Here is a 72,089-nt window from a genome sequence, read left to right on the forward strand (position 1 = left end):
CCATAATGATAATATGCCCCATATGCCTTCTGGTGCCTTTACCTGTGTGCATCAATAACTACACTAAAAACAGGCCACAAAATCATTAATATTTGAAAGCCTTAAGAAACCTGCATCAAAATTGCTTCCACATAGCAGTGAGTAACATTATTCTTCAACTGATGTTGTTTCTAAGTGGTGACATTATCTTAATGACTGTACAATAATAAACTGGCAGGAGTGCAGCCGTTCTGTGCTCTCTGGTAACTGGAGGCCTGCATAAAAGATAAGCTTTTCTCTCACTAACAGATAATACCTATTTTCCCTTATCGTCAGTGCTTTTGTAGACTGTAGTCTTGTTCAGTCCCTGAGGTCATTCCTCATGCAATTCAGCATGTGACTGGTACGCATGTACATGCAGCTATGGATTTAGTACAGGGCCCATGTGAAGTAACCCAAATACAGTATTGCAACATTTGTGATAGTAGCAGACAAACTACATCTCAACAAGTGACCTTCCTGGATTAGACTCACTGACTTCCGTGGTTTTATCTAAGGATTTGACTTGTTACTTATATGCACAAAAAAAAAAAAAATCAAAAGCTGACTTTCCTAATCTATTTATGTCAGTTGCTTCTTCTCTGTAGTTCCCAGGAGCAGGGTTATGAATCTTATGGGAAGATTTTCTGATTTTTCTTCTTTTCCTACATATAACTGATTTTAACTGTGTTTTAACCTAGTAAGACCAAATAACCTCTCAAAGGCAGGTTTTGAGCACTTAAAAACCTCCCTGAAATTAAAGGACATTGGGTGTGCTCATCCACACTTCTAAACAACAGGCTACTTTTTGGGGGAAATGCAAATTTGTTCTTAAATGCCCTAATTCTAGACAGTTTTGCAGAAAAAGTCTTAAGATGTCCTAGAAGAGAAAAACTTCTTGTAAACTCTCTTCTTCCTTTTGTTTGACAAGCTTAAGTAATGTGAAAATACAGTTAGATAGCAGTGGAAGAACTGCAGAACAACAAATCCTCCTGCAAGCACAGCCCATAAGGGCCTACCTACAAACCTATTCCTACAAGATTAAATTATAAATGACTGACTTCCACTAATTCACACATATCATCACACAGTAACTTGTCCCTATGGATCAGAGATGGCATAGGCACTCTCAGTTATTGCTTCCACTGACATAAATCCTCAACAACCCAGCTGAAGTCAATGAGCTAGTCCAGATTTACACCAATGTAATTAAGGCAGCATTTGATTTTTAATATCTGATTGTTGTAGCAAGTTTTCACATTACCAAGACTTTGTTGTCAATAAAAAAATGTACATCAGAAAATACAGTGGTAAATTCTCATGACTGAGATTCAGTGAATGGAACAGGAGGAGCCTGGGATCGTAGAGTATGGTCTGTCCAGACCAGTGTACTATTCCGTCTCATCTCTCATATATAACTACTTCCCCAAGTAAGAATAATTTACATGGGAGCTCTAGAGAGAACCATGGATACCCTGACCATAAGCCAAATGAATGCTGGTTTTGCAGTCTTAATATGGATTGCACCCTGTGCTTCAAGTCTGAATATTCTCAAATCAGGTACTATAACAAAACCTTTGGAGTAGATATAATAAGCATGTCCAGATGCATATGTTTCTAGTTTCAATCCAACCTTCCGGTATTCCCTTTTATGCACTAGTAAGAAGGAGTTGGACAAAATGTAGTACAAGAAAGGTGAGCATTTCCTGTAATAGCTCAGTCAGCTATTCACTCCTAAAGCACACACAGGCTGAAGGATGCCTGCAGCTAACTTGAACTTTTGTTAAAGAAGTGCTGGTGTGGCTGACTGGGCTTCCACCTAATTAGCACAACTGTCTCAGTCACACTAAAGCTGCTCCTAATGAGAGCAGCAAGCAGCAGGTTTTCCCCTTACAGAGTAGGCTCATTAGCAGAATAAGCAGGAATCTGTTGTGTGAAGTATGTTCTCAGTCTAAGGCTGAAAAAATCATTTCCATGTGAGCAGTAAAGCTTTGTCACAGCCTTGTTAACAGGAGTTCAATCTTTATGCAAAATAATTAAAATATGGACATAGACTAGGATTATCTAAGAAAGGTAAAACCAATCCCTAGCTCCCTGAGAGAAGTCAATCAACCCCCACAGATTATTAATGTCATTTGAAAATCCCAACCATCCAACTCACCTAGCCTTTTTTTATTTTTTTTTGCAACAAGGCCCAAGTCGTACAGTAAAACCTAAGCAATTTTTCAGACCAAGCTTTTGATTCAAAGCCATTCGGGTACAATGTATAGTGTTATAAACTAGCAACTCGTGTCCGACCCAGGAGCTATAAACTGCAAGGAGCTTTTAGGCAAGGGAAATGTTTAGATCATCTAGTACCACATCACCTACCATGGCTGTACTGCTGTGACTGCTGTGTAATGTGCTTACTGATGGCAAAGGATGGACTGTAAGAATGAAGCTTTATGGGGATCAGGCACCCTTGTTCAGACTATATAGTTGTCCCGGGGGAGGCAGGCCCCTAGCCAATGGGTTTTATACTCTGGAGCTGTAAATTCAAGGTAAAAAACACAAGTTGATCTACATCTTGCAACTAGTCCTTAAGTGGGTTTTTCACAGCTGTAGGGACAGTTTACAAAGTGGTAATCAACCTGCATGTGCAGAAGTGACTTTTGCAGACACCAAAGTACTGAACTGGATTGTACCCTTCATGCACCTGACCAACAGAGCTGTGCAGCACTAGGTAATATCCACATTCACCAGCTAAAGACTCCTTTTATACCACACCTGAGAAGCACTCAAGTGTGGATGCACCTACACTAGCAAAGCTGTCCTCTGTACTAGTACCATAAAAACACCACTGCCCATGAGCAAAACAAGCTAAGTTAGAAATAGTGCAGTTTGGCCAGGTATAACTCAGTCTACACAAGAGGACTTGCAACCCCTGATAATCACACCTGTGCCAGAAGTAGCCTTTAGTGTAGACAAAGCCTAGAAGCCTCTGCCAATATCAGGAACAGTCAACAGTCCATCCTGGGTCTAGTATGTCCACAGCCTGAGAGGCAGCGCCGTTCTGCTGCAAAGGCATCCCACCTTTCTCAGCCAGAAGGATAGGGAATAAGTCTTCTGTCCTGTGTGTAGGGCAAGGTAAAGCAAGGAGAAAATGAAGAGCTCAGGGAGGCCTGGAACACTTTAAGACCCATAGGATTTTTCTTCTTTCCATTTAACCTACTCTGAGGCACAGTCTCTGTGGTCTGTGTGCAGCCACCAGTTAGACTGCATCATAAAAAGGATGCAGCCCTTGCCTTTCCCTCCCTTTAATGGAAAACTTCAAAAATAAGCCAAGTGCACCTGTTTAAGACTGTTGGTCACATTTAGCCCTTATCCTGTGCACAAACTCAGGCTTCAAAAGCTACACAGGAACGATGGAATGGAGTGACTGAGCTAAACCTTACTTCATTTTTAGACATCTGTGGCACTTACAAAGCCCACTAGGTGACATTTTTTACATGTATACAGCGTTTGGATTTTATTTCCACGAGAAAAGCTCCATTCACCAAGCTTAAAAACACCCCCTATAGTTATGCAGGCTCCATGACTGAATATTACACATAAAATGCTACATAAGTCTCCAAACCTGTCATTGAAGGAGGGCTGTCCTCTATCTTTTAGCCTAGTGATTAAGGGCACCTATACACCACTGCTCCAATGCATGCTAATTAGCACATGTTGGAGCAGACTCAATTAATCAAGTCTTCTGTGAGTCTGCTGAAGCATGCTAGTTAGCATGCTCCCTCAGCCTCCATGTGACGTGTATTCAGTGTCCCCACATTCAAAATGGCAGCATGGGGCACTTTAACTAAAGCTTGAACTAAAGCTCTCAGAGCCACTCTAATTAAATCAACCCCCAGCTCCACCCCAGAGCATGTGTATAGATACCTGAGCACCACTCTAATTAAAGTACCCCTTCCCCGCCCTGTCCACCCTAGAGCACATGTATAGGCACCCTAAGGCACTTGCTTAAAGATATAGGAGAAATTGGTTCTGGGTTTCTCTCCCAAAGGGAGTTTAAACCAGCACCTCCCAATTCTCAAACAAGAGCTCTGGCCATCAGATCATGGGCTACACATTTCCCAGAGTATCATCTAGTAGGCCTGTGCAAAGCGGCAAGTATTCGCTTTGGATTCAGCCAATTCAAATCACTGTCCAGATTTGATTTGGCCGAATTGGGTCCGAAGATTCAGCACCACTTCCGAGATTTGGCTGGACACAGCTGCTTCCACCTGGTAAGTCTGTTGGCGTTGGGGGACAGAGGGATTGGGGCTGGGGCCGAGACAAGCTTCCCAGCTGGGGTGTGGAACATGGGATGCATGCACTGCCGCTGTTTGCCCAGCTGGGGTTGAGGAGGTGGGATGCAGGCATGGCAGTGCTGGGAGTGGGGGCTATGCCATGCTGTCACTTGCCCAGCCAGAGCAGGGGTAGGGGGCGCGATGCAGGCATGGCTCGCTCTGGGTGGAAGGGGGCAAGTAGCAGCAGGGCATAGCCCCCACTCCCAGCACTGCCACGCCTGCATCCCAACCCCCGCCCCAGCTGGGCAAGCGGTGGGCTATGCCCTGCTGCTGCTTGCCCCCTTCTACTGGGAACAAGTTGTGCCTGCATCCCTCCACCTATCCCGGCTGGCAGCTACAAGTGGCAGCAGGGCATAGCCCATGCTGCAAGCGCTGTCACACCTGTATCCCATGCTCCCCCCCCGGCTGAGCAGCTTGTCCCAGCCCCAGCCTCCCTCCCCCACAACCCTTCCTTCCCCCCTCCTCCAACCCCAAGAGACTTACCAGCTGGAGGCAGCTGTGTCCAGCATGGTGAGGGCTGCTGCTGCCTGTTTAGTCTATGCTGAATCACCGAAGTGGCGCCGAATCTTTTCCGAATTGGTTCAGAGGCTTCCAATTTGATTCGGACCTTTTAATTGGTCTCCCAATTCGATTCAGATTCAGAGATTTGGTCACTGAATCCGGCCGAATATCCTTCAAATCAAATCAGCTACCAAAGTTTCACACAGCCCTATCGTCTAGCACTTTCCTTGAAGATGGACCACTAAGCAGCCAAGAGGAGAAGCTCTGTGAGACCAAGAAAAAATAAGCAAGCCAAAGGGAGTATGGCTCAGAGAAATGAATATTGGGTTTCAAGCTCAGCCCCCGAAGTGCATGCATAAGATATCCCACAAGATATCCCCACTATTCGGGGATGGAAGCTAGAACCCGAGTGTCCCACTTGCTGGATGGGGCACTAACAGATATGAGGGTGGTGCTCTGTTTTATTCTAGGCAGTGACATACATACCCTGGCACTCCTATTCCACTGCAGATGGAAATAAATTAAAAAGTCACTTTGGTGCCAAAAATTGCAGCTAAACAACTACAGGTCATAAAAGGGCCATACCCTATTTCCTTGCGGTCTACCACAAAAGCTTTCTAGGGACACACCACCCAGAACCACCAGGTACTTGCTCCCTACAGGTATATATAGGTTTCTGGCACAAATTGTCTCCAGAAGTGAAGGGCCTGGGATCTGGAAGCCATAGGCCAGCAAGAATATCAGCCTGGAATCATGCAGGACAAAAACACACTGAGAGTTTGTCCTTTTCCAAATGTAAGGCCTAAATTTAGCCTTTTGTTCTATAACTGTTTAGTGGGTCTACCAAAAGATATTGCCTCTACCTAAAGACTTTGCCTAAATTTAGTCTAGTATTAGTGCCCAAATCCTGATGCATTGCAGAAAGGCTTCTAGATGCCTTACTAAAAAGAAAAAAAGCTAACTGGACAAAAAAAGTAGTCTAGAAGCAGCAACATGCCCCCAGTACATCACAGTACAGATGGAAAAGCAATTTGCTCTTCCCCACACCAGCACTTCCTGCTGATATTGAGACAGGCTGATGATTAATGAATAACAAGGGGGTTGTAGCTTTTGTATTGAACACAATGGACCATGTTTTCAACTAGTGAAAATTGGCACATCTCAGATTTCAAAGATAATAAAATTTATGCCTGCAAACACTCTAGCACTCACTGTTTGTGTGGTGTGTGATTATTATTAAAAAAAAAAAAAACCTTAATGCAACACACTTCCATCCTGGAGTACTTGCATGAGAAATCTAAAATATGTAATCAAGGATAAAGAGCTGTTTTTCTCTATATTTTAATATAAGCAGTTGATGATCCTGTGTTCCTAAAGGGGAGAAACTGGATAATTCTCTCTACTGAATCCAATACCTGGTGCTGATTACAATTACAGTGCCTTTGATGCTGTGGAAGTGTAAAAATACAGGTCAAATCCCATCCCAAGATTGCAGCTGACATTTCAATCACTCATTCTCACAGAAGCAGATGGAAGAACTCTTGATGATGAAATATTCTTTATGATGAAAATTACATGAATGGGAGCCATAAAGAATACCCACTAGGGAAACCAACTGGACCATCTGAGGACAGGTAGCCAAATCCACAAAGAGTTGTGAGCGGGGCTAAAGATATTTCATCTACTCCAGCAAAAAAAGATCCTGCAGCTGCATAGGTAGTAGGAATAGTGAAAGCTTCAGTATAGACATGTCTCAGAGAGACTCAGGCAGTTTTTTCACAGGCACATCAGCTGTATGTTAGAGCAGTGGTTTTCAACCTTTTTTCATTTACGTACCCCTAAAACATTTTGTGGAGGTGTGGGCCCCTTTAGAAATTTTGAATGAAGGTGCAGACCCCTTTGAATTGTAAGTGTGGGCATTCACATACTTTTCACTGAACATAGTCGTCTTTCATGGACCCCTTAGATGTAGTCTACAGATCCCAAGGGATCCACAGACCACGGGCTGAATACCACAGTGTTAGAGGATGCAGAACTATAAATACCCAAGTCTTTTCTACATTATAGTTTCTGCACTTGTCTTCAAGCCCTGTCTCCAGCAGCAAGCCCCGAATACCCTCACCAGTGAACTTTCAGGTCTATACCTGTATCTGCAGCGCCTTTCTACCTGGCAGCCTTCTATCAGTTCACAGCACAGGCAGCAAGAAATGCAGGGACTTTTAAAGGCTGCAGGGAGTTAGGTGTTCAGATCCCACTGATTTTTCAAAAAAAATTAAGCCTCCAATTCACATGGGCACCTTTAGACATCACCACTGTTGTGTTCAGGTGCAGTGTTTAGGGAAGACGTGTTGCTGTTGTTTTAAAGTATATTAAAAATTCCCTCTCTCCAGTCCACAGGAAAAGAGCTGTGGATTCTCTATATACCCTAAGTCTCGATTTTGTCAGCACTTTGCTCCCAGTTCCTAGAGGCACTGCAATCAAGCCCCTACACTATTTGCATGGGCTGGGAAAGTTTGGCACTCACATGGATTTTTTTTTGCTTATTTGGGATTCTTCTCGGCAGCTCCGCAGCCCAGATCCTGAAGAGTTATTTAGTTTCCTCACTCCTGCGGGTCTCAACTGAAATAAGGTAAATCAGTGGGTGTTAGGTTTCATAGTTTTACAGCTAGTAGGGTCAGAAGGGACCTGAGCAGATCATTAAGTCCGACCCCCTGCCTTGGCAGGAAAAAGTACTGGAGTCAAATGACCCCAGCAAGGTGTACATCTAGCCTCCTCTTAAAGCCCCCCAGGGTAGGAGCCAGCACCACTTCCCTTGGAAGTTGGCTCCAGATCCTAGCCGCCCTGACAGTAGTCACGCCTCCTGATGTCTAGTCTGAATCTACCCTCTGCCAGCTTGTGACCATTATTTCTAGTCACTCCTGGTAGCGCTCAGGGGAACAGGGACTCCCCCAATGCCTGCTGGTCCCCTCTGACTAGTTTATAACAGGCCACAAGATCCCCCCTCAGCCTTCTCTTGTGGAGGCTGAACAGGTTCAGGTCCCACAGCCTCTCCTCATAGGGCCTGCCCTGCTGCCCCCTGATCATACAAGTAGCCCTCCTCTGGACCCTCTCCATGTTGTCTACATCCCTCCTGAAGTGCGGTGCCCAGAACTGGACGCAGTCCTCCAGCTGTGGCCTGACCAGCGCCGCATAGAGGGGGAGGATCACCTCCTTGGACCTGCTCGAGATGCATCTGTGGATACATGACAAGGTGCGGGTGGCCTTCCTGGCCAAGTCCCCACACTGCCGACCCATATTTATTTTGGCAACAATAATGAACCAAGATCCTTTTTTGCCTCTGCACTGAGGAGAAGGGAGTTCCCCAGCCTGTAGGTATGGTGCTGTTCTTCCTCCCCAGGTGCGGCACCTTGCACTTGTCAGTGCTGAAACCCATCCTGTCCTCATCCACCCACCTCTGTAACTGGTCTAGGTCCAATTGCAGCCTATTCTTCCCTTCTAGAGTGCCCACATCCCCACACATCTTAGTGTCATCAGCAAATTTGAACAGGGTGCTTTTTACCCCCTCATCCAAGGTACTTAGGTAGCTTTCAAGAATGTGGACCCAGATCCTTAGACGTATTTAACTCCTGTGCCATGCTAAGCTCTTTAGAGTATACCTAACGTGAGTGACTTAGAGCTCTGCTGGAGTCTTTAGGCATGCTGAATTGATACATCAACTGGAAAGCTGATGCTACAGGACAGAGGGTCTGGGTCTGGGTCTGGGTCTGGGTCTGGCCCAGCAGCTTGTTTGCACAATGGCTGATCAGGAAATGCTGTGGTACAGACCTGTAGGATTCTTATGCTTCTGGATGTAAGCTGCGACTGCATTAACAGCTCTGCCCTTAACCTCAAAGGTGGGCAGAGAAAAGCTAATTTGCTGACTACAATATTTGGCAGTGATGTGGCTGTATGGAAAAGCCGTCCCTGGCTCCAAGGGGACACAGGGTTTGTTGTTGCATGTGCCCGGAGAACACTCCAAGCTGTTCTCAGAGCTCTCAGATCTGCGATCACCCATGCTTGGCCAGTAGATGTCAGTGCATCTCCTGTGGTCACAATTAAGTGTACAACTAGAGCCCAGCGATCCAGGTTGTAGCCAGATTAGTCTAGAGGAAAAAGCAATCAGGGCTTAAGGAAAGAGGTGATCTCTTTTATTAGACCAACAAGAATTTTTGCAAGAAAACTTGTTGGTCTAATAAGAGAGATCACCTCTTCCCATAAGCCCTGATTGCTTCAGCTGGAGCCCAAGTCCTTACTCATCAAAGGAACTCCCCTCATCTTCAGCAGAGAAGGTTCAGGCCTTTGCCAAATGGTACCAAACACAGGGGAAAAAAGAAAAAAAAAAATCGGTGAACTCACCATTTAATAGTAGGGACCTGGGTCCAGGTCTGCAGCTTGGACAAAAGAAAATGATGCAATGCCATTGAAAGCAATAAAATTGCAGCCAGCTGGTATTAGGACTTCAGAAGAAGAACGGTAATTTTCTAAATAAATGAATCAGAATTGTTCCATTGTTACTTTGTGATTTTTCTGTCTATAAATCATCTCATGTCACTCACTGAGTTGTTGCATATATATATATATATATATATATATATATATATATATAAATAAAATGAAAAGTTGGCCCTGGACAGCATACATCTGGCACATATGGCTCTGATCCCTCTTTGAAGCCAGTAGATCAATGGTTCTCAATCTCGTTAGACTGAAAGCAGCTCTTGGAAAATGCCAGATCTTTTCTTTCACTCATTTTTGACTACAGAAAAATCATAGAACAATTCATCTGTGACAAAGATCTCAGAAAGCCGACAACAGGTCAGGATGGGTTTTGATGCTACGGATTCCTATGTGAAATCTCTAGGTTTATTTAGTGACACAAGTAGGTGTTTGCATAACTAATAATGGTTATATTGTTCAGCATGCTTAAAGCATCTCAGGTCATCCTAGTTGAGAATCACCATGCTAGATGCTACTAAAGTTGTTTTCTACTGGATAGAGGGCATGTTCCAGTGGTAGGGTTGCCAGCACTCCAGGATTGCCCTGAAGTCTCCAGGAATTAGACACAGAAAGGGTGGAAAATAGATCTTGGGAATTACAGGCCAACCAGCTTGACCTCAATCCCTGGTAAGATTCTTGAGAAAATTATCAAGGTGACCCTTCTGGATAAGCTGGCTGAGGGCAACATCCTAAGCGATAGCCAGCATGGGTTTGTCGTGCGTAGGTATTGCCTGACCAATCTCATCTCATTCTATGACCAGGTGATATATCACCTGAACAAGGGAGAAGAGATTGATGTCATATATCTGGACTTTAAAAAAGCCTTTGATCTGGTGCCCCATGACCTCCTCATGGAAAAATTGGCCAACTGCAGCCTTGGCTACACCACAGTCCAATGGCTGGGAAATTGGCTCCAAGGTTGAACTCAGAGAATAGTGGTCGATGGCAGCGAATCATTATGGAGCTCCGTGACCAGTGGAGTCCCTCAAGGCTCTGTCCTTGGACCGGTTCTCTTTAACATCTTTATCAACAATGTGGGCATTGGTGTCAGAAGCGCACTGGCTAAGTTTGCCGATGACACTAAACTTTGGGGCATAGTGTCCACACTTGAGGACAGGCTAGTGATCTAGGCTGACTTGGATAAACTTAGTAAGTGGGTGGACACAAACGTGATGATGTTCAATAGTGATAAATGTAAGGTACTCCACCTGGGGGGCGGGGGGTGGTGGGGCACCTGCAGCATACTTATAGGCTCAGTAGTGCCATGCTTGCTAGCACCACTGCTGAAAGAGACTTGGGGGTCATGATTGACCACAAGATGAACATGAGCCACCAATGTGATGTTGCAGCTGGTAAAGCAAACAAAACCCTGGCTTGCATCCATAGATGCTTCTCAGGTAAGTCTCAGGATGTCATCCTCCCGCTGTATTCAGCCTTGGTGAGGCTGCAGCTGGAGTACCGCATCCAATTCTGGGCTCCACAACTCAAGAAGGATGTCGACAAGCTTGAGAGAGTCCAGAGGTGAGCCACATGCATGATCAGAGGGCAGGAAAACAGGCCTCATGAAGAGAGGCTGAGAGCCATGGGACTCTTTAGCCTGGAAAAGTACAGGCTATGGGGGGACCTGGTGATTCCTCATAGGTACATAAGGAGTATATATCAGAATCTGGGAGAATGTCTGTTTAACAGAGCACCCAAAGGAAAAACAAGGACCAGTGGTCATAAACTCCTATAAGACTGTTTTAGGCTGGACATAAGAAAAAGTGTCTTTACTGTCCAAGCCCCCAAGACCTGGAATGGACATCCTCCTGAGGTGGTGCAGGCACCTACTCTGGACTCATTCAAGAAACACTTGGATGCTTATCTTGCTGGGATACTTTGACCCCAGCTGACTTCCTGCCTCTGGGGCAGGGGGCTGGACCTGATGATCTTTGAGGTCCCTTCCAGGCTTAAAAAGAAAACATAAATGCCAAGAGTCACCTGGAAGATCAATGATAGGGCATTCATAAAAACTAAATATTAAATGTTGAATCTGATTTATACAGTAATCCAATGGGTTTTTAAAACGTAATAGTAATGTGCATTTGCCTTTCTGACAAATTCTACATGCTGTAATCCATCATGTGATGGACCCTCCAGGAATAGATACAAACTGGAGCTGACAACCCTATCCAGTGGGCGTATATTTATTTGCTGTTTACATGGGAAGAAACAGTAAAATGCAGAGCAAGTTCTCTTCAGAATTAGTGTGGATAAGGAGGTCCAGCTATTGAAACACTCACACCCTCTGTCCTGCTGCAGGGAGTTTGCAATCCAACAGCAGAAGGAAGGAAGCAAGGTGCAGGGCAAATCAGAACAAAATGAAAAGAAGTTGCCCCTAAGGATGTCAGCAAACAATACGCTATCATGCAGAGCGCAGACAGTTCTCTCAAATTCTGCAGCCGCTGCACACAAAATAACATTTACTCAATTCAAGCAAGGGTTGCAAAAGTCTTCCCTCAGGCCCCAAGCCAGGAAAGCACCTGCTTTAATCACATGCTTGTGAACTATGGCAATCAGTAATACTCAACCACATGCTCCCATGCTGGGCCTAACAGAGATGCAATCAGTAGATGCTATGACATGATGTCTATTTTCTCTGGGAAATTTGATCCTGCTCTTTTCTCACAGGCCATCCCCCAGACTGTACAAAATGAGCCACTTTCCTCTTTCTACAACCACCCTTATGGCCCAAACTTGAGTGGAGCTATTGTTCAGCTGGGTCTGGCTCCACACTAGACTCACCATTACAAATTGACTATTCAATAGAAGCTATGGAACTTGGCATAATTGTCTGCTTGCATGGGGACAAATATGGAAGGACTAGGACTCCAGGAAGACTGCTCTGGGGAGCAAGGTGAAGAAGATCTGGTCTTTCCCCTTTGGGTGGCAGCAGCTTATGTTGTTCTGTGCAGATCCTGGCAGAGATAACGTGGAAACCAAGTGCAAATGGTAACTTTCATTCAGGACTCAGCACCAGGATCAATGCTCTGCCTTGTTTTCAGCAATAGGTCCCAGCAGCTACTATTGTATGGAGTTGCTGAAAAATTGATTTCTATAGAATGGGGAAGGGTTGTATGCATTGCCCTTGGCCATTCTTGAGCTCATCATCTTCCCATTCAGTATCTGCAATGCATTCTCCATAGAACAGATGAACCCCAGTATTTCAGTCAGGCCTACAATCACCCCAAAAGCACTGGCACAGTGTAGTTCCCTTAGCTGACGTATAATTTGCAATTCCAGGGTCTGATCTTTCTCTCATTAGAGTCAATGACAGTGGACCTTGAGCTTCATGCTGGATTGCCCTAAAGTAATTCTGTACTTTGGAGTCCCTCCAGTGAATTTGACTTGGTCCTTTACCTAGTATACTAACTTGGGAAGTCAGTAGCTGGGTCTCTGGTGTCCACATTGCAAAAAACACTGTTATAAACCAACACGACCCAGATATATCTCAGCAAAGAGGCTGAGTTATACTCTCACCTCCACAGACATATTGGCCCTTCTACCTTAGACACTAGAATCAAAACCGGTACCCTCTCTCACCATGGACCTGACAGTCATAAGCTAGAACTGGATGCATGAGTTTCTTTTCCTGGACCTTAGTGGTACTCACCCTACCCCAGTCTCCCTCTGGGGTCCGTGGTGCACAACAGCCTCCAGCAGGGTCCAGAGTCCAGGTGGTTCACCCTTCCAGCCAAACCACACCAGAGCTGAGCCTTTCCAGAGAATCCAAGTTTCAAATGAGAACCACCACAGGACCAGCCTCTACTCCTGGCACTTCTGCCAGGGATCTCCAGCCCCATACCAAGGTGCCCAGTCAGAGGCTTCCAAGCACCTATTAGCGCCTCACAACTGCTGATTTAGTTCAAGTCTCTAGTCAGTCCCAGTCTACAGAGAAGCATCACAAGTTCCAGTCAGCTCTCAGCCAAAGGTGGGAGGAAAAGGCTGATGCCCTGGATAGAGAAAGGAAAGGGGTAAGGCGTGCTGAGAGCTCCAGGGAGTTTTTGGATGTCTTCAGGCTGCTATTGCTGTGGAGCTGGCTCCTGGAGGCTGCTCGTCTGGTGCTCCTTCTAAATGATGGCCAACCAGATTACACTACTGCACTAAGGCAGGGTGCTGCTGAGCCAGTCCCCAAGGAAACAAAGACAAAAGAATTGTCTACCCTTTCTGCACTACACTCCTACCAGCTCATTCATACAGGGCTCCCCTTCAGACACTCTACAGTCCTTCTCCCAGTCAGACTCCTTCCCAGGTGAAAGTAACAACTAATCCAGCCCATCCAGTTCCCAGCCAACCAGGTTCATCTGGGGGTAATTAAGCTGTCAGAAGTAAGTCTGAAAATCCCCTGAAAGGCCTGGCTAGTTTGGACAAGCCTCCCTTCCACCTGAGCTGGGATGGGGGCGGGAATCCCTCCCAACTACAATCACACTGAGATAGTCTCTGTAGGTCAGCTGCCAGTATGTACTGCACAGAGTTATTGAACATGCCCAGTACAGAAAGGTAAAGTCTCTGCTGATATCTGGTCCTGTACTGGGGCATGCATTTCAGACTAGAAGGACTGGACAGAGATCAAGATTACAAGGCCTTAAGGTGGTAACTAAGGAGCTCCACAAAGGTACTTATTTAGGCTCCTAACTCCCATTGATTTCATCAATCTGGGCTGAAAGGTCTAGCTGCTAACTGGCCGTTTGAGGTCTTGTCACAGTCAGATCGAGTATGAGCAGCTCTTCCTTGGGGAGAGCAGTGCTGCTCTTGCCCACCCCTTTCTTATCCTTCCTCGCCCTCCTCTTTGTATGTCTCAGCCTTTGTGAGTCTTCTCTGTATTTTCTTCCCCATAGCAACGCCTAATTGCTAAACCAGTGAATTTCTTCCTCCCCCCCACCCTCCGCTCACACAAATCACATCCATATTCCATCCACTAAACACGATTTGTGATAAATAATGTTGGCCTTGAAGTGTCCATGCTGAGCTTTTAAGCTGATTTTTCCACTCAGGTTAATAGGGAACAGACCCCTGCGAGCCATTGTCTGGCTACAGGCTCAAGCAAACATCCCTGTATCACACCTTTGGAGAGGTCTCTCTGCAGCCAGCAGGGTGAGAAACTTCCTTTTAATGAACAAAAAGGAGGCTAAAGCTTCTGTAGCGTCTGAGTGTGCTATGGGGGCCAGACAGATACAGCAGGTGAGCTAGATTTAACCTCATGTATTCAAGACTCCTGATTTAGCACAACATGGTCGTGAGTACATAGGCATACCTGACATCCTGGTTGCAGCAGTGCCCATAAACACTGGGGCACGTAACAATCTAGAGTTAAAATTGCTCAGTCCAAGGGGTGCTACCACAGACCCTTCCCCTGCCCCAAACCATTTTGCCAGTAGCGCACTAATTATTTATCAGCTTTTACACCTAGCTTTTGGGAGGATCGTTTTATAGCACCTTTGCTTAAGGGAAGCTGTCTGTGATCTGAAACTCCCCTTCCCTAAATTCTTTTCAGGACTGATTTTACTCCAAGTGTCCATCTCCTCCCTGCCACAGATCCCCTGCAGAAAAGCACCGGGATGGAATAAATAAGCCTAGCCATTTCTTTCCATTAACACTTGTCCCAGTAACAGCTTATGCTGCCCAGCCACGCACCTCTCTTGGGGCCTTTGAGGCATTTGGTGTAGCTGCTTTTGAAAGCCTCTCTCTCTTCCTTGTTAATGTGCTGGAAAGGAGTAACTAAGAAGCAAACAAAAAAAAAGCCCTTTGAAACTTCTGTAACCATTCTCTCAATGCAAATGATGGGCAATTAAGCTGTGGAAGGCAGAGGGAGAAGAATGCTTCTGGATGCTCACTGAAGAACTTAAAGGGGGGGGGGGGCTGCCTTCGCAATTCATGCTGGGCTTCTGTCAGTAGGGACGCCTCCTTCAAGTCAAGTGACCTGACCTGGAAGCTGCAAACTGATCATAGGCTTTGTGCCTCCCAAAAAAAGCCACTGAAAAATGCTGGGACCCAGTTTATGAGTGAGCCTGTGAACCTCCTGGGTGGGTGTGTATTTGTGATCCTTCTGCCCGACTAGCAGAGAGTAGTATGGGCCTGCTCCAGGACAGCTACAGAGGGCTGTCCCTTTATGTTGAACTGTGCTGGGTCCCTATCTCTAGGGTCTTCCTGTTTATATATTAAATATGCCATCCTGGTCTGAGCATGAACCAAATTCACCCAAGTTCCTCTCTGGAGCAGTTTTACCCAACCTGTGTCATCAATGTGGTGATTTAAACAAGTACTGCTTCCCAAGGGTTTCACCAACAACTGCAACAGCTGAACTTAAGACAGCCAAACCCTAGACCTGCTGAAGTCAACAGACAACTCCCATTGAATTCACTAGGACCAGTATATGGATGACAAGATTTTCTGAAATAAGAGGCTCATGGGAGCAGCCGAGCACTCAGCTCTTTGGAAAATATGAATGCTTGTATACATGCCCTAAAGTGAATTTAAGGATTTCGCTTTAGGTTTCTGTTGTTTAGGGCCAAACTGTCATTCGCACAAAGGCCTCTTTCCAATGCCCTGGCCACTGGGCATAAGTTACTTTCAATCCACAGTGTAGAGGCATCAAGCACTGAAACCTTGTGGCCCTTCACTCAGCACACGGTATTCTGACCTGGGGCCTAAGAAAGTCCACACGCACGGAGCTGTTGTCTGAATATGGGGGACCCTAGTTAGTCCATAAATTTGTGGCACAACAAATTTGCTTGTGAGTGGGCTGCCCCTGAAGAGCAATTAATGCAGCTGTTTGCTCTGTACGAGTCAGAAAGCACAAAATATAAATGTATTTGGGAGGGAAATCATTTTGCTATTTGGACGTGGGAGGGTTTGGCTTGGGTGGAATAGCCTATTTGATTCCCTTTGCATGTTACAGGTGTTGTTCATCTCTTCTGAACCAAAGCAAGGAGAGGTGGGGGAGAGATTTAATAAAATGCAGTTGACCAATACAAGCAGAGGGGAACAGCTGGGGAAGCAATTGAAAATACCGTCATCCTGTAGTGCGTACGGCGTGGCACTTGTATGTTAACAAAAGGCTTGTAATGTCCGTTACATGGATAAATAGAGCATGAAGAAGCCATTTAGATGTTTTAGCTGCATCAGGCTGGGATCACGCAGCCGTTCAGTGACACTTCTCAATAGACCCAGGACAAAACAAAATGCATACTAGGACTGATGTGGGAAAGAAGCGTGGCACTTTATTCCCAGGTCACATTTTTTTTTTTTTTTTTTTTACAAAAAAGACACATCATGTGACAAACACTCAGGCCTGTCAGCCCCGGTGCATATACTGCGATGTGTGCCCCCAACAGATTCTGCAGAACAGAGCATCCATTGCAATAATGAGAAGAGCACGAGGGGAAGGTGGCTGCTGGTAGGGAACAGATGAGCTGAGCCTGTGATTAACTGGGACTGAGAGGAGATAGCACAGCCTTGAGAACAATGGCAGAGCTGCTCAGGTCTTCCACCATCATGGTTTTTGCATCTCAAAGTCCAGGCATTAAGTTGTGAACTTCAAATACTCAGCTGGACTTTCCCCAAAACTTGGGCAGAGAATCCAAGTCCTGATTCCTGGAGACAGATCCTAGACCTCAGCAAGAGGAGACTTTCCTCACATTTCAGGGCTGGTCAGAAACAGTAGGTATGCTTTGGGTCATCTCTATCTTTAGCTCTTTCAATGCTCATGAAGAAATCCTTGGTTTGCTGAAGACAACGGCAACACTCCTATGGACTGCAGTGGTGCCGTGATACCACTGCCAGTGATTAGAAAGGACCTGACTGGCATCCATTTCTCTCCAATCAGGGTTATAGGACTGGTTGAGTAACTTGACCAACTTCCACACATACACCTAGGTGCATCCTCTCACCCATCTGTCAAAGGACTAATAGATGCCTCTGCTACGTATGAAACATCTTCCTTAACCGTTTCATTCCCCTAACTGTATTCCCTTTACAGAGAATGCTGCTGGTTAGAGAAATACAATTTAAAGCAACCAATGATTTTTATTAGATGTTTGACAGAGTTTTCATGAATGTAGCAATTATGATCCACTTTAAAGTTTCCAGTGGATGTTCAGCCCTTGTGTTTATCACCCTGAACCCTCCACTTTTAGGCTACCTTCTGTCTTCATGTAGTGAGGTTTGGGGTTTCTTTGCCATGTTCTGTACTGCTGGGGGAAGAGAGTTGCAGCGAGTTCCTGAAGAACAGGCCCTTGTTGGAAATAACTGCTCCATCCTCCCTGAAGCAGCCTCATGGTTTGGGGGTGGGGGCTGGGCACTAAGGCAGGCACTTTCACTGGCTGTAGAAAGGGCGGCCATTCTTTATGCTCCTAAGAAGTGCTTCCAGGAGACGAGCTGACAGCTGAGTGTATTCATATCTCAGAGATGCCTCAGTCCTAGTGCTGCATCTCAAAGAACCCAACAGCTTCATGGGGTGACATGTCAACAGCTCTCCAAACTCCATCCAGACTGGAACTGAGCACCTTACTCTTAAAAGATTTTGATTTTTAGAACAATCTGTGCCCCTAGTAGAGGTTCTGTCCCCTACCATTTCAAATGCCCACTTTAGACCCAGTGACCCTGCTTTCTATGCCAATTTGGATCCCTCATACTTGTACTGTTGTAAAAACCTTACAAAAGAGGAACCTCAGATTTCAGACCCTGCAGAGACAGAGAAGCCTAGGCTAAAGTAATAAATTCAGTCTATGGTCTAGATGCAAAGCCCCCTGGGATCAAAAGAACTGCCATCCATTGACTTCAAGGGGCTTTGGATGGGGCCCTATATTACTGAACACTGTGCGTGTAGTGGCATAGCCCTGTGTCTTTTTCTGAGCCAACAGCTGCCACTGATGTCAGCGGGAGTTATGCATTGATACAGGGCTGGGCCTTGAGACTTGGTTCCACTCCTGTCATCACACTTGGACCTAGACATGCTAGGAGCTGCATCCCCAGCTGTCTGGCAGATTTGAAGGGGGTTAACTCAGCAGTTCTCCTCCTTTCCTGTTCCTTTCATACTGCCTTTCCTTTTAACAGTTAAATGCAAACCCTGTTATTTACTTTCTAATACCCTGCACTTTGCTGTGACGCAGGCAGTGCCTGGCTCTTGCTGAAGATACACAGTGCATATCAATGCTGTTTGCACTGCCAAGCAGGAAATACAATCTTCAGCAAATTCCACTCAGCTGGTATGGAGACTCCAGAGTGGGGAGCGAGTTGAGGGACATCAGCAAAGCTGGCCATGGTCTCCCAGGTAGCATAATTAAGCAATTTTCACCCAGCTGCTTTTCCGCTACACGACTCTCTGCCTTGTAGCTTGCAGCACAGAAACCCAGCTGGGACTGAGATTCTTCCCAGGCATATTTTAACTCTTGAGCAAGAAGTCCCTAGTGTCTAAACTGATCAGCAGATGACAGAAGCATGACAACAGTACAAGAGAAGCAACAAATGATTTCCAAGAAACATAAACTAGTAAATTCACTGTTATGGTGCATGTTTGCTACATTAAGTGTATTTTATACAGTCTTCACATTCCTTATAGTCCCTAGTGAGGGCACAAAACCACTTCCAGTGATGTATCTGTCCCTGGACACCACAGACCTTCTTTTCCACAGATTCCACTTCATTCTTCTCACAAATGGGCTTATATTTCACATGATGTGGAAAGTCACTAGTGCAAAGGCTGGGATGTGAGACTGGTCCACACCATGCCCCTACTAGTCTCTCTCTAAAGGGTGTTCCAGCTTCAAAGACTCCACAGAATACCCAGAGTGAAAGGAATACTAATCAGGACAGGTTAATAAACAGTTTCCAAATGTACAGTCAAAAAACCCTGTGAAAGGAATAAGGAACAGCGCACGATGGCAGTGTGTGCATCGGTCCCACCTCCTGCTCTGTCAGTGACACGAGAGCGGCGCCGAAGGGCTCCAACCGGGATGGAGGCACCGCTGTGCTGAGCACTGTATAAATACTTGTCGTACAGACAGGCCTTCCTTGCTCCAGAGAACTCAGTCTGTGGGCAAGAGCTTCCATTAGATGAAAGTAATAGAGCTCCATTCATGTCTGTGGAAATACACTCATTGATACCAGCTATGGGTCTGGCCCCAGTGAGAAGCCGCTGGTAAACAAGACCTGACTGTCTGTTGGAAGAAAACCAGACCCAGTCAGGGACTGTATTTATCAAGGGTCACTTTCTTTTACAAGATTTTTTTTACAACAGGAAAGTTTGTTTGAAGTTGCTAACAATTAATCACTCCTTTCTCCTTCCCCAGTGTAGACTCCCTGCTGTCACAGGCCATGCTGCCCCTTCCAACTGCTTCCATGACTGCTTTATAACCACCTTAGGCAGTATCTGTCCCACAGAGAAATAAACTGCTTAGCTCTTAGTTTTTGTGAAGTCCTGTACACCTGTGGCTTAAAGACTCCTCCCAGTGGCCCTGCAAGGTGAGTCAGGGTCATCCTCTGCTATGCAGACAAAGGAACAGGCACAGCTCAGTTAGAAGACTGCCCCCAGCCTCCCAGCTCCCAGGAGCAGTGACCAAAGACCACAGGTATCATTCTCTGTTCACCCCCTGAGCCCTGCAATCCCATGGGCTTCCCCATATTGCCTTGAGGGTTCAACCTGTGCAAATCCTTCCTTCAGTAAAAGACGCCCTCCTGCTCCAGATGGAGAAGTCACTGAACTCTAGCCATGGCACCATCAACCCTGACTAATGCATCAACAGAACCCACCCAGGCAGCCATTGGGCTGCAGTTCCACCATGTTAGATGTACAGATAATTTACAGTTTGAGTCTGACTGCTGGGGCTCAGGAGACCCTGGGGCATCAGCCAGAGAGCTGTTCGTCTTTCCTAGGGATCCAGGCTGTCTCCAGCACTGCACTGTCCCCGTCACTCTCATGTGGACAATATGGATGCCAGATAACATTGGTACATAAACTGACTGAACCTTTTTTGGGGAATGGTCCTCAGAAGAGTTTATAGATCACAATTAGATGCTGGGTCTTGCCCAAGACCGATGACAGGATTTCATTGGTAGAGTTCATCAAAGAATCCTAGAAGTAGAGTTAGTCCCTAGTCCAACCCCCTACTCAAGGAGCTCAGGTCTGAAACTGATCCTAAGCCAATAGACAGCAGAGCTGCCAGCCTCACTAAAAACACCAGATGCATCTCTGATAGAAACCTCCTTCTGTCTCATCTTGAGGCCCACAGCTTAATGTGCTACAACTTCAGTGCAAAGGACATCATGTCCTGTCCCCAGCACAAATCTTGTAGGGCCTTTCCTGGGAAGAAATGGTCAGTATTACCTGCCAAGCAAAGGATGGGATGTGAGACTGGTCCATATCATGCCCCTACTCATCACTGACAGGGGACCTCCACCACACTCATCCTAGTGCTTGTTATTATGTCTGCATGGGGAAGGGAGGGGAGGGTTGGGGGGGACTGGGACAGACACATTATTTGAGTATTGAGTAAGTGAGAGAGAGAGAGAGAGAGAGAGAGAGAGAGAGACTCAGGGCAAGAAACCCAGACAGCTGCCTGATAAATAAAAATTAATAATACAGCACTCCTGTACCAAACAGAGCAGCTCTGCCAGTTCAGGCATGTATCTAACACACAAGTCCTTCTGATGGAGTGTCTCTGAGGGTCTAGATTAGTTTGTAAGGTAATGTCTTATCATTTTAAGGCAAATCTCCCTGTTGCAGTGGTATGTCCCACAAACAGGCAAATTTAACTCCATCCTCAGCCCGCTGGGGTCCTCCAAACCTCCCAAAATCCCCTGGCAGAGGCAGTAGGGGTGCTGGGGAACACTGGGAGAGCTGGATATTTGCTGGTGCTTTAAGGAGGACACATGACCAGAGACATAATGGAATGTATAGTCTCCTTACAAGGCTACTGGACAAGTGTTTTAAGGCTTTGTGCTGTAAGGCGACTTTTTTGGCTTGTATTCTGCCATACGGCCCCTCTCTGTTAAACGGTGCCTTTTCCCACAGCCTCCAGAGACAGCTGAGCCAGAGGCTGGAAGAATGAGACAAGGGCTGGATGTTGGGAAAGAGGTGGGCGAACACCACTCCTCTTCATGGACTTCAGAAGATGTCCTCACTGAAATTTAGGCATTCACCACCCCTCCAAGGTCACAACCTGAAATCTCTCTCCCGTATTTACAACAAAAGTTAGTACTTCCTCCTTTAAAAAAAAAACAACTAAATACTTAAAAGTCTGAATTGTTTGTTAAAAACCTCATCTAGAAAAAAAAAATACCCCAGGAAACCTGTCCCTTTGCATTTTTTTAAACCACATTTTCAATGTGAGAATCCAGAGAATGAGAATGCAGTTAAATAAATACCATTGCATTGCTTTGCTCTTTCACCCTTGCTCTCTTTCTGCCCTTGCAAATATTGGATGTACAGGTAATTTACAGTTTGAGTCTGACTCTGCCAGGTCTCAGAAGAGCCTGGGACATCATCCAGACAGCTGATTGTCCTTCTTGGGCTCCAGGCTCTCTGCTACATCTTCCAGCTCATCTAGGAGTTCAGAGAAAGATGGCCTCTTGAATGCTTCCACCTGAAAGGGGGAGTGGGAAGAAGGGAAAGGATGAATCAAATATCCTGATGGGATGGGACACAATGAAGATGAAACAGTGGCTCTCCCAGAGCTAGATGAGCTCATACAGGGCACAGAGCTTTAGCAGGACTGAGAGTGAAGCTACTTGTGGGGGGCAAGCTAGGTTTAGTGTGATGCACTGCCCTTCACCACTACCCCAGCCTCCACCCCCATCCCCAGACAGCTGCTCCATTGCTTGCAAGACATTAGCAATCTCACATCAGTGTCACATGAATGCAAGACCAAACCTCCCTGTACCCTGCCTCCCGCTCATCCATTTCACCTTGTGCAGTGTTCTAACCTGTCCTTGGAGGGACAGCTGCTGCCGGACTGAGGAGTGGGGATGGGAAAAAAGTCCTCTCTCTGAAGCAAGCATGTATTGAACACAGCAATTTGCAAAGCATACAACAGGGAACGACCAGAAAAATCTTCACCTAAGCTAAGATACAGGCCAGTAAAACACAGCATATACAACTTAGTCTAACTTAAAATGTAAAACAGGAAGACAAGAGAAAGCCTTGCAGAAGTCTTACTAATCCTGAGGGCAGAGTGTCTCCTTACAACCAGGCATTCAAAAAGGCTTTGTTTAGGTTTTACAGGTTCTGCTTTATAATGTAAATGTAGCTATCTGCATTCTTTGGTCTACAACTTCCAGCCAGAAGCTGTCTGCAACTTCCCTTAACTCCATCTCCAGCACATATATGTGAGGATTTGTCAGGTCTTTGCCAACACTTCCAACCTCTCAGTCTGGTCCTGAAGGTCTTAGCTCTGGTCTCGGATCTGCACGCAGGGGACTAGCTTGCCTCTCTCCCCCACTCCAGGACCGCTGTGGAATTAATCCCCTCCCTGGCTGCAGGCAAGCTGGACTAAGGGAGGAATTAACCCCATCTCTGTCTAGCTACAGGAAAGCCATGGAGGTGCGGCTGTGGCTGCCAAACACCAGCTGTGAGCCGCAGGGTTTGCCGGTGGGGTGGGGAGGGCAGTGTCTGATGATACTAGAGAGCAGAGGGGCAGGGGTCTCTGATTTAACTTAAACCAGGAAGTGGTCTGGGACAGACATTGCATAAATCAGTTTGACCAAATCAGTTAAGTCTGATACTACATTCCACCAGGTTTACCGCAAACCAGTTTCAGCCATTTTCAAACTAGTTTATGTGCACTGAATGCCTGCTTTATTACAGGTTTAAACCAGTTTCTGATCACTTAACCCGGTTTATGTGTAATGTCTGTCCCTAGCCTTAGTCAGTTGTTCTGGGCCAGTTCAGCACCGCACCCCTTTCTCCCTCCCTAACAGATCACCAAACCTCCCTAAGTGGCCCCTTTGTGGGCCAAGTGGCAGGAATGGGGATGTGGGCAGGCAGAAAGCAGAAGCAGGATTGGCAGGTGAGAGCCAGGGCCAGGACTGGGATTGAGATCACAGGGCAGTGACAGCATGGGGCCAGAACCGTGGCAGAGCTGCGATCTGATGCCCACAGGTCCCTGCCTGCAAAACCAGCACAGGGACATGCAGGGAGCAGATTATGGCTCTGCCCCGGGCCCTGGCCTTGCGCTGTCACTACCTTGTGATCCTAATCCTGATCCCTGGTCCCCCCTGCCTGCCAGCCAGAAGGACCTGCTGCCCCTGGGAGTGCCAGGGAAGGGAATCTGTCCACCACTCTGCCCCTGGACACGCAGCAGGGCTAGGCCAGTGGGAGTGGCCGCATATGCCATGGCCCAGGCTGCCCCAAGGGACCCAACGTGGTCCACTTCTGGGTCTGCTGCCGAGTGGGCTGGGGGCCCCCCGCATCCCTGTGGGACGCTGCATCTGCCCCAGTATCGCAGCACTCACAAGCCGCCTGCTACCTAGAAGTATGTAGAAAAATCAGTTAAAGCTATATCCACGTCCAAATCGCTGAATCTGTCCGAATCTCTCCAAATCAATTGGGAGGATTCCAAATTGATTCAGAGAGATTAAAGGGTCCTCTGATTCAATTCAGATTCAGATATTCAACCACCAAATCAGGCCGAATCTCCACTGAATCAAATCAGGGACTGAAGCTTCACACAGCTCTACCAGGTAAACCAGGTCCCTGTAAGTATTTTATATTATCAAGTTAGAGATGTCCAGGGAGATATCTCCCTTTATGTCAAGGGCAAAATTTCTAACATTTCCTCCATTTTTGTAGCACAGATCTGCTCTCCACATGATCTGATTCATTATCAACTCCTGGTGTCAGAGCTGCCTTAGAGAGTCAGGAGCTGAAGGCACATGAATGTTAGCTGGCTGCCCTTTCTGATTCATCTCTTTGATTCAGGAATATGTTATTCACACATCATTAAGACTGTTGCTGAAGCTCATTTTAACATGCTACTTCTGAGTTCCTAGCTAATTAGGTGCAGTATAATCATAGAACTTCTCTGCTCTCTGCCTGGATGAGTAACTGCCTTTGTTCCTTCCTTGCTGTGATTAACTTGAGTAAGTCTTTGCTTTATTTCCAGCTTGCCTTATAAAGCTCCAAGCAACACCTTTGCTTTGTGCTGCTTTGAAAAAAAAAAAAAAGAGCATAAATATGTTGTGACGTGACAAAGGAGTCCTGGAGGATGGAAGAAAAACTTAGAGACTGCATGCTCGAGGCCGTGTCATTTGTTTCTCTCCATTTGTAACTCTGCTGTTCTTGTACCCGCACTATGTCATCTGTGTAATCCAACGGCCATTTTATGTTTCTGCTGTGGGTCCAAGTCACTGCATTTCTTGGAAAACGTACATTCCTACATTAACTATCCCTGCAAGACTTTTAGGGAAATACCTAATGCAGAGGGTAAAACAAACAATGACTCCCACTGGTCTAAACCAGTGGTCTCCAACCTTTAAGTAGAAAATCACCTTTGGCATCTAAAAGCAACCCAAAATCTACTGTGTGCTGCCATCCCACCCACCAAGTAAGTCTGCGGGGTGGGAAGGAGCAGGGGTAGATCGAGGCAGAGGAAGAAAAAATTATTTAGGGGCGCACCTCCCCAGCAAGTAAGTCCCACCCAGCTGGGGCCCCACTCAACTTACCCCTGCTCCTGCCTCTGCGACACTGTCCTTCATCACAGGGGCCTCAATCTAGCCCGCGCCCCTTTCCTCCCCCATGGACAAACCTGCTGGGCTGGGGTGTACATGTGCATGCATGCAAGCACTCAGCCCCCCACCCCAGCCTTGGATCGACTGCAAGAGGCTCCGAGACCTACCGCTGCATCGCGATCCACTGGTTGGCGACCACTGGTCTAAACTATGGAGCTGTTTTGTCCACTTCCCTCAAGTTTTCTTATTATTATGCAGTTGTAACACACAAGCTACACCATCCCTTGCTGGTGGCTAACCTACTCAGGAGATAAAAGCCTACCACTGGTTCATGAGACTGGAGTCACTCCTCTAACTAAAATGGTAAAGGCAGTAGGTTCAGTCCCCACTGGGCTTGCTGTGCAATTTGGGTTCTTGTGCCACTGACAGAAAGGAAACCAAGGGAGAGACGTACCCGGCAGCAGCTAGCAGCTAGGTCCACAACCCGCTTGGGGCATTCGCTGATCATTTCTTGGAAGGCAGCAACATCTAAGCCATAATCCTGAGGGAGAAGAGTGAAAGGGATTCTGGGTCAGTAACAGCCCTGGCAGTGGGAAGGTGGTCATGACGGGGTGCGCTGTCAGCTGGAGCTTTCCACTTGTAGCAGAAAGTGTGAAAGGAATTTGCAAATCCTCAGAATAATTCAGCTCAGGCTGAGTTTCAATTTTCACCACAAAGCAATCCTTCTAGAGGCAGCTCCCAGTTACCAAAACCAAAATGCTACGAACATGGACGCTGGATGTGAGAAGCCGGAGGTATGATGCACATCAACTCCTTGACTAATGGTTTGCCCTCCTCAGGGGATCTCAAAGCACTTAAGTATTCATTGATTAAGACTCCCATCCATTCCAGAATAGCCATCATAATGACTCTGCAGAGATGCCCAGAAAAACTGAAGCAGAAGACACTTTAGAAATGCTAAAGGGAGACAGATAAATCAGTAACAGAACTAGAAGATGTAGAGTCCCCATTTCTAGTCCTGCTTCCACCCCTGGACAATGCATTGCCTCAGGGAAGTATGGTCCAGTGTTTGTGGTATCAGCTGAGGACCTGGGTGACTCAGGGTAGATTCCTTGCTCTGCCCCAAACTTCTTGTCCGCCCTGGGCAAATCCCTGAGTTAGATCCAGTGTTTGAGTAACTACTCCTCCTTCCCTTGAGACACCACATTCTGGAGTCTCTGGTATAATGTTTCTCTCACTTGGTAAAAACAGATAGAGATTAGTCTCAGCCTGGTCTAAGACAATGTTGAGTTCTTTGCTTCGCAGAGAAATTCCAATATTTTGGTATTTGACTTTGTCACGAATTGGGATGAAACGTCAAAATTAAAAAAAACAAACCCACCAGAAAACCCCCAAAAACCAAATAGTGAAACAGTAAGCCCTGAACTTGGGGAAGGTTTCGGCTGAAAGGGACCTCGGAAAATCATCACGTCCAGCCCCCTGCACCAGGCAGGAAAGACAACTGGGGGTCAGGTGACCCCAGCAAGGTGACCATCCAGTCTCCTCTTGAAGATCTGCAGGGTAGGCAATTGCACCACCTCTGCAGGGAGCTTATTCCACAGTCTGGACATCCTAACTGTGAAGAACGTTTCCTAATGTTGAACCTGAAGTGGTATTGCAGGAGTTTGTGGCCATGGTTTTCCCTAAGGCTGCCCTGGTGAACAGTTGCTCGCCGAGCCCTTGATGTACTCCCCTAGTGTAGCGGTGAGCTCCTGCCAGGTCCCTTCTCAGCCTCCTTTTCCTCAGGCTGAAGCAAAGAAGTTGATGTTTGCTGACTGAAACATGACATTTTAATAAAAAATGTCAACGTACAATGAAACCACTTAAATTTTTCATTTCAAATTGACATTTGAGCTTAAAAATCAAAATGGTAATTCAAAAGGAAGTGCTCTGAATTGAGTTCCTGAAAATGAAAATTCTGGGGTTCAAAACATCACATCAGAGAAATGGATTTAAGTTTAATTAAAGCCAATGTTTTTCCCTGCAAAAAAGTTGGATTTCTGCTAAACTATTTTCCAATGAAAAGCAGTTTTGTTAGAAACTGTTCCACCTGTTTTGAGTATAAGCCTGATCCTTTTAGTGCATGCGTCTGTGTGGGCTCATACACCTGATCAAGTACAAGTATGTGCAGCCACATAATGGTACTATGTCTTCAGGATTCAAGTCCGTGCTCTCCAGAGTTGAAAAAGCCAGTGGCCTCCACCTATTATCTCCAAAGCCTACATGAAACACCGGTCAAGCCTGGCTCCAGTAATAATTACCTGAGTCCTGGGAAGCACTTCAGGATCAGCTGGAATTCTGCCCAGTATTTCACACAGGACTATGCCAAACGAGAACACGTCCACCTGTGGAAGGGATCAGAGAGAGAGAGAGAGAGGCAGGATTGTCAAGCCTCCTCTTGAAGACCTCCAAGTTAGGTGATAGCACCACCTCTCCTGGAAGCCCATTCCAGACTCTGGCCTCCCTTATTGTAAAAAAATTCTTCCTAATGTCTAACCTAAATCTACTCCCCACTAGTTTGCACCCATTATTCCTAGTTACTCCCTGGGGCGCTCTGGTAAACAGTGCAACCCCAATTCCCTGTTGTCCTCCCCTGATAAATTTATAGGTGGCTACAAGGTCACCCCTCAGCCATCTTTTGTATAGCCTGAAGAGATCCAGATCTCTCAATCTCTACTTGTAGGGTCTTTCATGGAGACCACTAATCATGTGGGTGGCCCTCCTCTGAACCCTTTCCAGATCCTCTGTGCCCCTCTTGAAGTGCGGCACCCAAAACTGGACACAGTACTCCAAATGCTGCATAGAGGGGAGCATCACCTCCCTCGATCTGTTGGTCATGCATCTGCCAATACACGACAAGGTGCAACCGGCTTTGTTGATGGCCTTGTTACACTGCCGGCTCATGTTCATCTTGGAGTCAACTATGACTCCAAGATCTCTCTCAGCCTCTGCGCTGGTGAGGAGGACATCCCCCAACCTGTAGGTGTGCTGGGGATTCCTCCTTCCTAGGTGGAGTACCTTACTTTTATCTTTGTTGAATTGCATCCAATTACGTTCCGCCCATTGATCTAACCTGTCCAGGTCGGCCTGGATCTGCTCCCAGCCCTCTGGTGTATTCACTTTGCCCCATAATTTGGTGTCATCCGTGAACTTGGAGAGGGTGCTCACCACACCCTCATCTAAATCGCTGATGAAGATAATAAATAACACCGGCCCAAGGACCAAACTCTGTGGGACATTAAACAGGATTGTTTGATGTCGCTGTCATCTTTATAGTGGCAACTGTTTTCTCACCACACTGGCTACATTTCAGTGGCGAGTGAAGTGACTGAAGTACTTGCATGGGTTTGTGGCCACTAACCAGTGCTCACATGTTTTCATCATCAGAAGTTCACAGTCCTGTTCTCCTAAGCAAGCAGGATCTGTCCCTCTAACTAGTAATGATTTAACTAGGCTAGTCAAACATCAGCACTTTTTGAGTCTGAAAAGGACTTTACTGGGCAAAACTTCAGGCCACAGATACACAGACTAAGCTCAACTAACTCACACAGGCTTTGGTGAGGGATCAGACTGCGTCCCCATGGATGTTAGTCTGATTCTGCTGGGGCCACTTGGCCCTGCAATTCATAAGCACAGTCATGACAATGACCCACCAACAGGAAGAAAAGCTAACCTTAGTACTTGTGTTGGAGACCAGGGAGGAATCAGTACCATACCTTCCTGTCATAGGGCTCCCCTCGCAGCATTTCAGGTGCCATCCAGAAGGCAGAGCCCACAAGAGACAACTTCCTCTCTGGGTCCTTCACAGGCAGCTCCACTACTTCCCGAGCCAGGCCAAAATCAGTCACCAAGGCTTCCCGGCCCCGTTGTGTCACTCGAATGAGGCAGTTCTGAAATGAGCCCTTCAGTGTGAGATTCCCATGCAGAGAAAAAGCAGAGCCAACTTTCCACCTTCCCCAAAGAACATTCTTCCACAGGTCCATACCAGTTTCAGCCTACAGTAACCCATCCCTAAACCTTCACAAGTAAATCTCAGTCTTGTGCTAAATATGCTCCATGTTCTTCCATAGCAGAGACGGGCTACACATTAGCAAGTGTCAATAGGCACCAATGAGTTTGGGAGGTTCAGCAAAACATATCCAGGTGGCCAGTTTGCCTGGTTTTGGTTGTCCTAAACTGCAAAGCACTCCCTTCACAGAGTCCTATAGAACTTAACAACAAGTCAGAACATTTCTATGGGATTGTTTGGATCATATCACAGAAGCAGAGAAAAATATATTCCAACTACAGAATACAATCTCAAGGAAAGGAAACAATTTTCTATTGAAGCCTATACCCACCAACCTTCTAGAATAATTTGTATAAAGGTTTCTTCAATTTCTAGAAAAGTCCTGTCAAATTCTGTAGGATTTCCCTCTGTGCGGTTGGCTGAATGAGGCAGGTTTAAAAAGAGCAAACAAGGAAAATCTGCTTAAGATGACTGGATTGCGTGGACTTCAAGCCTATTTCTCCTCCCCTCCTTCCACATTCTGGGCTGTCATTGCTGGGAACAGTCACTGGGAGATAGGAGGGAAGAATGTGCATTTGGGCCAAACTGCAGAGACAGAGGCACTTCATGTGCAGTGAAATTCAGTAATATGCACTCACTGTTTGGTGGCACATTCAGGGTGGTTCTGATTTTACAAGGTGCTAACAGGACATCAGGATCAATCCATGGGCAACTACTGATGTCCTATAACATCCAGTGAAACAGAGGGAAAGCCATAGTCCTATCAAAGCACTTTGTTCTCCAACGATGTTTGCATTTTGATGCTTGTGATTGAATTGAGCAAGCAGCTGTGGGGATAACGAAGCTGTGTCAGCTTCCTGTACTGATGATTCTTAGGGCTGTGATGCTTGGCCGACTTCATCACATCCCTACTCCATCAATACTTCACGTTTCCACAGAGAAGGCTATGGAATATCAATGAAGGAGTCACGACACAGCAACAGGTATGTACCTGGCATCTACTGCAAAGGTTCGCAGGGGTTGTTTCAATACAGGGTGAAGGGTTATTTGACTCTAACAGATATAAGGTAGTAGCCAGATCCTCAAGTAATGTAAACTGATGCATCTCCCCTCGCATAAATCTACAAAGTGAATGTGCACAGCACCACTGACATCAACTTTAGCGCAAGATAGCTCAAGGATTATTATCTGTCCACAATGGTCTTGCTTCCACCGATATCAAGGGGAGGTTTGATGTTGCACCAAGGTCAATGTCTGGAATTCTACAAAACTTTCCTAGTGTGTCCCATTTTAAGGTGCCCAGAGGCTGACAGGTAAAGCGGATTCATTCAAAACTAGAGACGGTTATTTAAGTACAGCTGCTCAGGTGACAGACTGTCATGACAACCCTGGAGAATAAAACAATCTACTGGCTCGCCAAATAGGAGAAGCACAAGAGGAACCTGGAGACTCCCCTCCCTCCTGCCAAGGTGCCTCAAAATAATGCTTAAAGTTCATGCTTCTCAAGCTCTCCAGCAAAGGAACTCAAAGCACTCTGCAGATATTAGGTTGAAGGAGCATCGGGATCTACCTGCCCCAGGACAGCACCAAGGATCATAATCCCCATTCTGTAGATGAGGAAGAAAGGAGCACAGAGAAAGAAGCAACTTGTGTGAAATCACACAACAGGTGAGAGACCTAAAAAGAAGCCAGAGCCCCTGGCTCCTGTTATTATCCTTAACCCTAAGACTAAACAAGAACCGCTGTAAACTGCAGGAGCACCTCTAGGGGAAAACAGGACATTCAAGATGTAGATCCATCCATATCTACTGAGCCTGCCAAGTGTGGTTCCACTTAGGACCAAATTCATGCCAAAAATATCCTTACTAACTTCAATGGATTTATACTAGGGCTAGGTTTAGCTCTAAGTACTTGATCTGACAGGTTTGCCAGGGTTAGAGCTTCATTGCACCATGAAAAACCTTGCAGTGTTTCATAACCCCTAGTGTTTCATAACCACCACTGCAGATTGAACCGTTTTAAATTAGAAGTATGGGTTATAAGTAGGAAAAGGACTGAAGAGTGGCACTGTCCAGAAGTGCTCCCATTATATCAGATAAGCAGCATCTGCAAGGAAGTAAAGAAAAACTTTCCAGGCCTTGGTACTGCAAGACCAGTGCAGCTGCAAGAGAAACAAGGAAGATTCTCTTCTGCTTTGGGCCAAAATTCTCAGCCTGCTTCCAAAACCAGAGTCAGTGGGTGCCTATACATGTGTAGCATGGCTGCTATGATACACTGTAATTACAATGCATCAAAGCAGACTCGATTAATCAAGTCTGCTGGAGCGTGGTAGTTACAGCAGTCCAGCAGATTCCAGTGTCACATGTATCAGCATCCCTGCACTGAAAAATGGTGGTGGGGAAACTTTAGCTACAGCTTGTTCAAAAAGCTTTAGTTAAAGCTTCTCTGTCACCATTTTTCAGCTCAGGGATGCCAATACGTGTGATGCTCCGGGCACTTTAATTAAAGCGGCTCCAAGATCATGTCTATAAATGTCCTTTGTTATTAGTGCAATAAATGATGTAATGTAACATCTACGTGGAGTGGGAAACTGGACCTGGGAACCAATGGATCTGAAAAAGAACAAAACTAGAAGGCCTGTCCCTACTCCCACAGCTACTGCTGGCTCATTGACAGCTGTGTGGTCCACCCTCTAGAGGCGGACAAAGCCCCAGTGGACAGGCCACAATAAATACATAAAGCACAGAAAGTGCTCAGAAAGCAAACATGATGGCCCAGTCCATCTCCCTCCCCATCTTATTATCAACTGCTCGCTTTGGTTTTTTGTTGCTGTGCTGGTGGTTAGAGGAATAAATCTGGTTTTGATTTGTAACTTGCACACAGTTCCTCTTGCAATGACGGAAGAAAAAGGAATGTGGAATCCTGGCACATACATTTCTACTGAGTGGCTTTTCTTAGTGCAACCACATTTTGAGAAATACATTTTTAGCTCCCTCTATGTCTCCTGCTTGGTAAAAAACATGATGCACCATAATTATAGAGTTCAGCAAGAAAGCTTCCATAAGTGCTCCAGGATGTCACTAGAGAGAATTCAGCCATTTGCAGAGGCCTAGACATCACTTTAACCCCCACAGGAACCTGGAGAGACTACAGTGGAGTCCAGGCCTAGTCCTCAGCACAAGGGTAGCAGAAGTCACTCTCTGCACACAGTCTACCTTGGAGTTGAGATCCCGGTGGTAGATGTTCTTGGAGTGCAGGTAGATCATCCCTCGTGTGATGTCTGAAGCCAAGTCTACCTTCTCCTTCCAGGTGAGAGTGATTTCCTTGCTGGCCAGGAGCTCTTCCAGACACCCACCGTTAACGTACTGCCAACAGAGACAAAAAAAGGGAAGTTCCATGGGCTGGGCTGTGAAGGCTTATGGACATTTTTGATGAAAGTCAAGCATTTCCCAAACAGAAATGTGCTGAATCTGTGAGCCCTCTCTCAAGATCAGTGTTTATACTGCAACAGCCCCAAGCAAGACCAGGGCACCGCTGTGCTGTGTACACCAAACAAACATCTCCATGAAAAAAGGGAATAACCAAGGCCAACATGGTTATTGAAGTTTAGGCAAATCATCACTGTGCAGTGCCAGGTTAACAGCAGCATATCTGGAAGTATTACGTACAGTATCAAATTAACCCCTCGAATGCCAGCATCCCACACCCAGTGAAGGATCTTTTCGCTTGCTATGCCACAGTGAACTTCAGGGAAACGTGTGGGGACACACATTGGCAGAAGCTTTCTTGCCATTTTTCTTACTTAATACTAAGTGGATGAATATCAGTGTAGGGTTAGGAGCCCCACTGAATGTGCCGCTGCTCAGCATTTCTTCTCCCAGCTTTGCTAATGGGACTGGTTCAAGATCTATAGCATTGCTAGGGCTTCTCTTCCACAGGCTCTCAGTGCTGTCTGAGGATTACTGCTGTTGAATACTGCTTAAAGGGTTCCCTTTTCAGAATCTGCTTTATACACAGCTTTCCCACAGATCCCAAATATGCCTTGCCAAGGCATTCATCTCATTATCCCCATGTTACAGATCGAGTAAATGAGGCAAGAAAAAGTGAAGCGACTCAAACAAGGTCACCTGTCAAGTCAGTGGCAGAGCCAGAAAAAAAAATCATTGCTCCCACATCCCAGCCCAGTGCTCTGTACATTATACAACATTGCCATGACCCTTGAAATGCCCCCAACTGTATGCTTTATGATTGTATTAACACTGTTGCCAGGGCTTTCTCTCTGTAACTCCTAAGTCTTTCTGCCTCACTAACTGACTCCTCAGCCCATGCAATATTCCCTACCTTCAATCCATTCCAGTTACCTTCTTGTCCTTTTCCGGCTCTTTGTCTGTGTGGTTCTAGCCTAAGACACTGTTTTTTTTTAAAGACTTTATTTGGATCCTAGCCTGATCCTGCACCCTTGATTCAAACAAGACATCCATTAAAACAAATGCAAACTCTAGCTGATAGCAACTGCATAGGATGAGGTCCCATAATTGTGTGAGGGATGACAAATTGTTTGCATTTTATACTAAAATGCCACTTTATGCTTTTGCTGCAAAGAAAGCATTTTATTCAACCTGTAAGCAACACCTTTCATCTATGGGGACAGAACCAAGAGTTTCAAGATCTAAGAGCATGAACTTCTCTTACTGGAATTAAAAACTAGCTCTAAGTAGCAGGCCCAAGTGCTTCAGCCACTAGAAAGGAACAAAGAGCCATAATGTTTCAGTATATCACTTGCCTTATTCGGCTACTTCCCTTTTGGTTAACATCAGTGTAAAAGTTCATGCCCCTGACTGCCCTCTGAACACAGAAGCAAGCAACCTTACCTCCAAAATTGGGTACAGCTTGTCGTCCTTCACACATATCCCAAGGTATCTAAGAGGCAAGACAAAAAACATGTGTTAGATTTCTTCCCATAGCACAAAACTTCAGTAGAGACAGAGGCAGAGTCAAACTGTGGGCAGAGTGTGGCCCAGCTCCACTGACTTTGAGCTCAATGCCCTCCTTCCTGGTCGCTGCCCCACTGGGAAGTCACCCACCTGACAATGTTTGGGTGTGAAAGCTTCTGCAGAAGGCTGATCTCACGCACGATCACCTCCTGGTCCACATCATTCTTGTAGATTTTCACCACCATCACTTTGCAGGTGGCATTCTGAGTCACCTAGAGCAAGGGAGGAAGAGGCGAGGTCTAAACAAGCCATTTTAGCAGGGACCTGTAGGACCCCAGTGGTAAAGACAGGGATTGACTGCAACAAACCTAAAGGCTTTATTGAGACTGAGGGATGCAGACAGAGCCTGTGATTCTCTCTTGGTCTTCAGTTCCAAGACTGAACTGTCTTGTGTTCCCACCAATATCTCCTTAAATCCTGGCCTGGATTGCAGGCCATACTGCAGGGCATTGTCACCTTCTTTATTTACTTTTAATCAAGATGATTTTTAGAGGGAGGAAGTCACCTGGTACAGCCTAGCTCTGTCTCTTGACCTGATCGCTAGTGCTATCAGAGCAAACCGTGGTCTGGTGTTTAACTCTATGTCCTTTTTGTCATTTGCTTAAAAGGACAAGAGAGTTTCAACCTGGTATGAACTGGCACAATGGCAAGGTTTAATGCTCCAGAACATCATGACTTGAGTTACTTGACAGATAAGGTTACCACAAGCAAATGAAGAGAACAGAGACTCACATAACACCAGCTGGAACTGAACTGGTTTTATAAACACTATAAATGCTAATTATAAATACGGTTTTTGGTTGTGGCCATGTTGGTCTAAGGACGTAAGCAGGGAAGGTTCTCTGAGTAGATGTGATCTCTTTTATTAGATCAACTGAGCAGTTGGAAAAGAGTTCTTAGCAAGCTTTCAGGCTCAACCACCCTTCTTCAGGCATGGGGAGTCTCCCTATGCCTGGAGAAGGGTGATTGCGCACAAAAGCTTGCTAAGAATATTTTTCCAACCTCTCTCTTGGTCTAATAAAAGATATCACATCTACTCAAAGAACTTTGGCTGCCTATGCAATTATAAATAGAGCCACAAGAGAAATTAGCCTTGGGGGCACTGTTAACCTCTGCTTCCCCCACAGGAGAACACAACCTGATCCTCTATCCAGGGCCGGTCACAGCAACAATCTTGTCTCTGCACTTCGGTGTAAATGTCACCATGAGTTTCCTGGTGTCTATAGCTGGAGGTTCTGAAAAACTTTGCCATGAGCTTCCACAGGGCTCTGGGGTGTATTTGCTCTGAGATCTCTGCCAGAAGTCTTAGCCTTAAGGCAACCAATATGGGGAAGCCGAAATCCAGGTCAGTCCACAGATCCAAGGCCCCATATAGAGCTCTCAAACCAGAAACAGTATCATGCAGTCACTTTACATGACAGTACAGCACTATAGGCTTCACTACACTGCCTTCAGCAAAGCTAATTAGGCCCAGGCACAGAGCAGGGTACACATAGCTATACTGCTTGTAATTCAAAAAGCAGTACAACTGCATTCATGCAGCAGCATGCCCAGTTAATTAGCTCTGTCTTTAGGTAGCTGTAGCCAGATGCTGCCTGATACCATGTGGTCATTTAGGGTGAGGGAGGGGGAGAGAAGTCAACCAATTTTGGCAAATTTGGGACAAAACTTGCATTTCAGGACTCCCTGAGCGCTCCATGACACAGCCTGAAAATTTAGGACTGGAGCTTCCAAACTCAGCTAGAATCCATACAGACCTGACCAACGAGCTGGGCTTTGGTGGCGTTCACAAACTCTGCAATGATTTCTGCAATGGGTTCCACAAATGCAGATGTGAAATACATTCTGCCTTTCTGAACCAGTGAAGCACAAAGTGCCAGAGAACAGTTGATGAAAACAGAAGAAATCCTCAAGCCAAAGTAAAAAAATTGCTTAAGCAAGAACTCCAGAGCTATAAATAAGTATCAGTAGCTCCAGAGGGGAGATAAAAAAAAAAATTTTCTTAAATTATAAAAGAAAGAGATCGGATTTACAGCCACAGTTCTGCAGCACTCTGGGGTTATAATTTGGGTCCATATGTAATATACACTTGGTACATCAAAAAGACAGAAAAAATATATATAGTCCAGTATGGTCAGTTTGTCCAGGAGGTTTGTGTGACCTGAGAGAGAGGACACAGAACAAGAAAGCTGAGAAATGTAGCTGACAGAAGCACATGGACATCTTATGCAAATTCAGGTTAAAAAAAAAAAAAAAATCAACAAGGACATCAATTATTTCCCATGCCAGCTCAGCATATTTGCCCAGCACACCTCATCTGGGATGCAAAGCGATCTCAGCCTTCTTCCTCCCAATTGCCCCTGGGCTAGACCACACTCATTGTGGCCACCAACCTACTAGTCCTACAGACCTGTATAACGCCACTCAGTCAGGTGCAAAATTGCAAAGCAGCCTTTCAAGACTGCTGACCTGGGGTAAATCACTGGGGATTAAGTTTCACCACAGCGCCCCTGATTATGCAGAAAGGTTGTGCTGTCAGGATTGCGATGTAGTGCTTAATAAGCTGGTGCCATTTGCAATGTTATTCATTTTTAATTCATTTCCTCCTCCTAAGCTGAGTTGGCTCTGGCACTGTAACAAAGGTCATGAGGCAATTTCACAGCTTGGCCTGCCTTGCTCCAGTCAAATCTAGCTCTTCATCGGGCTGCTTAACTGCTCAGTGACACAGCTTTCCTGCCCCTTTTATTTTGCTGGCTGCTCCCGTCACACACATGATTAGGGTACAGCAAAAGACGGGTCCTATCGAGTCATTAGCCTGAGATCAACAGATCTCCCATCAAGACTTCACCCTGGATTTGAGCAGAGATCGCAAGTTCAAGGTTGAACACATCAAAATATTATTAATACTATGGGCCAGATGAGAAGGAAATACAGAGTTGCCCTAGCCAGACTTCCTGGGTCCTTCTGAGGTAGGGGAGTCCCCAGGTGGTGCAAAGCCAGCACAGAGAGCTCTAGCCTTCTCCCAACCCCCTGTCCCTCAGCAAAGGGGCATTTCTTGGGGAGCTGAAGCACACAGCACTCAGCAACCTATTTTCAAAAGAGCAGTCCCTAGGGATTGATTTTAGCCAGACAACTTAGAGCAGCAACTGCCCTAAGTTATGCCAGGGATCAGTTCACCTTGAATGGGCCCAAGGATCAGAGGAGTGGAGAGGTGTGTTCAGGGCTTTGCATATTCCTGGATTTGAGTTGACGGGTGAAGACAGAGCTTGTGGTAGGAGACAGCAAGGGTAGAAAAGTGAAGTTTAAATTGCCCATCAAAAAGCAAAGGCTTGACAAGAATTTGTGAGATTGATTCAATTAGTGTATGTGCTCTTTGAGTTCCTGTGGTAACAGGAGCTGAAGGAGTTCAAAGTCTTATCTTCAGTGATACTTAAGACCAAGACTAGCAAGGATCTTCACCTTTCGTTGGCATCTTCCATCACCACAGGAATTCAAAGTAATCTATGACCATAGGTAACTGTCCACATATAAGCCTCACACTTGTTCTGAGATGGTATTATGTTTCAACATCCTCACATCAGATATAGGGAAACTGAGAGGGAAAGTACCTAGCCCCAACATCGCATAGGAAGTTACTAGCAGGACCTGGAATGGAAGTCGGACCTTTTCACACTTGGTCTTTTGCTGAAAGCCAAGTCAATCCTTCCTCTCTAGCCAAGCTGCATGTAAAACTACTTGCTTGTGGGCATAAACAACAGCAAACAAAAGCCAGAGTGCCAATTCAGTGCCAATGTCAGAAATACAGCCTTTTGTGCATAAAGTGCTTTGAAGGAGAGCAGCTACCAGCAAAGAACTTCAAAGCATTATCTTCAATAGTGCTTACAAGCAAGACCAGCAGGAATGAATGCTGGAGCAAAGGGACACTGGATCCAAAGGAGCCTACCGGACTCAAAAGGATTGCGAGCAAGCCATCAGGGTGCCTAGTAACAGTCACGCCAGAGTCTCCAGTCAAATGTCAAGTCCTGGTAAAGGACAATAACAATGCCCCATCCTCCTCTGTTCCAAATCTTTGACCCAAGGCATCTCATTCAACCTTTATTTTTTTTTATACTTCTGCTTAAGAGTTATTGTATTTTCATTCAAACTCTGTCTCTGACCTGCCTACTGCTGGAATCTCATTCAGCAGCAGGACAGAATGGAAATGTCACGCGCAACAGAAGCAGCAACTGTTACTACGGCAATTCGCTAAAGAAAAGAAAGGGAGGGAGGGAGGGAGAGAGAACGGCACTAGGCTCTCCATGTAGGTGGAGATAAGCAATTATTCACAAAGACTGCTGTGAGAAGTGAGGTGGAGGTGAAGGCATGTGTAGCACGTTGCCCGCTCTCTCTCTGTCAGAAGTCTGCATGGATTCAACAGTGACAAGGGTACAAGAAGGTTAAGTCAGCATTTTAAGAAGTCAATACACAGTGGTGTTTCCAATATACTGACCCCTTTTATATGCTCCCAGGGTAAAATCGCCCACTAGTGCTAAATGTCATGGCTTCAACAGAGCAACACTAATTTGCCCTGGCTGAGGGTCTTGCCCCAAATGGCTGTGCAATGTGCATGTCCAGTTATTTGTCTGGTGGTAACCTCTTATGTTGGTATGGAGAAAACCAGAAGTCATGATCTTGTTCCTAAGAATGACCACTGTAAGTACCCAAACCCTGCTAAGTCATATGCATGGTTTGTTTCCATTTCCTGTACATGACACAGCCATAACAAAACTGCCTTAGGTGCAGTATTCTGGAAGGTTACTGCAAAAAACCAACAACCCCAAAACTCATATGGAGGGACCTTTGACTAGCATGTAACATTGAGAGTAGGGAAGAAGCAGCTAAATCATACAAATATAGGGCAGGGAGGGACCTCAAGAGGTCACCTTGTCCAACCCCCTACCCTGAGATGGGATCGGGTCTACCTAGACCACTCCTACCAGATGTCTGAATGGCAGACAAAGGCTTGAGCCCCATTTACCATCAGAAAACACTACTTTTCCAAGGTAGCTAATATGAAAGGTCTGTGGCACTGTGGCCGAAAGGCAAGAGGTATAGTTCTTATCCACAGACCTAAGCATTAATTTACATGTGACCCATGGCCAAGTGTACTTCATACTCCATGCGTGAGATACTCTAAGCAGCTTGCTACAGTGGGCACAGATGATAACTGGCAAGCAACACCCTGGAATCTGGATTTGGACAGAGATGGCTTTCAGCTGCCTCCCACCTCAACAATGCCTGATGCAGAGTCATTCAGAGCATCCCCACTGCAGAACACAGTCGTGATTGTCTGGCATGTTGTTAAGCAATAAAGGCAAGCCCCCTGCAAGGTCCAGGATTTCTACCCTTAGAGCAAGAGAGAGAAATACCCCACAGAACAGCAGCCCTATAGGCTTTTCAGCTCTCCGATAATACTATGTGGACCAGACTAATACACTGTGGGCATGCAGCAAGAGAAAAGCACATGGGCTGGTGCTTCCCAGGGGAGTGGGAGGCTGCTATTCTGGGAACCATGTGGGATTTAATTTTAGATTCTTTTTTCACTTTGTGCTTTGCCTTATTTTCAACAATAAAATATGCACACAGGATAAATACCTTCCAGGCCAGTGCCTCCCATTACCCAGGGAAAATGATGGCCCTCCCAAATTCTGACAAAGACTGGTGATTTTGAGCTAGGCCTCCTCACAATGGAGAAATCAATGTGAAGACGGGGAGGTGATTTGTTCAGTGTCATCTACTGAGTCAATACCAGAGCCAGGGATCATACTCCTGACTTCCAGTTCTAAGTGTCAAGTGAAAGATCCTTGCCATAAATCAGAGAAATCCCCTCCAGGCTTCTCTGAAGAGAGAAGAATGGGATCAAATAAAGGGTTTCCTCTCCTGCCCCACCCCAAGCCCTCTCTCAGAAAATGAAGTGGGAGAGACAAGGATCTGGAAAACAACATGGTGGGAAGATTCTTAACAAGAAATAGGCTGGGAAGAGGAGTTAAACATGTGTAGGTCTGTCATCCCAACACGTTTCTGCCATAACCTGCAAGCTGAGTGCCACCCATCACCCAGGGCATCTTGTAGCACACCATACTCTTGTTGTCACTTTACCTTATACACCTTGGAGAAGAAGCCGCTGCCTATCAGCTCAGCATTGAAGTTCTCCCAGAATTCCAGCTTCCTGACAGCCGTGCGGAGTTTCTGCCAACGGTCAACATGGTAGTAGGTATCAGAAGACTCTCCATAATACTGCGTGGGGCTGGAGGGCTCCGGGGAGAGCAGGCCGGTCTCACACATCATGGAGATGGCAGCTGAAACAAATCACATCCTGCAATGAGCTGAGGGTGACAACAGCAGTAGAACTGACAGAAAGAACAAGGATCTGTGATGGATTCAGGGTACAGGTCCTTTTGGGCCTTGCACCGAGCCAGTGCAATGGTCATCTTTGGCTCTACGATGTAGATTAGGATTACATGCACGACGTTAACCTATTGGCTAATGAATCTAGTGCGGTCACAGCATGTCACCTCTTCTACATGCTATACTGGTGCAATGAAAACTAAGAGGGGTGTCCCTTGTTGTATGTCAGCCAGCTTGTTGAAATTTGGTATTGCCTCACCCACACTATCCATTTAAATGAAATAGTTAAAATGAGCTGGCCAATACACCAACAACAAGGTTTTCATCGTAAGCTAGATGAGATTTTGGACATCATATCAGCTAGGAGTGCAGGCAGAGGTTAATTCCATTTTGCCTCATGTTAGTTGGTCATGATCAACTTTAGGAGAGAGCCTAAACACATTATCAATCATCTCTTTTCCTAGTCAAGACAACCACTAAGGCTGTAAGGAAGTGGGTTTGTGTGTGCGTCTCCAAACCCTCCCCATTCCTTCATTCTCAGCTGCAAAACTTCTGTCATCTCACCCATCACTGACCACTCTGCCCCGGTTTCCTCCCCTACACTTTCAGCAGTCATTGTCTGTCATACTGGTACAGGTAAGATATGGATTGGATCCTGTGGATTTATGGACACTGGCACAAATCCTGTGTGAGCAAGACCTGAACCAGGCTCCACTTTTGCAGCTTTTTAAAACAAATCACTTGTCTGCTACAGAGCAGTTTGACAACACTCCACTTGCAAGCATGTTAATGGGTAAATCTGGGCATGCTGTGCCGGGAGATCTCTGCTAGCCTGCATGCAAACAGAAGTCCTCGGCTAGATTGTAACCTAACAGCGGCAAAACAGAAGGGAAATTCTGCAAAGTCATCAACTAACGCACTTCAGAAATTCTGACATCCTCAGCACGCTCCAGTACTACCTTGGCTTTCACCCCCAGTGTAGAAAAGGTGGAGCTCTAGATAGCAGGCCCCAGCAATCCTGCTGGTTAGTACACTGCTCCTTTACATCTGGAGAGCTAGAGCCAAATCCGGGTTGGCACATGCATGAAATGAGTATCATAGTCTCAGTCTAATCCACTTCAGAATTCAATGAGGAAAGCAAGCTGATCGCTTCAAATGAGACTACAAGAAGTGAACTGGAGACTGGGAATTACATGTACTAGCAAGGCTAGGTAGAGGCAGAGGATTTGAATTTAAGCGAGTCAGGGCTAATATGCATAGATAGAGACGGGAGAGATGGTAGAAGTGCATAGGTGAAATAGCACAGGATGCTGCAGACAGACTAGAACCTAATGCAAAACTGCTTTGGGACTTAAATAGCTGGGGCTGGGGGAAGGTCTGGGTTGAGATACATCACAAGAGCTGCAAATGGGCTCAAAACTTGACGATTAAGGCCCCAATCCTGCATACTTTTGTGTGTGTTAACATGGAGAGTACAAGTATAGTCCCACTGAAACCAACAGATTGTGTATATACTTAAAGCCAAACACATGCATGAGCATTTGCAAGATGAAAGCCAAAAAGCCGCTTATGAAACAGATGAGGTCCAACTCTCTTTTTCCTCAGAAGAAAAACAAAACCAAATAGCCAAGTCAGCAAGAGCTTGGATCTGGCAGATGGTATGAAAAGTCTGGCAGGGCTATGTGAGAAATCAGTGCTAAATGAATCCATCTTCAGGTGGATGCAAAAAAGGACTGACATTTTCTTTTATGAGATGCCACTGGAGATATTTGCTGATGGCTTTTCTCATCCCCAAGCCTCCGTACTGGGGGTGGATTTCCTGTTATTATCAAAGGCTCAGTTCCTGGCACTGGCTTTTCATGGAGGAAAGCTAATTGCTCTGGTCCACTGCTGTGACTGCAGGAAGACTGCTGTTGGCAGCAGCCAACCAAGTCAGCCTCAAGTTGGCACAAGCAATGTGAAGCCTGAAAAGTCTCCCTGTACTGGGACTCCACACCCAGCAAAACCTAGAAACTGGTGCTGATCCTTCCTGTCCTGCAATATATGGGTCCAAACAAGAGTGGAGCAGGGTAGGTTCACACAAGATGTGGGGAGGGCCGGGATCAGAACACCCTACTACAGCAGGCCAGGTAAATCTGGGGAGCTCAAAGCACTTTCCAAAGCGCAATCACTACCTGGGAGGCAGGGGCAGAAGAGGGATGTCGATGGCATTTCACAAGGCTTGTAGAGCTAAAATCCTTCAAGTGAAGCAGAAGGGGTTAACTCACTGCCAGAGGCTCCTACAGGGTCAGCATCATACATCATGAGCTGCTCTCTCCAGGGCTGTCCTCTTCTATTCAGACCTCCCCTTGGGAGGTCATTCCTTGTCTGTAGGCAGGCCAGCATCAGTAGTGCCCTGTTACAGATTTGGGACCAGGAACGGAGCAAGGCCCTGACTTACCCAAAACCCCAGGCAGTTAGTGGCAGGTCTAAGAATGGAACCGAGAGGTCCTAGCTCCCAGGCTGCTGCTACAGCCAGCAGATTCACAACAACCCCATCCCTCCTAGGACTTCAAAAATAAAACCAGATCTTTTTTTTTTTTCCCGTACCCTTTTTTGCTATGCAAGCAGCATGCTTGAGGACTCCCCTTTTCCCACTCAGCCATTCAGATTCCGCCCTGTTCCCTGCCTGCACGAGGCGCAATAGCTACAGGTTTCTCTTAAGGAAACGCAGCCTGCCTGGAGGTGGTTCTTTTTCAGGGAAAGGCTTCCTTTTCGCAGCCTCCCTGCTCAGCACTTTTCCCACGTACCATCTCCTCCCCGGCTGACCTAGTTCATCAATCATTTCTTTGTCTGCAGGAGAATTCCAGCAGCATCCTCGAAGCACTGGAGCCAGCCCCTCCCATTATTCTACTGAGTGGGAGCTGATTCTTTTTTTCCCCCTAAATGCGGCTGGTTGTCCTCGGATTAGTGCTGACATGTCGGCTGGGTGGGAAATGGCCTTTCGAAATGCCAAGGTTTATTTCAAGGCCTCTTAGGAACATGCGGGTCCTTAGAGCAGCATCTGTACCATGATCAGGCTAAGCAAAGCCTGTAGCCTTTGGGAGGGTGGAGGACAAGGGGGGACAGAGCACAGCATTGTATCATGATGGAAGTTTATACTGCAGAAAGCAGGGCTTTTGTGCAGGCACAAGAAAGGGCTTAGTGGCTTCCACTGTATCCTTGGTACTCTCCATGAACACACAGTTCACTCCAGCTGCGATTAAATTCTACTCCAAGAACCACTGGGCCAAATACAAAAGGGGAAGGAAATGAAGCAATCTGGGGGAAATTCAGCCTAATTCTCCACTGACTTCACTAAGTTATGTCAAGTTACCCCAGCTGTAGAGCTGGCTGGTTAAATACAAAGCTGTACTTCAATGCACTAGAGAAATGCAAGAGGGGCCAATGTGGCCTGGTGCCAGCTTTCCCCTCCCAGCTAGGGAGACCCTTATATATCCTAATACCTTTGAGTGCTGAACAAGAAGACCCAGCTCCTGTAATCCCACTGATTCCAATGCTGTGCCTCCAGTAATAGCATGCACTACAGAGAAGGAACAGGAAAGCAGCTAAAGAATCTCCAGGACATTTAAGCATTATGAAATATTGTTCTGAGCAAGCGCTGTCACTCACCCACTGCCAGATAAAAAATGATTAAATGAATAATCCTTTTAAAGAGCTGATCTAAAACATCATCTTCCTCCATACCTCTGAGTGTGTTGCATCTTTTCTAATTAAACTGTAAAAGCCTCCAAGCAGGACCTGTTGCTTCTTCTTGTGTTTTCTGCAGCCCTGTGCAAACTGTACTGGATCCTCAGTTGTGCCAATCAGCATAACTCCTTAAAAGTTCATGGAGGTAGGTTAATTTAGGTCATCGGGGCCATGGCTCCCAGTGGGGTGGTTAACTAATTCATTAAAGAAATCGACAGCATGTCACACATACTCCACTCAGGACAGAAACACAAATCCATGTCCCTTTTGCACCATCTCCTCCATGCAGCTGGCCATGACAGAAGCGTAAGAAATAATAAGCAGAATGGAAAAGGTAAACCAGACACATTCCAATTTCCCCTAATCCATGAGCAAGCGGATCATGATAGTGAGAGGCAGCATGCTCAAAACCAGGAGAAGGGCATATTGTTCTAACACCCTGCAAGAATTAAGCCTGGGGAACTCTTTTCACACAGTATCAGCAAGGTCAAGACCTCAACAAGACTGAAAAATGAACACAAAAAGTATGCAGATAACCAGGACCTCCAAGGTTAAAATAGATAAGGCACATCAGTTTTTTTAGATGGAAACCGTAAACCTTCAGGCTATAAACCAGTGACTAAGTGCCAAGCCATTACCCCTGCAGCTATGTTATTCCATATTTGCCTTCTCTAAAGTTTCTTTCCTCAGGAACATCTGTGAGACTGGCCAGAAAAGCAATAATTCTAATTTGCAAAATGTTTCAATGTTTAGAAATTTGTTTTCAACCTAATGTGGAAGAGAAGATCTTTTGAAAGTTTTCACAACATGGGGACAGGGTAGGGAAGAGCTACTGGCTAAATGGCCCAGTGGTTAAGGCACTGGCTTAAAATGATGGATGGTCAGGTTCAAGTCCCCACAGGAATTTGGCTTAGTAATTGGTATGCAGGCTCCTTCTACTTCTTGCTCCCTCCCAACACCCCACAACAATATTAGTCTTCTCTGACATCATTGTAGTACATACTCAGGCAACCCAAACCCACAATAGGTTGAACATTTCTAATCTGACACACAGTGGGCTTCTGAGACAATGCCAGCCTGCTGTGCCTGCTTCCGGGGTTTGGAAAGGATACCTGTTGTTTGAACAGCTTTAAAGCACAAACTCATGTTTATATGGTAAACGTATGAGATACTCAGAGATTACCACAGCTATGTCCTCAGTAAGGGCCTGGGCATGACAAGCACTCAAAATGCTCTCAGAAAGCCTCTTTGCAACCCAACATAGATGATAATCCCTTAAGCACCAAATGCAGATGAAAAAAAATCCTGAGGATTAAGCCATCAGGGGCTACAAGTAACAACACATTATGATGAGCTACAGCAGAACTGACCCTGACAGACATCGAACCATCAACCTTTTCAGATCGCCAGGGGGGTTTTTTACATGTTAAAATGTATTCTTCACCGCACCATCTTTTCCATCGCCCTACAGCTACTTGCTATTTCTTCCTCTTCTTCTGGACAGAGTGCAACAGAGACTACACATTTCTTCCCCCAAATTGTTCTCAAAGTTTCCTCTTTGTGAACAACCTGGAGTTGTCAAAAATTTCAACTAAGGGGAGCATTTTTCCGGGAAACTACGAGCTTCAGGAGAAACTCCTGCCTTGCTCTCTGCACAGCTACAGTTACCATGTGGGGCTGAGGAGGAAGCTGGAGGGCTGTTTCTCTAATCAAGAATACGAGGTGATAGGGAAGGGGGCGAAGATGTCCATCATCTGTTTTCTGTTATGTTTACTAACACAGTCACTGCCCACCCACACTTCGAAATGGCACAATCTGTCAGCTGAGTACAGCTTGGCCTGACTGATAAAAATCTGGGGGGATATGACAGCCTGTATTCTGCTGTCCATTTTTTGCTTTGCCTGTGATTGTCACTTATTAAATTACTTCCATTTCCTGACAAGCATCAGCCGTGGTTTATTCCCTAAATTTAGCAACAAAGCATCCACATTTCCCGAACAACTGCCCCCTCAGTCTCCTCCTACTCTTCAAAACACTTATGCTCTGGCCCTCAGGAAACAATCAGGCACCATTGATTCATGGCCTTCCTCTAATCTCATGCGTGGTACAAGAAGCCAACCTCCTTAGAGCAGCCATTCTCTGAGGCTGCCCTCGCTCTGCACTCATCGCCAAACCAAGGGCCCCATCGCATCCCGCGTAGTGAAACAGGACCAGAGTCCTTGCTGCTCTCAGGATCACTGCTTCCAGGACTTCCATTGGGTTAAAAGGACTCAGCCAGTTATGGTCCTGTTCACAGTCCAGGCTCTTTTACAACTACCAGGAAGGCCGGATTGGCTCAGGGTATTGCTAAGAGGCTGTGAGCTCATCTCTAGGTTGACTCTCAAGCCTCAGGTCCACTATGAACAGAAAACCTCAGCAACTGATGCCAATTTGCAAACTGGTGGTAACTGGTAATCCAGTGCATAGTGATCACATGTCACCGTCATAAACTCTGGGAGCTGGCATTGGCTGCTACACTCAGAGACCATCCTTGTCCTCCAGAACCCCTCTGGGAGAGGCAGGTCAGCACATAGCGGGTACATCTACACGACGCATTTACTGCAGAGTAAACTAATTAGCTCTGCAATAAATATGTCTCACCACCTACACGTGTAGGGCTACTGGGCTGGAATAAAATAATAAACTCTGCAGCAGTGCACATGTTGACACTGACCCAGCTGGCTGGGGCACAGGGGTGCTTCAATGTGGGGGCTGGCTGCTGGCTAGCCCCACACTGCAACACCCTGGTGCCCCAGCCAGCCCCTCTGCGGTTTTGCTGGGTTGGAGAACCCCAGGCTGGCAGGCTGACCCCCTGGGCTCCCTGCCAGCCGGGGCTGCTCTGACCCAGCTCAGCACACGGTGGTCCCAATCACATTTAAACGCAGCGCCAAGGAGCAATAAACTTCAGCGTGATAAGCAGCACCACCCCTGCCCTGGAAAAAGCTCCTCTTTCACCCCACAAAGAGCCTGACCGTGATGTTCATAATCAGGACTCTTTCTAGTGGGCAGCAATATATTTTGACCAAAGCCCATGCTTTTGGACCCTTGGAAAATGGGCCCGATGATCCAAGTGAATTTTTCTACCACTTCCTATTTTGATTCAGTTCTCCCCTGCCCTGTTAGACCAGGGGTTTAGTCCTCAGGGTTTTAGCCTGTGCCCCCTAAATTGAAACCCGCCATTTCAAATTTTCCATCACGTTACAGCGAGGGGCCTGATTGTTTTGTTTTTTAGTAAATCGGAGCCAGAGTCTGCCCGCAGCTGGGGGCAAGCTACCAGCAGGTTAAGTGGCCCCTGAGTTGTGGGGGACCCCAGTCCTTTCCTCTGCAGTGGCAGCACCCCCCTGGGCTGTCCTGGTGGCCTGTTAGCAGGCCAGGTGCTGCCCCCGCTCAGAAACAGCACCCAGCCTGACCTAACTCTTCCCCAACCCCGAGCTGGGGCAGCACCCAGCCCGCTAGTAGCCCACCCAGGCAGCCCTGGTGGGCACTGCTACTGTAGAGGGAGGGACTGGGGTCCCCCACAGCTCAGGAGCCACTTGGCCCACTAGCAGCTTGCCCCCCAGCCGCAAGAGAGGTGGGCAGTCTCCGCCAAAAAAAAAGGATCAGGGCTCCCTCTGCTTCTGCCTTGAGCAGGCTCCTGTGGCCAGCAGGATGGTTGGGGCCACTTAGGAACAGGCTGGCTTGCCCCTGGGGAAGCACAGGAAGGTGGCAGGAGGGTAGATGGGTTTGCTGAAGGCCAGAGAAGGTGGCAGGAATGGCGCACAGGGCACTGGAAGCCCAGGTGGGCTTGGGGAAACATTAGATCAGGTGCATCTGAGCTGGGGCGGCACTCAGGCAGCTAGCAGCCTGCCTGGGCTTCCAGCGCCCCATGCACCATCCCTGCTGCCTTCTCCAGCCACCAGCAAACCCAGCTGCCCTCGTCCTGCTTTCCCACATTGCCCCAGGGGCAAGCCAGCCTGTTGCTGGGTGGCCCCAGGTATCCTGCCAGCCACAGGAGCCTGCTGAAAGCAGAAGTGGCGAGGGGCCCAATCTTTTTTTTCTGTAGAGCCTGCCCACCTCTCCTGCAGCTGGGGGGGGAGGGGGGCAGGGGCTGGAGCTGACAGTTGCATCATTGCAATTTGCAATATCGCAAACTCATTTAAAACCCCCAAAACTCATGCACATGTACAGTGTGTCACCATTAAGCCATACAAAGTGACATTTTGTCATGTGTATGTAGTAATGGCGTCACGTGTACAAGCGCACTCTGACATCAGGGTGTTTCTACTATGTGTTGTAGTTTTATTGGTGTCAGGGAGTAAAGAATCTGGCTCGTAACACTTACAATCCCTTGTGACCATACACTAGCCAGCTGCCCCCTGCCTTCCTTCAACAGCAGAGGCAGGTAGAAGAGTGCAGCAGGAGGTAGATCTCTGAACTGCTCCATACAGCCTTCAACCAGGACGGTGTCCCAAAGTTCATGTTCCAGGCTAAGGAAATCTTTATCTGTGTCTTCAGCTTCCATGAAGCATGCAGCATCGCCCAGCATCCAGTCCAGACCTCTCCTAATGAGTCCTGAGAGAGGAAGGCTTTAATTGCATGCAGCAGGTAAACAGCACAAACACTTCCTCCTCCTCTTTGGGCCTCCTTCCTGGATGGGTGGTATCCAAAGGAATTCAGCCTTTTATACAGTGTTCATTTGTACTGGACACAAGCCATTTCCATGATTTCATTCCTTTTGTCACAGGCTCACTCAGCTCTGGACCTATTTAATTAAGTCCAGCCTTATTGCACAGCCACAACTCTTAGCCTGCACAATTTTCATAACGTATAATCAGACATCCAGCCCTAGCAAAGGAAGCTGAAATGTAAGGCCAGGCCACAGCCATCAGAAAAGGTCTCAGCAGCCATTGGCTCATTAACCAAAGGCATTTTGCATTTGCAAAGGAGCCAGGTCAAAGCTGTAAATACTTTGTCAAAGCAAGGAGAACAAGGGAACAGTTAAGTAGGAGCAGTGGTTGATTGATGTGTCTGTGTCTTTGTATGACTGACAAACTACTACATGCCTCTCCAATATTCAGTTGATTGCCTGCCTTCTCTTCTTCTGCCTTCTCTTATAGCATCTAAACACCATCATAATTATCTAGTATGGGACAAAGATTTCTTAATGAACACATCAGCAGTATTAAGGTTAGAGCCTGAATTCCTGAATCCTTGTTCCATTCTTCCCTAAACAAACCTTATGCATCTAAGCCACTTCAGGCCTCAGCCTCTCCTCTTCTTGACCACAAACAAGTTATTCTTGAATGGCTAATCATGACATGAGGGGTAAATCACCTCAACAGTTAACAATTGCCTACTTTTTCCCTTTCCTTCCATGACTACATCAGTTGTAATTTTGCATATACTAATTAATCAGTGGTGGATGGACATTAAGACACAGGGACAGACAAACAGACAGGGGTAGATCCAGGGGTAGTGCACTAGTGCAGTTATACCCCCTGTTGATTCCTTGTCCACCCAAAGATTAAAACCACCCACCTGGCAGTGGCAGCAATATTTCTATTCATTCAGCAGCGAGGGAGTAAATCGACTTCGTGGAGCATTACAATTTACCCGATTCCTTCTAAACTCTTCATTCCAGTGTTAAGACCTGCTCTTCTTCCTAATGGACTTCAATCATTACACTAATCAAGCTATCCTTTCTTCTGAAATTCTGCCCTGTTAGCTGTTCTTGAAATGTAGCTCCTATTTCACAGCCCTGCAGACTGTTTTTAACTCTAGATAAATACATTAACACAGGTATGGAAATGTTAACTCAGGTGAAAATAAACTTAGGCACAGAAATCACTTTCAGTGAAGCACTGGATGCATTGTCAAGATGCTCAAAAAGCCTAAGCTTTGTTTTATGTATCTAGAAGGTACATTTAATTCTACAGGACTAATGAAATAACATCCTTCAATTATTTTTGCCAAGTTTCTTGTGTTTTTATATATAACAGCATGATATAAGTAAGTTAATGCACATTTCACTAAAGTTTCTTTTTGCTTCAACCTTAAACTGAATAATATAGCTCTAGACCCCTAATTTATTAGTACAGCTTCTAGTTTCTTTTTAACTGGAGAAAAATGTTATACGTGATGATATATCACACCATGTGCGCCACCCTTTTCAAAATCCTAGATTCGCTTATGCAGACAGACATTGGGAAATGCTTCTCTGAGCTTCACAGAAATAAATCCAGAGGCTCAGATCCTAAACGTGCTTTAGAATGGATTTTCTCTCTGGGGTCTGTCGGTCTAGAATAGTTTCAGCAGTTACTTTGTAGCCTGATATGCATGAAGAGGAACAGATTTAGGTACATACAGACTTTCTGATACAAAGATACTAATCTGCTGTAAAATTGTGATGAATATTTACTGGCCAAGACAAAAAAAATAAACTAACAAACCCATATCATTCTGCTGATGAAATTAAAAAAAAAATCCAGGCAAGCGGAATTCTGTAAAGAAGATGCAGGTATACAAAAATCCAAAAAATAATCGTCTCTGGACAAGAGGGTGACACTTCATGCATCTGTGCTTTCCAGTTAATCTGAGGAAATCCAGGGAAAGCCCTACAACATTTTAACTAACAGTATACAGATGGCTTCATGATGAATGTTTGCGTTTCTTCTGATAATGCAAGTATGTCCATTAATTAATTTTTTTATGAATGTCCTCAAATGAAATAAAAATGCCTATTTTAAGCTTGTAGTACTTTTTTTTTTTTTTTACAAGTTAGCCTGAGTACATTTGATTGATTTCTTCAGCTATATAGAAATATTTTCTCTTGTAAGAGACAACATTATGCATTATGCACAACACAAAGGCAAATTACAGTCAAATTATGCAGCACAGCAGGGCAGTATTTTGCATTTGATTTTAATACAAATATATTCTTCATAAAGCTATCACCTCAGCCGTGAGTTCTGATTCATAAAGATAAGTGTGACAAAGCCTCAGAAACACAACGCTCCGTCCAGGAAACAGGATGCTAAACTGTTGACATTTTGTAAACCGGTGTTACTACAATGTTGTCAACAGACCCCACTCCAAGCCAGAAAATCAGGAGAAATCCTGGCTTCACTGAATGACTCCGGTAGAGGCAGGATTTTTGAGACTGGATTATGATCCAAACTGACATTTTGTCAATGTTATGGAGGTCTAGGATTGATGCTGGATTGGTCAAACAACCTTAATTGTGTTGGGTGCCAAGTTCTTTGAAATTCTAAACTTGATTTTGGGTGACAAGCACTTGATAATTAGACCCCACATGTGTGGGTCCAATGTAAATAAGACCCATCCCCTCCACAAATCTGCTATTGGTTTGAACTAAAGCAGCAAGGCAGCATGATACAGTGGCAAAAGCAAGTAGCCAAGGAGCCCAATACCTGGGCTCACTCCTAAATTCTGCCATTGATTACTGGACGAGTCTCTGTGCCTGCTGCCTCATCTGTCAACTGGGAGTAATGATACTTGGCTGGTTTTTGATTAAATGCTTTGAAATCTACACATGAAAGCCAGAGCTATTGTTTCTCTTCTTTTCTGGAAGAACGTGGTTTTCTCATTTCAATACCATGTTGCAGGTTAACTCCACCACGTGTCATTGATTTCTTCATTACTGTCCTTGAAGCTATTCTTGATCTGATGGGAGCCAGACATATTCTGTGCTGCAGGATACATGGACACTTAATAGCAAATAGCAATACTAAGCACTAACAGTCTGTTTTACATTTTCAGTGAGTTATAATAGTGGTGCACTTTATTCACCACTATTTATGAAAGAATGAGGTGGAGATCCCTCTGAATCCAACCATAGCTCCTTATAGTTACAGGTTTCCCTTCCAAATCTGGTTTTGTTTCATCTTCAAACCATATGGAAACCATTAGGCTTTTGCCAGTTGTTATTATAGAGTAACCAGAAAGTTAAGCACCAGCTGAGACAAAGGATGGAAACAACAACACACCCTTTCAACATGCCTCTTTTTGCAGACTCTAAAGCTGCTTAGGTATCTAAGCTTCACAAGTCTCCCTTAGCAGTAACTATTAATCTCATTATACAAATGGAAAATAGAGACACTGAATGAACTGCATGAAGACTATCCATAGCACGTTAGACAGAGTGTTAGTGATAAAGCCAAGAAGCTCCGGGTCCCATCCCCCTGCTCTAACTCCTTCTCCACAATCCTTAAGGACAGCAGAAATGACTGACTTAAGAGGATAATGTGGGCAGAATCAGCTCCCGTTGATTTGTACACACATAGAGCGAACTTTTCCAATCGTGGACTACTACAGGCCCTGTCACCCCATCCTCTGAAGTATCAGACATGAGAGCAGTCAACAGGAGACTGGATCAGATGGTGCACAAGTCTGATCCACTATGGCAGTGTTTCTCAACCCGTGGTATGCGTACCCCTGGGGGTACACGAGACACGGGCAGGGAGTGCAACGGTGCTGCATTTTGGTCTTTGCCTGCTCAGGCCAGAAGTTCCAGCTGCCACCCCTCCCACCGTGTCTGGTGTGCCAGGGCTTGCACTCCCCAGTGTCAGTGTGCTGGGGGATAGGGAGGGAGGCCCCGCACAGGCTGCTTTGCTCTGGGCCGGGGTAGAAGAAGTGGGACTCAGCTCACCATGGCAAAACCACAAGTGCCACAGTGGGATTTCCAGTTTTGCTTTTGCTGAGTTGATCGGCAAGGGGTACTTAAGGTACCAAAAGGTTGAGAACCACTGTATTGTGGCACCTTCTGCAACTGATGAGCTATAACCTGCTTCACAGAGAGGTGGCAAGGATTCAGGAACTACTTCTCATTGAGAACTCAGAGAAGGAAGACCAAAGAAGTGTGCCGGTGGTTGGGTCCTCCCTGCAGGCACAGGCCAATCCTATCAGAGAAGCAGCATTTTCCAGGGCTGGGAGACCCAGGTTCTGTTTCTGACAGGCTGTATGAACTAGGGCAAATCCTATGCTGTGCCTGCTTCCTTTTGCATCTCTTTTGCCTCTTGTGGTTGTAAATACTTCAAGGCTGGGATTCTCTTTCACTAGCTGAGCAGCCTTGGCGCAAACTGCTCTGCTCTGGCTCAAATTGCTGCAGTCCTGGGTGCACATGTGAACACTGCACCTGGGAGCAATTTACTCCAGCTCAAACTGCTCCAGAGTTTATTGCTTCAAATAAATTGCACGTGTAGATGCACCCACTGCATGTAAAATGAGACTCAAGGCTTGGTTGGTACCCTCCAGGGTCCAGTCCTCCAAGAGCTGGGTGTTGGCCCTTTAGAGCCTTTAGAAGTGGATGCCAGTAAATCCAAAACTTAAAGGGGCCTGAATTGTGAAGCAAGCTTACTATCAGTCCTTTGGCATACATTATAGTCACAAAAAAATTGAGGAGACCTTATCATAAACACTGGAGCAAACACATAATAAATATCTACCCAAGTCCTTCCAAACATTACCCTATCCCTCATCCCTAGCAAGCAAAAACATCCAGATCCAGAGATAATAAACCACCCATAGCACTTGATGAAGTGGTGAGTTATTCAAGAAGATACAAAGCAATTAAACAAGCACCTTTTGCAGCAAACGGGGGAAGCTGTTGTTCTACTGACCTGCCAGGTTGGCAAGGTGGGCTTGTTTGCAGTAAACTGGGTGGGAGGGAGTGGGATTATCAGCCTTGCAGGAAGGTTTTGCTGAGTGATCTTTTTATTGCAAAGGGAAACCACACTCTTCAATTTCTTGAAGTGGATGCAGGACTCTTGAGAGTCTGGGATGCCGCACTGCTTGCATATCAGCAGCTGCAGAAGCAGGAGTGAGACCCATGGCTATTAGGTCAACTGCGTTTACCGGGGAAATAAGCAAATGACTTCTCCCCTCTGGCAAAGGAAGGCTCCAGCTTAGAGAGGCCTTGAAGCCTCACATCCCCTCCTACACCAGCAGCTCCCTCCTCAAGAGAGACCAAGCAGCAAGAAAAGGAAGGAGCATATCTGAGGGCCTGTTTTAGGGGATTGTGCAGGGGCAGGCAATTATTTCATCTGGAGGGCTGCTAAACAAGGTTTGGTGAGCTTTTGAGGGCCGCATGGGTAGCCCTACCCCCTCGTTGCCATCTTGGGACCAGAAGTCCAACCCCCTAACCCCTGAACCATTGCCACCAGAAGTCCTTTTTGGAGGGGAAGTTGCCATCTTAGAACCAGAAAAAAAAGTCATACACTAAAAGTCAAACACCTACTTTGACATATTGTAAGAGATTTCATAGACATAAGGGCTGGAAGGGACCTCGCAAGATCATTGGGTCCAGCCCCCTGCCCAAGGGGTAGGAAATCAGTTGGGGTCAAAGGATCCCAGCAAGATAAGCATCCAAACATTTCTTGAAAGTGTCCAGAGTAGGTGCTTGCACCACCTCTGGAGGGAATCGATTGAGGCCCTGGGGACTCAAGACAGTAAAGAAGCTTTTCCTTATGTCCAGCCGAAAATGGTCTTCCAAGAGTTTACGACCATTGGACCTTGTCTTTCCTTGGTGAACAGCTGTTCTCCCAGTTCCTGATGCACTTATAGGCTGCCACCAAGTCACCCCTGAGCCTGTGCTTTTCCAGGCTGAAGAGTCCCGTGGCTCTCAGCCTGTCATCGTAAGGCTTGCTCTCTTGACCTCTGATCATGCGCGTGGCTCTCCTCAGGACCCTTTCCAGCTTCTCCACATCCTTTCTGAATTGCAGAGACCAGAACTGGATGCAGTACTCCAGCAGCAGCCTCACCAAGGCTAAGTAAAGCAAGAGGATGACTTACTGGGTCTTACTTGAGATGCATTGGTAGATGCAAGAGTTTTGTTTGCTTTACCAGCTGCAGCATCATAGTGATGGCTCATGTTCATCTTGTGGTCAGTCATGATCCCCAAGTCTCTTTTCAGTCATGGTGCTAGCGAGTGTAGCACTGCCAAACCTATAAGTAGGATGCAGGTTTTTTCTCCCAAGGTGAAGCACCTTGTATTTCTCAGTGTTGAATGCCATCAGGTTTTGAGCTGCCCACCTTGTGAGCCTTTTGAGGTGGGCCTGAATCGCCAGCCTATCCTCTAGCACAGCATTTTTCAACTTTTGGGTTAGTGTAACCCCAACAGCTAGACACAGAGTAGTGTACCCTGGCAGCCGGATGCCAAGCAGGGGGAGGGGCACGCAACCGAACACGGAGTGGCGACAGCTGCCATGTGCGACCTTCCCCTGGTCCTTGTGTCTGGCCAGGCAGGCAGCGCCTGCACAGGATGGTGCATGGTGATGCTCCAGCCCCACCTGCCTGTGCATACCCCCTAAGGCCTTCTCAAGTACAACTGGGGGTTACGCGTACCCCCGGGGGACAACCCCTGCTCTAGTGGGACCACACTTCCCCACAGTTTGGCATTATCGGCAAATTTAACCAGTCCGCTTTTGACACCAAAGTCCAGATAATTTCTAAATATATTAAAGAGTACAGGTCTGAGAACAGAGCCCTGGAGGTCACCACTGGCAACCCTGTGCCACACTGATTCAGTTCCAGTGACTGATCTGACCACGGAGCCCGTTCCCCAGACATCAGACCGGAAGGATGTTGAGGCCGCAGTTCCCCAATTTTACCATGAGGACATCACAGGACACCAGGTCAAAGGCTTTTTTGAAGTACAAATATAAGATATCAACCTCTTCTCCTTTGTCCAGGGGATGTGTCACCTGGTCAGAAGGAAAAGAGATTGGTCAGGGAAGACCTGCCCGCAACGAAGCCCTGTTGGCTCTCCCTCAGAATGCTGCCTTCTGTTAGCCTGTTGTTAATGGTTTCTTTAACTATTTTTGTCCAAGATCTTTCCAGGGATTCAGGTCAAACTGATTGGCCTGTAGTTCCCTGCATCATCCTTCCTGCCTTTCTTGAAGATAGGCACCGCATTCCCTCTTCCAATCGTCAGGTACCTTGCCCGAGCACCATGAGCTCTCAAACACCCTCGCCGTTGGCTGTGCTATGTCAGCCAGTCCCTTTAGCACTCTTGGGTGCATACCATCTGGGCCAGCTGGTTTTTGGATGTCCAGCCTCTCAAGGTGTTCCCTCATGAGATCCATGCCAGTGATGGGTGTATGTCCACCCTTACCCTGGTAATTCTGCATCTCGTCAGGCGGGACAATCCCCTTAGGCTGGTGGAAATCTGACGCGAAATAATTGTTAAGGAGATTGGCTTTTTCTTGGGTGCCAGTTATCAGCTGCCCCATTTGGTTTAGCAAGGGTCCGATGTTGCCCCTGTTTTCTTTTTCCCTGACTGCCCAGGTAATTTTTGTCGTGTGTACTATATATAGAGGTGACTGCATAACAACTCAAAAATAAATTCTTAGTCTTGTACATTGTGTCAGGGGGTGTGGTTATGTGGGCAGGGTGTGGGTGGGTGGTATTTGTGGGGTTTGAAGGAGGGGGGGGAGTGTGAGGGATTCCCCCCCCCCCCCAACTCCCTCCACGCTGCAACAGCAGCAGGCAGGGGCACTCAGGGCACTCATGCCTGGTGCAGGTGCTGGTGCCAGGCGGTGCATGGCTCCAGCCAGCGGTGCACATCACAGCAAGGAGCATAGCCCCCACCTAGCAGTCTCTATTGCCAGTGCCCCCTGCCATGCATGAGCAGCTCCTGCACTTGCACACCATGGAATGGAGGCTGCACATGCTAGAGCCGGGTGCCTTCACTGCTTCCTGCCATGCAGGTCCCAGGAGTCTGCATGCAAGCAGGAGCCAGGGCTCCCCTCCACTTCCAGTGGACTCCCAGGACCTGCATGGCAGAGAGCTGAGTTCCCTCCCATGGTACACAAGTGGGGAGTGCCAACGATAGAGACAGCCCAATGGCAGCTGCACTCCTCGTCACGATGTGCAGCGCTGGCCAGAGCCACATGCCACCAGGCACTAGCACCTGTACCAGGCATGAGCGCCCCAAGGGCCCTGCCTATTGCTGCTGCCACCTGCCAGAGCTGCACACAATGGGTGGAGTATGGGGGGCTCCCCACACCTCCCACCATCCCTCACTTCCACCCACTCAAGCAGTGAGACACAATAGGGTATGTTGGAGCTTGTGTATACATGGACGCCTTGCTCCCACTTTCATGGGCAGAAGGGCAGGGCAAGGTACAATTAGCTGCTGGGTGCCATGGCTGGACAAAAGTGCCTGGTGGCCCAGATCCAGCCCACAGGCTGTATTTTGCCTGCCCCTGGGATACTGTCTCAAGCACCTGCTGACCTGACATGAAGAGCCTCCTCTGCTGCAATGCTCAGTCTGCATAGCTGGGATCCAGCTCCAAACCACCCTGACAGGCATCAGTCTTGAGTCAACCTATTAGGGACTCCCAAGTCAACTGTGCTATTGGGATCTGCACCCACAAAATATTGGGGGAGATCTGGATCCAGGTTTCTTTTAAGCTCTAATGGCATCAAACCCATGCTAGAGGTAACCTGAGGAGAAAAGCTAAAGGGCCCAGGGTTAGCCTTACTGCCCTAATAGTATTCCCCTGCACTGCTGGCACGTAAAGTTCAAAGAGATACCAAAAAACCCACACTCAAAATGTCTGTTGATGCCCCCCCCCCCCCCAACCCTGTAGGATCCCCATCTCTCACACTCAGCCAGAAGAAACCACAATAAGTCATCAGGAAACGAGATGAGAATTCCCACCATTTTTACCACGTCATCCAGGATTATGAAAGACCCACCAGGGTCAGAGACTCGAGTCGGGGTCTGATTTTGCTAAGGGGACCTGTAAAATGCCACTGTCTCACCCAGACACACCCAACAATTAAACATTAAGACAATCAATTTTAATCCTGGTTACTTTGGTGGAGTCACTGAATGTTTACACCAGTCTGTAAAGAATAAAGTTCATTCCATTAAACTGAGATCCATTATAACTAGGTGAGAAGGGGCAGTGGCAGAACAGTTAAAGTATCTCACTATTTCTCCAAGGCTCCTGCCAGGGGCTCTCCCCATCAACCGGGCTATAACTGGATACCTTTGTCATTTGGGTTGGGGAGTCAAAGGCAGCTGGACATGACGCTAGCTGTATCAGCTACAGGCACTGCTGTGCCTTAACCAATGAACACCGTTGGGCCTTTTTACACGCAGGTGGAATGTCTATGGTTACGCCTGCTCTGAACCAGCCCCTTTGCTTGGCTGAGCAACCAGCTCTGTCTTCATCATCTTGTGTTCTCCATTCATCACGTCAAGTCAGACAAACTCTGCTTCCTTGTTTCATGTCCCTAGAACCTGAGGCTAGACACAGAGCACTACAAATCAGAAAGTGGCTCACAACAGACCAAATTTCACTCAGCCATATCAAGAAACAGTTTGATGTGGTGCTATCTTTCAAATGAGCTACAAATCAGAATCAAAATCAAACAGTCCCTCTCTCCACCTGCCCCCATGGCATTTCATTGGTGAGCATCTGAACACTGAGTGCAGTTTGCTTTGTAGATGAGTATGCAAGGAATGGCTGTACTGGCTACCCCAAAGCAAAGAACAATTATTCACGACTCAAAATAAATGCCAATCCATTTGGCACCAACACATTAGGCTACCAAGAGGTTTAAAACCATTAACAAGAGAGCAGGAGAGATGTAATATGCCAGGATAATACACAAGAAGTCTGATCATCCTGCCATGCCAAAAAGCAGAGAGAGAAGGAAGATCTTTTTCCTGCCTGACTGCAATGTTCATTTCACTGTACTACCTGCACACCTTAACCTGTGCGATGGAAAAATGTGTCAGAGGTATCAGAAGTGTCATCTACAGCAACCCTGGGCAACAAGGAATGGGTGATATGTGACCACAGGCCTGACCCTGCAAAGAGAGATCACTACTCAAAGTGCATAGACAAGTGAACACATAGGATTGATTCCAGTCCAATGCACCCTTCATCACCAGTGCCAAGGGCTGCAAATGATCTCAGGGCTTTCTTATACCTTACACAGAAAGCCACACAAATGTTAATTGTCTTAGTGTTTCTCCTCTTAGTGAAGCAGTCACACCTTAAGCCAAAAATCCTCCTCTGACTGTCCTTCACCTGCACAGCTGTGACTTGCCACTAGAGGCTGGTAAGCAGGGGCAAGACCAGGAGCTGCTAGGGCAGAGAGCAGGCCCACCACTTTGTTAGCTGCAGCAAAACCAGAGTGACCCAGGACAGCAGTTTGGTCTCGTAGAGCTGCGACAACTCCATGCTGACAGCAGAGCTGCCAGGGCTTAAGCCCAACAGCACGGCTCTCAGGGCAGAGCTACTATATCCGTTTCAGCAAGACCAGGGAGACCCAGGGGAGCTGCAGCTACGTACGAAGTGAATTTTTAAGAAGGGGAAAAAATCTCTTTTTAAAGGAAAATAAATAAATAAATAAATAAAATGTTCCTCTACCTTGTCTTTATCGTTCATAAAGAAACAAAACCAAGAAGGACACCAATCCAGTTTCTTTGCACAGGTCACATTTAAAAGGGAAATGTTTGTATGCAGACATGATAAAGATCTGCCTCAGGGCTCTGCCTTCTGGAAAGAGAACTAAGTAGAACAGCAGCCCTCAGCCCTCTAGCAGGCGGCGGGGCAGCTGACTGAATGAAATTTAAAACCTGCACAGCTCAGCAATGGCTGGCCAGGTTGTACTCAGCCTCCTATGCCTCTTTCCTCTTGTGCTCCAAGTTTGTCAGCCCAAGAAATTTGCACTAGTCTAACCTGAAGCTATTCAGTTTAATTAGTATAGATGCCTTGGTGGGCATTCGTCTTCTGGTTTAAGAGCAGCTTGTTGAAGCTCAGTTTAAACCCATGGTCCACCAATCAGGATTCAAACTTGGGAGACCCATCTTTAAGTCTCCCCTTCCTTTGGGGCCCTGGGCAAGTCACTTAAACACCCAGGATGCCTCTACATGAGCACAGAAGCTGCTCTGATGTGCTGCTATTAATTGAGTCTGCTGGACTCTGAGCGTGGCAATTACCGCACTCCAGAAGCCTCCCGCGTCCCGTGTATCAGCGTCCCCACACTTCAGAATGGCAGCAGGAGCATTTGTACTAAAGCTCATTGAAGAGAACTTCTCCCAGCTGTCACCTGGGAAAGATCATGCCTCTCTGAACCAGTTAGTCTCTAAGGCATGATTCTCAACCAGGATACCTTGAGATCCTTTCAAGAGGGCCATGGGGTGCCATGCAATGTTAGCAGTATTAGGAGCCACTCTGATAAAAACACCACTCATCCCTGCCCTGAAGCACGTGTAAAAGTGCTCGCAGTGCCTTGGCTCCCCATATGTAAAGTGGGAATAGCCACTCTGCCCTAATCCAGCAGCCCGTTGTGAGAATAAATTCATTACAGGTGCTCAATGGTAGGCCCAAACAGGACTCAAGATAAGGTCTGCACCACTTTAAAATAACACCATCAGTTAAGCTGGGGCATTTTTCTTGGGCAAACCAGACCTTTGGGAGAGAAAAGGACCTTTCAGACCCAAAAGGGTTATATCTCTTTACATGCTTGTAAGAATGAACACTGAGATGGCAAGAAGATTTCTGTGGCAAGTTACAAGAAAGTTTGACTAGGAGTAATAAGATGGTATGGGGTTGGGGTGGGGAGGAGGCAGGGGGAGGAGTTGAACAAGAAAAATGTCCCAGTGCTGAAGCCTATAGAGGATCATGGAACCAAATGAGGAAGCTGATAGGAGATGCTGCAGTTACGGACATTTAGAAATAAAGCAGAGATTTCCCTGGAGGGTAAATGTAGGGACAGTCCTGCTTTGTGCCCAGAAGGTAGAGTAGATAGCATCTTTCAATCTCTGATTTCAGCCTCATCTGCAGCATCCCAAGAATGATGCAAAATGACATACAAAGATGAAGTGCAGGAAAATGAGGAGGCTCTTTTGACTGGAAAAAGATAAGGAAGGAGCTGGTGCACTTTAGTACTGCACCACTCCCAAAGGTGTCCCTCACTTTGCCACAGCAAATCCTCACAGTGCTGGATCCATTGTCCATTATGAACAGCCTGTGCCCAATGCTTAGCTACTACAATCACAAGCAAAGCCCTGGAGTCCAGCACCAGTAAGCATTCCCAGTGCTGTACCCTCCAGCACTGTAAACAGCAGCAATGCCATTCATTGTCCCTGGCCGGCCCTGCTGCAACTGCCAGTACCCACTGGCCTCTTCTGCGAACTCCCATGCCTGCTTGCTACAAGGACCACAGTCAGCTGTGGTCCACCTTCTGCCACTTGACAGGCCCAGCCAATATCACCACCACCTTCATGCCCCATCAGTGTCTGATTATCTGTACCAGGTAGGAAGAGACAGCCCAGAGGACAGAGTTCTGCCTGGGAACCTGGCAAGTCTGTCTGACAACTTCATCCTAGTATTGCTCTCTGTGCCCCCTCCATACTGTTGGACCTACATATTCAAGATCCAATCTTTACCCTCTCACCCACCCCCAAGAACGTGGCTGTCATCAAGTAGCAGTTAATAAAAATGCAAAGTTGTCTGTCAAGGTAATTTTCATTACTCTGAATACCATTTTCAAACCAAGGAGTGAATTCAGGCCCCATGAAAGGGAAGCATTAATTTTGTGCTGCTTGAGAAGGGAACAGTGTGGGAAGGAGCTGCGTTCACTTCCCCCACACAGCTGTGCCAAGGAACCTTAGTCCTGGCCTGCCACAAGCCCCCTGCCCCTCCTCAGCTCTGCTAATGCACCTCCCTCCTGCGGGTCTTTCTAATCTTGCCATCCTGGATTCTCCATAGAGCTCAGCTGATGCATCATAGTCCTGACTCTCAGCCCATGCTAACTGTCAATCTTTTTCACATCTTACACAGTTTTGTTAATGCAACTCTGCTGTGACCCATAGCATCCTCTGCTGCTAAACCCCACAACTCTGCTGAGCAGAAACTCCAGGCAAAGCTATGGCTGTGACAGGCCACACTGTGGACAAAGGCATGAACACGATGCTAGTTCTCTCCTGTGATATACCCAGGATTTAATTCCCAGTTTCAGAGGTGCTCTTCGGGGCACAGATCATTTCATGCATGTGCCCAAAGTCCTCTAAATTCATGGGCAGAAAACACAATGGGATTTATTGGAAAGGCAGATCTGAACAAAGGCTGTACTAAGAGCTATAGATGAATTATTCATTGCTATTAGCAGAAATTGCCTAAGATCAAAATCAAACCACCCACCCAAATTATTTCAGCTGTGCATAAAAATGAGAGAAGCAGCAGGACCACATGGTTAGAGTAGTGCTATGGCATTTCAGACCCCTGGACTGTACTCCTAGCTCTGCTACTGACCCAGAGGGTGACCTTAGGCAAGTCACTTCATCTGTTAAGCTTTGCCCTTTCTCTCCCATATGTGACTCGTGTTATCTCTGGAGAAAGGGTCGTACTGTTCAGACACAGTACCTTGTGTCTGAACAGTGCTCAGGACCAGGCAGTCTTGATCTCAACAGGGGCCTAAAGTGCTTTTGTAACCTCAGTCATCCTGCACATTTAAATTTTGTGTTTTGATCTCTGTAAGATTACTCCAAACATGAAGGCCAAATCCAAGTCTGACTAAGAGTTTAGGGAACTCTGGACTAGATACCAAGCACAGACCTACCTCTAACAGTGACCACTTAGAAGTCTGGGGCTCAAATCTGTTGTTGATATCCATCTCAGCAGTTCTGTACAGCACCAACACTCAGAGCTTTTCCCCTTTTAGAGGCCTTTTAGTTTTTTCCAGAGCCATCAACAATAACCAGACAAGTCTTCTACAGTTCCCTTTATCCAACCTTGGAGATCTCAGAACAGCAGAGACTCCCTGTGCCTAAAGAAGGGTGACTGCACCCAAAAGCTTGCAAAGAACTTTTTTCCAACTACTGGTTTGGTCTAGTAAAAGATATCACATTTACCCAAAGAACCTTGCTTGCCTTACCCAACCAGGCCCTCTCACCCTTTGTAAGCATCCCAGAACCTTTCCCAGCTGGGTCTAATAATTGAATAAGGCCATTTGATCCTTTGCTGATAAGGACTGGCTGTGGTGGATGATCCACTACTGGCTAAACTGACTTCCTTTAAACAGTCCAGCAGGCTCAGTGTACTGGCACCATGAAGTAGTAGAAGGAGAGGTGGCAGGGAGGAAACAGGAGGTAGTGAGCTGAGAAGCAACCAGAAGTGACATAGGAAGAACATTGTCAAGAAAAGGGTGGTTGTGAAGAGAACAAGTGGATGGAAGGGGCACTGATGGTAGAAAGAGAGAAGCCCAAAATCTCTAGCTACTTCTGCCCTAGGATCAAATCTTCAGGATGTGATGGTGTTGCAGGTGCCAGCTCCACACCCTCAGTCCCAGAACTCGGGCATCTTCTATTTAAATCTATTAAGTCAGGTTTGAAGCTCATATTTAAAAAAGAAAGCTGTGACTCACTGGTTCTTGGACAAGTAAATTCTCTCCCTGAATTAGACCCTTGCAGCAGGCTGGCAAAGAAACATTACCCTTGCTGCCAGCAGCAATGAAAAACCCAGGCCAAACAGAAAGAAACCTCAACAAATTAAGTGGATTTAGTCCTGGTGAGAGGTTCTGAGTCAAGAGCCGGAGCAAATAAAGTTCTCTGTCTACAGACATGGCAGGCACCACACAGGCAGCTGGCACCTTCCTCTCACTGTCCCACAAAAAGGGCTCACCCCTGACCTGCAAGAAGCAACTCTGAGGGCGAGAAGGGCATTCAGTTTCCATAGCCTTGTCAGTCCTAAGCTCCTCCTCTGAGGCTGCCAACAAAGAGCCCAATTAATGCCATCTGTGGGAGTAGCTTCTGCCCTGCTTTATACAGATTCAGGCTCTCCAAAATGTAACGATCAGAAGGAGGCACTGGCATTAAGTCCTGGGCCAACAAAGGACAGCGTGGCTATGGACAATGCTCTGGCCTCATCAGTGCCTGTTCAAACAGCTCCATCACAAACGTGGCAGAAATGTTAATGGGATTTTTACCATACATCATACTGAGGCAGTTCAAGATACTCTGTGTTAACAGAGCTCCACAATAACACCACTCTGAATCACATGGAGAATCAAGGTCTCTCCTTACACAGCTGAAGATGCACCTGTATGCTCAGTCCTTGTCTTAAACTAGGAGACCTCCATACACTGCCCCCCTGACTACAGAAACAGATGCTTGCTCATTCTTCCATCTCTGCCTCCCAACCAGCCCAAATCTTGGAGCCTTGAAAAAAAATGAAACATGATCAAATGGTTTTCCAAGAGCCCCAGCTAGGACTGAGCTGTGCTGGCACTGGGTACAGCTTTACAACATAGACATTCTTCCATCACTCAGGAAAGACTACAGTAGCTCCATCAGGGTAGTTAAGTCCAGGGATCTGGGTTTTCTGTCTGCTGTGGAAAAACATGGATTTTCTCCTTGAAAAGAGAAAAACTCAGGAACAGTGGGTTCCCCTTATAGGCTGGCAGAGTTCAAGCCTGCAAGAGGCTGGCTGGGGCTGGGGGGAGCAGGACACAGGGGGCAGAGGCATCACATGCTTGTGTGCATGCACACAGGCACATGGCAGCCACGCAGCAGTGGAGAGCAGCTCCCACAGCTCCCTCCTGATAAGTCAATGGGGGTGGGCAGAAGTGATGCATCAGAGAGGTGGAGGGGGGGCACATGCCCCCCCACATTTCTGTGCCCACAGCAGGGTCCAGCGCAGGAGGGAGCACCGCACCACCATGGCAGCCAAGGTGAGGTGCAGTGGTGGTGGCAGCACTGAGTTGTGCTCCTGCTGCTGCTGGGTAGGCAGGGAGCACCTCACCTGGGTGACCACGGTGGCGTGGTGCTCCCTCCTGCACCATATCCCACCTGTTGGGCTGCAGAGGCGGCTCCTGTCCAGAGCTGGTCTGGCCCAGCTGCAGCCCCGCAGCCCACTGTGGGTGCAAAAATCTGGGGAAGCATGTGCCCCTGCACACCCCTACATGACCTGTGCCCCTCCACTCACCCCAATGAGGCCCCTGTTCCCACAACCCCTTCCCCACTCACCCACCTTCTTCCTTATACCCTGGGGGGCTGGGGCCTGGGCATGGTGGGGGCAGCAACTCAGTAGCAAGGGACACCAGAAAGGCCAGGGGACTGTGGGTTTGGAGTGAGGGACAATGGCATGGGCAGAGGCAAGGCACTGGTATATCAGGGCTGCTCAGCACCACAAAGCAGCTGGGGGAGGGGGAGACAGCCACAGCTGGACCCTGGTCCAGTGAAGAGGACAGGGGGAGCTCTGATTTTCCATGATAAAAAAAACCAAAATCAAATGCCAAAATATATAGTTATTTAGAATTGATTTTATTATAATGATTGAGGCATTATTAGGCTTCCAAATTGCTTTAAAATTGTAAATATTTCAATAAAAACACTGTGTTCAATTAACTCTTATACATATATATATATAGTGGCCTTTCATTTTAATCACAGATTTTGGGACTTTTAATAAGAGAATTTGGGATTTTAATATGAGAGAATTTGGGATTTTTAAAACAGAGAAAACCAGGATACCTGGTTATGTTGGACAAGAGTTTCTAGTCAGGAATATCATTGCAACAAGCCCACATTCTGCAAGGGACCCTGCAGCACTTAAAGCCTCAAGAAACTAAAAGCCATCCATAGTATAACCCCAGAGGTTTCTCTGGTGTTACATGGGGAAGGATTTTTTTCCCAGTAAACCACCAGCCCCTTAATCAAGTCATTTACAGTTCTCATTTACAGCACAGGTGGAATGGGAATAAATCTTCAGCAACACAGTTAATCTTCATTTAGGGCATTTCAAAAGATATTTTTATTATAAACACTGGAAAATTAATCAAAACAGTCCCATTGATTCTGACTGATACTTGCATCCAAAGCTGAAACTATGGTTCTCAGGCAATTAACTGATTTCAGTTTGCAGGAGGCTCAAAACCAGACACAAATTCAAAAAGAACAAAGGATTTGTTTTTTAGGCAAATTTTATCGGCTATAAGTGGGGGTGGGAGAAGGAAAGCGCTCTGTTCTTTAGCATTTTCCCTGCAAAAAGCTATAGCACAAATTGTTCTAATAAATCTCCCAGAAGTTGTTGTGCTTTGAATATTTCTCAGCATTACGAAAAAAACACTTTCAAAGCCCTTTTTATTGCATTACATACCTCGTTCTCACATACAAAATGCCTGCTCTCCCAACAGAATGAGCAGGTCAGTCCTTAATGAATTCTGTTGAATTCAACTTGATTAAAGAGTGTTCAGTACAGCTATCACCCATATTTAAGACTATCACACAAAACCCCTGTCCAACATGATAGACAAATATGCAGCCACTTACATTTGTTTCTCTGACAACATAGCAGGATCAGCAACACAACTCCAAAATTTTGACATTTAATGTAGGAGAATGGTCAAAATCCTAGGTCTGAACCTTGATCCAGTTTCTGGATTCCAAGAATTTTGTTCTTTATTGCAACAGATCAATTTTCTTTCAGTAAACAAATACACAAAAGGTGATGTGCTGCTACTTGGCAAAGCAGCTAATTCATGCCCCATAGAGAAAAAAAAAAAAAAGGTCAAAAGTTCCCCTAAGCGTAACAGTTCATAAGATGCATGTGATAAAGGCACTCTACTTTCTGCCGCTAAATGGCACACAAGGGAGCCATGTGGCTGGCACCATATCCGGCTGCTTTTGATTCCCCAGACTAATGAGCAGGTACCCATCTGCAGCTTGGCCTACTGGGAATCACATCTGGCATGAGTCCAAATCATAGTTCAAACTCACATTATCGGAACCAAAGCAAAATGCTTTAACTGCTCTGTTACCCGGCACTCCATGGTGGGAGGTAAATAAAGTTACTAGCATTGCACTTTATTTAATACCTGACAGACATGATAGTGACTGTATGCCTCATACCCACACTGGATTGTCCATACGCATCTGTTCACAGAGGCACAGTGCATGGGAGAATGCAGTGATGGGAGATGAGGTTATGAGGTTAACCTGAAACCTGTGAGAGCTGAGTTCAACTCTGCTTTGCCATAGATTCTTAATGCGTTTTACTTCCCACTTATGCCTCAGTCCTCCATCTGCAAAAGTGGGGATAATATACCTGAGCCACCTCCAAATGTGGTTATGAAGTGCATAGATGTCAGACTAATTGCAATTATATAGGTCTCTTATATAGATAGCCATGCAGAGGGAATAGAATGAATTCTCCATTAGCATTGTTATTTACACTACTATGGCACAGAGTGACTCCAACTGCAACAGGGGTCCAGTTCTACTGGGCTTTGTACAGACACAAGTAGAAGGAAGTTCCCACCTTGAGGGGCTTCCAATATATGCACAAGACAGACAAGGGGTGGCAGAGATGAAAGATTATACTCCCCTCCACCACACACACATTTCTCAGATGTGAAATTGAGGTACTGACAGACCAAAGGCTGAGAATCACAACCCCCACAATTTACACTGGCCTTCGCACTTCTCACCTCTTTTGGTCCTTCAGAAAATCCTCACCAAAGATAGACCAAGGCTAGTGACAGAAATTACACATAAACCAGTTTAGGTGATCAGAAACTGGTTTAAACCTGTAACAGAACAGAAGTTCAGTGCACATAAACCAGTTTCAAAATGTCTAAAACTGGTTTAAGATAAACCTGACTGAATGTAGTATCAGACTTAACTGATTTAAGTCAAACCTGTTTATGAAACTTCTGTCCCAGACCCCTAGTTTAAATTAAATCAGAGTCCCCCAGCATCCCAGAATGCTTTTCAGCCCTGGGCTGGGGCTCTGCTCTACTATCTGTTTGACTCAATCCCTCTGCTCCCTAGCCGGAGCAGTGAAGGCTGGCTCACTGCCCACCAAGCAAACCTAGGTGCGCCTAGGGAGGGGGGTTACACTTACCTTCCCCCAAGTACAGAGCTGCCCTGCCAAAACTTACTGCTGGCTGCAACTGTGGACTACAAATCCCAGAGGCATCTGGAAGCAGGAAACAGAAGTGATGAGCAACCCTGCAGAGTCCTGCTGTTGTGACTGTGGACTGCAAATCCCAGAGACCTCAGGGGCAACAGGAAGAGTAAGTGAACACACAGCCCAGGCTGTGTTTATAGATCTTCAGTTTATAGTTTTTCAGACAAAGAGCTATTCTTGTCCAAACTTTTATTAATTCAATACCACTACCTTCTCCCCTGCAAGCAGATCAGGGGCTGGGGCCTAACCATGCCCCCTCTGCTCCAGCAGGGCTTTCTCTCTTCCCTCCTCTTTGGCAGTGGCTGGCAGGTGTGCTGTAGCACCCCCCAGCTTCTGCCTTGAGCTACTGCAGGCATGTGGCTGCATTCCCCGAATCAGAAGTGAACGTGTGTTCATTTGTTTATCAGTTCAACTTCTGCAGCTCAGACTAAAGCTGCAGTCTTCTGCAAAGACTGAATCAATTTAGCCTCGAGCTCTTTGATTATCTGTACTTAGCCCAGGAGTCTGTAACCAAACTGGGAACTGAAGCCAGACCTCCTGGGTCTTAGCTCATTGACATAACCTGTGAGTGGGTGAGCACTAGCCCCAGGCTCCAGTTCAGAGGGGGTACCACCTATAAGGTATCTAGCAAGCATATCCAAACTTCCTAACTGCTTATGGTAGGGAACGCACAGCTCTCAGACAACAAAACACAGGAATAGCAGCAGCAGTCATTGCAAGTGAAGCCCACACCATGGTCCCAGCAGCAGAAGCAGCCCATCACTTGGCATACACACACTCTCTCTCATACTGAGGGTGCCAAAAGTCTAGCCTCCAGCCTAAGAATCACCTCCATCTTCCTGCCTCCCTCTTGCATCTGTTGAATGATAAAGAAAAGTAAGGGAGAAGTCTCAGCTTATCCCTGCTCCTCCTTAGTTATCTAGTGATTGTATTCAAACAACACTAGCTTCCCTTGTTGCTCATGGTCAGGAGAGCTCAGCTTTTGGAGAACAGACACACCGAGCAGAGCTGCTGAGTGGGAAAGTGCCAATGCCAGAAAATCACTCTCCAAAGCAGGGCCACCCCAATGCTCCTGACCACATAAGCCCTGTAGGAGAGTACAGTGCAAATACACCACAGCTGTTCAACCCAAAGGGGCACTCCCTTGCTGAGCCAATAGTCCCTCCCTAAGCCAAAATAAACCCAGCTGAGAGGCAGCTGCCTTCCTCATCTGTAGATCAGGCTACCGGAGCAGGCTTTAAGGACCAACTTGAAGTCCTGTGTAAGCATGTTCGACTCTGCTGGCTTCAACAATGTCAAACTACAGATGACTTTCAGTACAGCAGCACCAGGGATCAAAGAGTGAGAAATGGCTCTTTAAGGGAGTCCTGAGTACAGCACTTTCATTAAGGAGCAGCTCATATTGTACTGCTCTAATCTGCCAGCACTTTCCCCCTGACTGCCTCCTGCTCTATCTTATCTGCTTGACTATTGTGAGGCATTAAAACTTTCCTATGGCTTTTTGCCAGTAACCTATACACCTCCACAATAGGCTTTCCCTGAAAGTCAAGTCCTCTGTGCTAGAGGAATAAATCAATCATTTACCCAGGTTAAATCCACTTCCACATGCAACAGGGTACAAACTGGCAATATTTGCATATCAACCCGTATAAGAAGTTTCTCAAGGCAACCAAGTTGTTTCCAGGAGCCCTGCATGCAATGTCACAATACTTGCTTGTTGCTAATGTTGGATGCATTCAACATAACAGATCTCACGCTCGCACACAACAAGTGGGTAGGCAAGAGTTCAAGTAACCTGGCAGATCACATCGTAGTAATACAGGATAAAGCTGCTTGGGACTACATAGAATTAAACCTCTACGCAAACACTACCTTGTTAAGCTTTACAATCCACGGATATGAAGCTGGTATTTTTTCCTCATTTTATAGACAGAAAAACAAAAGCTGAAAGACAGAACTGGCCACATAATAAGTCAGTATCAAGACAGGACTACAACTCGGGAGAGATGATGGTGAACAGGATTGATGGGAGAGATACGCTCAAGTACTCACAGTTCCTGATGTGCAGCTGATCCTAGTTCAACATCCACAGGGAACAGCCTTTTCCATTTGCTTTATGACTGTGTCAGCAAGGAGATCACCCAGGACTGAGGAACACCTACATGACACCTCTTCTACAGCCATAAGCCTTTTCTCCACGTTTCACTACAGATGAGCTCTGCAGACAGAGGAGTAGACTCGCATATGCTATGCCTATCTCAGGGTGCTTAGTCCAGTCCAGAAAGCAGACTGACCTTAGCACACCCATGTATCTGACCCTACATTTTAACTACTGTATATCCTCCAAAAGACATTATCCGTTCAGAGTCAACAGACTCTAGGAGCCTGAAGTGCATTGGTCCTATCTTATATATAGCATCATACTGAATTATTAACTTCATTTTTGTTAGTGCCTGAACCAGAAAGTACCCTGTGTAACTTTCATCTCCCAGGCTGTGTTTGTGGGGAAGCAGTCTTCCCAATTTTAAATCAAGCAGATTCACTTTAGAGTTACTAAATAAAAACCACATGCATACAGTTACACTGACAGACGGTATTATTGATAGGGTATGTTCACAGCCTACTTACAAGTAAGAATATAGATTAGCATCTGACAGAGTAGGCTATCACTTAGGAAAGATCATGCATCTCTGAACCAGTTAGTCTCTAAGGTGTGAATCTCAACCAGGATACCCTGAGATCCTTTCAAGGGGGTCATGGGGTGCTATGCAATGTTAGAACTACTAGGTAGGCAAACAAGATAAACCCAGCAGACACATCCAGACGAGCAGGGGTGTGCAGTTTGTGGCAGCACAAACTACAAATGTTTGTTGTGACATTGCATGCAGAGTTCCTGGAAACAACTGGGTTGCCTTAAGAAAACTTCTTACGTGGGTTACTGGGTTGATGGGAAAATACTGCCTGTTTATACTGCAATTTTGCAGCACAGAGCCAAAATCTGCTACCAAGAAATCCTGGTAGGAAAAAAAAAAGCACTGGGAAAGAACATGGTGCAGTGCACGCAACAGGAGCATGCACCCGAAGACATGGAAGCTTAGTCCTCCAGGGAGACACTCTGGCTATCAGCCAGAGTGTCTCCCCTCCTTCAGTTGTACCCCGACTCCTCCAGCACTCCAGGAGCCAGGAGGAGCTGGGCCCGGGCAGTTTGATCGAAACAGGGCAATCTGTCCCATCACAAAACGCACGTGCAGGGGCATGTGCTGTGGCAGAAAGCAATGACATAAATTTGTGCTGCTACTATTTTTGCTGCTGCAAGTACACACCCCTGTACATCTGGACATGTTCAGAGATTTCAAACAGGAATCCACAGTGTTAAAAACATTCTGACCTACTGTGGGCTTTCTGAGTTCTCTGCAACAGAAGAATGGCTCTATTATTTTTTTCTATAGTCAAGAATGAATGAAAGCCAAGAGCTGGCATTTTCTGAGGGGTGCCTTGAATTTAGGAAGGCTGAGAATCACTGCTCTAAAGTGCCACCCTGCCTTACCTTTGCCTAACCCAGTAAACTATATCCCAGTTGCCACAGTCTCCATGCAGCTAAAAATATAGGACCAAATTCAGCAACTCAGCTGGCTTTGATGAATAGTGGTGTATTTGAGCCACCCAGGGTATACATTTTAAACTCAACTGCCATCTCTCTCATTACAACTAGACATGTTGAAATATTGATGTCACTAATACTGTTACTGATGAAATGGAAAGGGAAAAATCCCAAGTAACCATTCATTATACAGCAATGACACTTAGTATTCACTGGAGAGAGATTTAAGCCTCTAGTCCTGAGCACTCATATTAAGGATCTGAGAAACAGAAGCCA

General features: G+C 46.4%; 1 protein-coding gene across 1 annotated transcript; it reads right to left on the reverse strand.

Moving 5' to 3' along the window:
- Window positions 1-16,620: 16,620 nt before the first annotated feature.
- LOC109313769 (dual specificity testis-specific protein kinase 1-like) lies at window positions 16,621-40,461 on the reverse strand. The gene is made up of 8 exons (XM_019540473.1): window positions 40,266-40,461; window positions 34,218-34,339; window positions 34,005-34,053; window positions 32,349-32,498; window positions 28,841-29,014; window positions 27,386-27,469; window positions 25,540-25,626; window positions 16,621-22,003 (listed from the first exon to the last, which is right to left on the reverse strand). Exons 1-8 carry the CDS (start codon window positions 40,452-40,454, stop codon window positions 21,902-21,904), a joined length of 957 nt encoding a protein of 318 aa, XP_019396018.1. The 5' UTR covers window positions 40,455-40,461; the 3' UTR covers window positions 16,621-21,901.
- Between the last annotated feature and the right edge of the window lie 31,628 nt (window positions 40,462-72,089).

Source organism: Crocodylus porosus, unplaced genomic scaffold (assembly GCF_001723895.1).
Source record: "Crocodylus porosus isolate Cpor-Errol unplaced genomic scaffold, CroPor_comp1, whole genome shotgun sequence".
Lineage (NCBI taxonomy): Eukaryota > Metazoa > Chordata > Crocodylia > Crocodylidae > Crocodylus > Crocodylus porosus.

What these genes read in the sequence shown, in the direction of transcription:
- LOC109313769 (XM_019540473.1), bottom strand. Translation starts at nt 40,454, where the DNA reads ATGATGTGTGAGACCGGCCTGCTCTCCCCGGAGCCCTCCAGCCCCACG. An exon ending in GGGAGCCCTATGACAGGAAG is followed by an intron (nt 27,470 to 28,840) that starts GTATGGTACTGA and finishes TCCCTTCCACAG; the next exon opens with GTGGACGTGTTCTCGTTTGG. An exon ending in AAGTGCTTCCCAGGACTCAG is followed by an intron (nt 25,627 to 27,385) that starts GTAATTATTACT and finishes CTTCTCCCTCAG; the next exon opens with GATTATGGCTTAGATGTTGC.